The 62,352-nt window shown below is 34.8% G+C and overlaps 1 protein-coding gene across 1 annotated transcript; it reads left to right on the top strand.

The window, feature by feature from the left end:
- The first annotated feature begins 15,189 nt into the window (after positions 1-15,189).
- LOC126975079 (multiple coagulation factor deficiency protein 2 homolog) lies at positions 15,190-35,584 on the top strand. The gene is made up of 7 exons (XM_050822892.1): positions 15,190-15,517; positions 22,505-22,549; positions 23,859-23,985; positions 24,181-24,186; positions 25,762-25,804; positions 27,735-27,883; positions 30,529-35,584. Exons 1-7 carry the CDS (start codon positions 15,419-15,421, stop codon positions 30,714-30,716), a joined length of 657 nt encoding a protein of 218 aa, XP_050678849.1. The 5' UTR covers positions 15,190-15,418; the 3' UTR covers positions 30,717-35,584.
- The last annotated feature ends 26,768 nt before the right edge of the window (positions 35,585-62,352 follow it).

Below are 62,352 nucleotides of genomic sequence, written 5' to 3'. Positions count from 1 at the left end.
TGATATATCCCCTTAGTCATAATAGTCTGCTAACTTAAAGCATTGCTAATTCTCACTCTGTCTTCTTCTATTGACCTAAGTCAGAATGAGAAAAAGCACTCCTTAGCGGCTGTTTTAAGTTAGCGGACCATTATGAATAAGGGGGATAGTATTTGTATCGCAAAAGAGAGCTGTTCGTGCTATATATTTGCTTGGTTATAGACAGTCTCTCAAAGAAAAATTTAAAGAAATAAATATTATGACTGTTCATTTTCAGTACATTTATGAAAATTTAATATATGTTCACAAAAATCGTCATCTTTTTGCTCTTAATAGTGATTTTCATTATTATAACACTAGAAATAAGGGGTTATTTGTAACTAATTCTAGTAGGCTTCATAAGATACATAATAGCTTTAAGGGTGAATGTATATTAAAGTAAAGGGTGCTTTTATATTAAAGTCCCAGCCACTGTTGAGGTATTGTCTTTTAATAAATTTATATGTTTTAATAAAAAAGGCATTTATTTTCTCAAAATTGATTCCTTTAGAATTCTTTTTGATGTCATTCCTAATACTACTACAGCTTCGGAAACAAATGGCGCTCTGAGAGAGAAGAAGCGGCGCAAGAAAATCTCCTGGCATTCTTTTTTTGCGCTCTTTTTAATAAAATATACAATATTGTACTGTCATTGCTATTGCTAAAAATAATCATAATATAGTCCCAGGCTGTCCGATCACTTAGATATTCAGCCATGGAGTAGTAGGATTTACAACTGAGCTATTTTTTAATAAAACATTTAATGCCTGAACAGTGGCTGGGACTTTATTATAAAAGTGTATACACATACCCTTAAAGCTATTATGTATGTAATGAAACCTACTAGAATTAGCTACAAGCAATCCCTTATTCCTATTTCTTCTCTCCCTTTAAGTGTTACAAGGAAGAGAGCAAAAAGGCAAATAACTCGCCCTCGATCAATAAAAATAAAACTACTCTTTTCCGCGCTTCGAGGGTTGAAGGGGGCTTAATATCACTACTACTTCCCCCTCCCTCCTAACCCTTCACCCTCAATTATGGATGAGAATTTCTAATGCAGAACCTTAAAATTATAATAAGGCTTAAAGTATGAATTTGCCGTTTTATTGTAATAGGCACTTCGAATTGACATAGAACCTTCATGGTTTGAGATATTTGAGTAACATTTTTTTCCTATTATCGTGCGCAAAGTTCGATTTTGCGCATGCATTTGCGTTCGCAAAGTACCACTTTCCCACACGTGGACACGAGCGTGCAGGAATGTAGCGTTGTGCGTACGTAGGTCATCCTGTACTGGCCTCGCTCGTGTGGGAACGATTCATATGGTATAAGTGGCGGCACGTATATCTAGCGTTGACCATTACTGCGCAGAAGTCAAAAGTAAGGTATCCGCGGTGGGCTTGAGCCGCCGATTGGCTCGCCAGTCGTATTCCGCCCCCGTACCGATACGGCAACCCGGACACTTCCAGTGTACAGTCACGTTCTGAATTGTAATGTTATTTTCTTTGTTATTTTTTGTTATTATTATTATTTATTTATTTATACTATTACTCATTTACAGGAAGAATCTTAAAAGCTAACATAGTCCCGCAAAACTGTCCAAACAGTTTTGCTGCAGGATCAAGTCTCTTGTAATACATTAATGCTTATTAGAACATTGATTTGAAGATATTTGAACATAGTTAAGTTTGACGTGGTCTGTTAAATACACACACACACATATATTCTATTGGTGAGAATTTTTTGACAATTCTGGCAGTAATTAACTTTGTACAGAAGTACTAAACACTTTAACATTAAATATTTTTCAAAGTATAATATTTGCATTTGCAACAGTACCTCGTGTGGGTACGCAACTACTCTGCGCTAGACTAATTATTGTCATTACATTAAAATAATGTCATTAATATTATTTTACTATTAATTAATTAAAGTAATATTTGTAAAGCGTCCGCGACAGTACGCATGCGCAGATATCCCCTCCACGTTTTCTCGAGGTCGATTATCGACATTCAGTTGTTTTTTTTTTATTCAGCTTAGACAACAAAGATGGATGCTTCGAAAATTCGAGTTATTTTTTAATAGGACTTCCAACGCGGCAGAAACAGCTCGCAATATCAATGTTACCTTAGGGGGGGACTGCTAATGAACTCATCGTGTGATTTTGGTTTAAAAGCTTTCGTTATGGAAACTTTTATTTGAAGAACGAACCACATGGAAGACACAGGTGAACAACAATGGTATGAAAGAGATGGTGGAAGCTGATCCGAGCCAAACTACCCAGGAATTAACGGCATGAATTAACGTTACCTCAAAAACAATATGTACTTATTTGCGACAAATCAATAAAATAAAATTGAAAAATGAATGCCTCATGATTTGACTGTTCTGTAGAAAGAAACGCGTGTTGAAACTTCTGTTCTTCTTCTCTTCTACAGAAATTGAGGAATATTTAAACAAAATTGAAAAGTGAATTCTTTACGATAACCGTAAGCGAAAAATTCAATGGCTGACCCCAGGTCAAATGCCGCAACAGTATCCTAAAGCAAAGCTTACCAATAAAAAGGTTATGGTAACTGTTTAGTGGTCTCAGAATGGGGTTATTCACTATAGCCATCTCCGATCTGGCCAAGCAATAACAGCAGATATCTACTGTGCCGAACTACGAAGAATGACAGCAAAACTAGCAGTGAAACAGCCTCTACTCATAATAATAATAATACTGACGCACTTTTAACACAAATTATCTTGCCCCAAGTTAAGCATATATAGCCTGTGTTATAGGTTACAAGACAATGATATATTTAATACAATATACTTACTTAAACATACATAAATTCATATAAACATACATAAATACATTTAAACATCCATGACTCGGAAACAAACATCCATATTCATCATATAAATGCTTGCATCTACCGGGATTCGAACCCGGGACCTCTAGTTTAGTAGGTAGGATCACTAACCACTCGGCTATACAGGTCGTCTATACAGGTTGACCCAAAGTTATGGGACATGAAGGGAAAGTACCTTAAATATCGAAGATAGGCTATTTTACTGAAAGAAGACTTTATGTTTTTTTAAAAGTTAGTAATTCTGCATTCAAAGATTTTCTAATAATTACTTGCCTCGTCTGGGAATCGAACCGACTTAAATTAAAAAAAAAACACCCCTACTCTTATGATGCAAATCGAAAGAATGGCCAAAAACTAATAACTCTTCTTAAGTAACATAGTATTTTAAAAGAAAGTAGTCAATTAAGTGGGTATTTTTTTGTAAATTAATTAATTAAATGCTCAAAATGTGATCCCTCTTGTCTTACCAATCCAATATTTTAATGAGTCCGCTGCCTGTTGATTTTCTTATCATTTTATGGTGAATACTCGATATGATATGGCACAATTCTGTTTGTAACTCGCCCACGTTCTCGTATCACTTTTTGTACAGCATATCTTTCACGTATCCCCAAAAGAAGAAATCTAATGGTGTAAGGTCCGGGGATCTGGCCGGCCATCTAATCGGTCCATTCGTACCAATCCAAGTAGGAAAACATTCATTTTACGTTGTTCCTTTCTTTTAAAATACTATGTTACTTAAGAAGAGTTATTAGTTTTTGGCCATTCTTTCGATTGGCATCATAAAAGTAGGGGTGTTTTTTTTTTTACATTTCAGTCGGTTCGATTCCCAGACGAGGCATGTAATTTTTAGAAATCTTTGAATGCAGAAGTACTAACTTTTAAAAATAACATAAAGTCTTCTTTCAGTAAAATAGCCTATCTTTGATATTTAAGGTACTTTCCCCTCATGTCCCATAACTTTGGGACACCCTATATATATCGGCTTTATCGATCTTCACTATTATTGTTCCAGAGAACTCGTTTCAACTCTACAGGAACTGCAATTAGAAACCACATTCGTCACCTTCCGTATTCGCCAGGCCTTGCTCCAACTACCATTATTTTCGTGATTTGGACAAGTTTCTAAGTGATAAAAAGTTTTCTTCTCAGGAGGCAGTACAAAATGCTTTCACACAGTTTGTGGAATCTAGATCACCACAGTTCTATCACAAAGGCACAAATGACCTTCCTATTAGATGGCAGCAGTGTATAGGTAATAATGGTAGTTATTATTTTAATTAAATAAATATGTTAAATTAAAAAAAAAAGAATTTCAATTTTTTAGTTCAAATCCGTAATTTCATAATTTTACCCCTAATATATTAAAATTCAAATTCAAAAACACTTTATTCATGTAGGTCACGGAAATGACACTTATGAATGTCAAAAAATAAAAATTTTTTTTTTTATTTACCGCTACTTCGTAAAGGGTTGAGCTAATGAGAAGATGTAGCAAGAAACTCATTGCTACTCTTTTAAGTCAAGGTGTACATTTTAATTGTTTTACAAATCATTTCAATTACAATATAATATGCAAAGACACGCAACAAAAATACTCAAATGTCAAAAACTGAAAGGCTTACACGAGTAAGTGAAAAAAAAAAGGAAAAAAAGTAAATTAATACTTATAAACACAAGAGTTATTGAGTATAGTAGATGCATCAATCCACACATACCGTAAATAAATAGAGGCATTATGTGAGCATTTCATAAAATAAAATATATAATAACTTTAACTTTACAGGAAATAATAATAAAAAAACACATTTCAAGCAGACACCGGTAACAAGATCATCCAGCCACTACGAGTAGCACCCGTTCACGAGCATAACGCATGTACCGGCCATCGCCTCCATCAAATAAAAACTGCCATTGGCATTCTTTAGATTTAGCAATTAAAACAAAAGTTTAAATACAATTATAATAATGTGTGCTATATCTACATTCTACTTCAATCTTTACTTACAATGCTCTTAGAAATAAACCTAAAAAAACATCTAAAGACGCAAAATATACATTGACACACTTTTTACACAAATTATCTTGCCCCAAATTAGGCATATATTTAGCCTGTGTTATGGGTGGCAAGACAACGATATATTTAATACAATATACTTACTTAAACATACATAAATACATTTAAACATCCATGACTCGGAAACAAACATCCATATTCATCATATAAATGTTTGCACCTACCGGGATTCGAACCCGGGACCTCTAGCTTAGTAGGTAGGATCGCTAACCACTCTGCTATACAGGTCGTCATAAATTGAGATATAGATAAACGTAAAATTGTAAAAATATACATAATATAAGAACAACAATTATAAACACAATGATTGTATTTAAATGAGTAGGTAGCCTTAGCAATTCTTTATCTTTAAGTTCAAGTTAAGTAATAATTCAACTTACATAAAGTTTATAAGCACGTTCGAAGCGAATGAAATCTCGATACAAACTGATTATGAATGGCGGAGTTGACGCATGGCAATTTTGTTACGATCTGTTTTATAAACCAGGGCCGTACTTAAACTGGTTTTAGTCGTTCAGCTTTAAATATATATTACTAGCTATGAATAACCGCTTCGATGGGTCATTTTTGATTGGATAGTTATTTGTTAGTTGTTAATGGTAATAATCTATAATTTACTTCACTATTTAGATCATTTTCATTTGATTAGAATAAAGGTTTGCATTTGAAAACTTTCCAAATAATTCTAGATTACTTGCAACCAACATAGCACGATTGGAGTCTTGTATTGCAACATATAAACACTATCCCCCTTGTTCATAATGGTCCGCTAACTTTAAACTGCCGCTAAGGAGTGTTTTTTCTCATTCTGACTTAGGTCAATAGAAGAAGACAAAGTGAGAATTAGCAATGCTTTAAGTTAGCAGACTATTATGAATAAGGGGGTATGCGTCTGTGACGTGCAGTTTTAGCTGTAAAGGGAAATATAGGACACACACCTCTATATTTACAGATAATTCATCTCATATACATATGTTTGTAACTTAGTACAGATACATACCTTAATACAAAATTTGATTATAACTTTAAAATATTTTTTGTTAATTACGAAATTTTTAGAAGTTCAATCATTGCAATAATTATTTCGTTGTTCCCTGTTCTTTCAATGAACTAATGTCCAAACAAAAAATAAGAAAAACACTCAAGTTGGATCAAAATGTGTCCAAAATTACTTAAATTTAAATCGGTTCAGTAGTTAAGGAGTTGTTATTATCTGTGCCAGAAAACAATAACAGTGACACATTATTGCTTTATGGCAGAAAACGGGTGAAACGCCTTCCGCTGTTTGTATTCCATTGTCTGTTCGAAATAAGAGATGACTGATTCATTTAAAAATGCTGCTTCGACTGCCGAAGACAGCAAACGTCGCTAAATCATCGTAAGTTATCTCTGTACCGTTTGGTCTCGAAATACTTGGCCTGTGGGGCCCAGAGGCCCCGAGAAATTACAAAGTACTATCTATGCGCCTCAATAGGGACTGGAGACCCAAGCAGTAGCAGCTATTTCGGTCAACGGATCAACCTAGCTATCCAACGAGGAAATGCTGCCAGTATTCTTGGTACACTTCCATGAAACGACAGTTTTAATTTAACGTACTTAATCTTATTATTGTGAATATAGTTATATGCTTAGATCATGTTTAAGTCTAGATAGACTGTGACAACTGTGAAAACATAGAAAAAAATTACGGTTGACAGTTAACCTCAATTTTGAGCAATGCACTAACACTAAGTGACATACAAATCGCGAGTGTAAGACGTAGCTTGTCACGCACACTAAAATAATAAACCAGCAGAGCAATTCTCTAAGCAATTTCAAAGCAGTGTTTCATATTCACTAACTTCGCTCACGCAGCACTAGCGCAACGAAAATATACGGCTTTTTATGGAACTACTCAAGGTTGAATAGATTGACAATTCTTCTATGACAATCGGTGTTCGCTAAGCCTCGATTTGACTTGTCAAAATCAAAAGCAACTATTTTGTAGGCGATTCGCTCGAAATATAAACAAACTGATAAAACTTTAGAAGCTAGGTGAATATTTGTTAGCACATTTTTATTAACAATGGCTGCTTGTGCATTGTGAATCATGTATTTATTAAGACAAGCCAATAAATCGGATGACTTACGAAAGCATCGTCAAGCTCGTGAATTACGTGAAATGAGAACAATTTTTCGCGATGCCGACTTTATTCCAAACTACAGGCTATCTCAAGATTTGCTGAATATTCTGATAGAAGATATTTCCATATATCTACCTGGACGTATAAGATCTAATGGATTAACTAACAGATTGAAGGGAAGATGCCCTTGATGACCTGGCCTGTTTTCATCGGTTGTCCCGGAGCCTAGCTATCTAGACGTATAAATAATCTAAGCTATTAAGGTAAATAATATTTGTATTGTTTTAATAAGTTTCGTATAAATTTAAATCGTGGACAAACAATAATGGGGCCTATAATAACTTTTTAAGTTTTGATCCGCCTCTGTGTCACCAAATGTCAAATGTCATTCGACCGTAATCTAGCCTTGCGCTTACGTCGATCCGGCACGTTCATATATAGGTATTTAAAGTATGTACAATATTTTATCTGGTTCACTTGTGATATTTGTTCATGAGCATAATCCGTTAACTCCCTTAAGGAATAGGGTAGACAGTGGCCTCACAATAAATTTACGAGACTTTGATGTTTGTACAAAGGAATAGAAATAATTTCACAAAACTAAGTGATTTACATAGTATTTAAACTAGAAATAAGGGTAAACTTGCCACAAGACACCATAAAGTCAGTAAGAGCGCTTTCGCACTACGGCCGATCCAAATAAGTTGACCAAAGTACAAACTAGACTAGCGGCACGCTATGATGGCCGTTTTGACATATTATAATAGTGATGTGAAATGTCAATTTATCCTCGAAAAAAATATAATCAAATCGATTAGTTTTTGTTGCAAGTAGTACCTGATTAAAAAGGTTTAATAAAACAAAAATATAAATGCATACTTAATATATTTGAACGAACTGAATATTGGAATGAAAATGATTATACATACTTTATATGCACATAAGAAATATATGAATACAAAAAGAGACCAAAAAAAGGTGTAACAAAAGGCCAGATTTAATCAGATTGGTCCATACTGCTATTTTCACTGTCGTCAATGCTATCATCACGTACATTAATAATTATAAGTTCGTTTTCTAAAATATTATCTATTTTCACATCTCTTTCATAATCTTCCCTTATTAATTTAACAGTTCTTTTCACAACCTTATCCCAGTCTCCTTTAGTCACATGTTCACAAGCTTCTTCTAATATTTTCAAGCTTTTTTGTTGTGGTAAATGGGGGTTCTATATTGCGTCTTGCAGCAAATCTCTTAATTTGAGCCCACATCAACTCAATTGCATTATATTCACAATAGTAAGGCGGTAGCCGTATAACTCTGTGCCTATTTTCTAGCGCCATTTCGTCAATGACGTTTCGGATCTTGGTTGGTTTGTTTTCTTTTAAAAGTACTTATTCCACTTTTAACATATTTATGTTTGCATCTATGCCATTTTTTTTGAAGCCATTCGACGATGTCAGCTTTCTTTTGGGATTGGGCAGGTGGCTTGTCAATTTGCATCGAGTGGTATGGCGTTGTCCATAATTATAATAGACAGTTCAGGGAGGCTACACAACATTGAGGTAAACCATTCAGTAAACTTTTCTCCATTCATTTCTTCATGATAGTCTCCAGTGGTTTTTGACGCAAAAGCCATGAGAGAACCTTCATCCAAAAACACAACATTTTGCCAATTTTCAATTTCTTTCACTTGCCGTAAAAACTATATCTTGCCATCACGATATCGAATCTTTCCATCAATATTTTGCGTTTGTTACATTGTTTGTATCGAAATCCAACGGCCTTCAAAATCTTCGTTAAAGAACTTTCCCCACCGAAGAATAATCCAGCTTCCTTAAGTAATTGAACTAACTTTTTTCTTATTGGATACTCCTTCGTAGCCGTACACATGTCTTCGGATGGCATCGGCATCAAAGCTATCGATGCCTACGACTGGTTTTGCTCGTTTTCTCTTTTTTCGTGTGTGAAGTTTATTTTCTTCTGTGCCAGTCTTGCCATATTTTTCTTTAGTTATTCGTCTAAGTTCGTTGTCCAATATTAAGTGCATCAGCTACGCGTTCAACTACTGACGTTATAGGTAAAATTGACCCTCCATTTTGAGATTTACGATCGAAATAGTTACAAAGGTGTATAACGCACTCACGTGTCTGACTGTTTAGAACAGTTCTCTGCGTACGTTCGGCCATATCGACGATATCCACAACAAAAGGCGTAACAGAGTCCAAATTAATGAGCAAGGGTCAACAGTAATGCAGTATCAATATCCAAAATCCAAAGCCAGGTCAAAACTATGTGCACTCACAATTTGTACTTTTCGAAGCAACATCAAGTCGAAACTGCTTTATTTTGCATTGACGCGAGTTAGCCGGAGGTTGTAGTTGTGCTGGCCAGCGATCCTATGTGACAATCGTATTATATTTCATTTTTTAAAAATTTTAATTTCGAAAAACAAATGCCGTGTTTTGTGGTAAATAAGTACACCAATAATTAGAATCTTATAAATATAAAAAATGAATGTTCGCGGGACCCTAATATAGTTTAGAAATCAATGTAATAAATAAATTTTGTGTCCTAAAATTATACATTCGATAAATTTTTATGACTAACTGCACTTTACTATTGACAATAAAGAACAGTAATTTGCTCCTTCAATGTAATTATTAATAATTAATTAATACGAATCTTCATGAGTGACATGAGGAAGAACGTCAAAACAGACAGAGGCACAGTATTTCGAATGGGTGGTAGTTTTTGACGTTCAATAAGTGATTTTTAAATCTTATTTTGAATAAAAATATTTGAATTCAAATTTGGCATAAAAAAGGCATAAAAGGCATTTACTTTCTCAAAATTTATTCCTTTACAATTATTTTTGATGTCATTTCTTATACTACTAGATACTACTACCGCTTCGGAAACAAATGGCGCTCTGAGAGAGAAGAAGCGGCGCAAGAAACTCTCCCAGCATTCTTTTTTTTTGCGCTCTTTTCAATAAAAATATACAATATTGTACAGTCATTTCTATCGCTATAAAATAATCACAATCTAGTCCCAGGCTGTCCGATCATTTAGATATTCAGCAGTGGAGTAATAGGATTTACGACAGAGCCATTTTTTTTGTAAAACATTTAAATTTATTTATAGATAATGCCTGAACAGTGGCTGGGACTTTATTGTAGAAGTGTATACATTTACCCTTAAAGCTATTATGTATCTTATGAAGCCTACTAGAATTAGTTACAAGCAATCCCTTATTTCTAGTGTTATAATAATGAAAATCACTATTAAGAGCAAAAAGGTGATGATTTTTGTGAACATATATTAAATTTTCATAAATGTACTGACAATGAGCAGTCATAATATTTATTTCTTTAAATTTTTCTTTGAGAGACTGTCTATAACCAAGCTGATATATAGCACGAATAGCTCTCTTTTGCAGTGCAAACACTATATCAACCTCAGCAGCATGACCCCATAGTAATATACCGTACGTCATGATGCTGTGAAAATAACTAAAGTACACTAATCTAGCGGTCGCAACATTCGTGTACTCTCTAATCTTTCTAACTGCATATGCCGCAGAGCTGAGTCTATCTGCTAGATGGGTAATATGTGGACCCCACTGAAGTTTTTTATCTAACGTGATACCCAAGAAGACCGTAGTGTCCACAACTTCCAATCTCTGGTCATTTATAAGTACGTTAGTTCGTACCTCCGCTGTGTTTGGTGTAAGGAATTGTAAATACTTTGTTTTTTTACTGTTCAAGTGCAGATTAGTCGTCTCAAACCAACGCACTATCTTTGAGAGTGCATTGCTTACCTCGTCATCAATATCCGCACGTCGCTTCACTTTAAAAATAAGTGAATAATCTCATGGCTATTATCTACCACAAACGGTAGATCGTTAATATATATAAGAAACAAGAAAGGACCGAGAATAGAACCCTGTGGAACACCTATTCCCACAGGTTTACCCGAAGACCGTTTGCCATTTACATCGACTATCTGAACTCTTTCGCTTAAATATGATTTTAACAGATTTAGGGCTCTATTTTTCACTCCATAATGTTTTAGTTTTAGGAGTAAAGTTTCATGGTGGACGCAGTCAAATGCTTTTGACAAATCACAAAAAATGCCCAATGCATCCTGTGAGGCGTCAAAGATGTGCTCAATGAGTCTAGTACCCGCATTAATTGTTGAAAAGCCCCTAGTGAAACCAAACTGATTTTTGTTCAATAATTTACAAAAATGCATTTTTAGCTGTTGAAGCAAAAGTTTTTCAAAATTTTTACTAAAAACAGGCAGCACTGAAATAGGTCTGAAATTAGCAGGGTCAAAAGAACTGCCCGATTTAAACAAAGGTATAACTTTGCTGTATTTCATGAGGTCAGGGAACACACCCTCATCTATGCATACATTAAATATTATTGCTTATTCAGGTGCTATAATGTCAAGTATGTATTTTACAATATTAGTCGAATGGCCCCATAGGTCTTTTGTATTTTTTATGTTAATTAATTTGAAGATTTTTATTATATCGCTACCTGTAATATACTTAAATTTCAAATCAGTGGAAGATACTGGTACGTGTAATTTAAGCATATCATATGCTGCTTTTGGCGAAGAGTTAAGGTCTTTGGTCGTGACAATCGGGATTTCGGAGAAGTATTTATCAAATTCATTTGCAATTTCTATTTCCGAATTTATAACGCGATTATTAATATTTAAACAGTTTCATTGTTAATTACACTCCAAGTCGCTTTTACTTTATTATCACTGTTTTTAATTTTATCTGCAATGAAACGTATTTTCGCTTCATGACAAACTATTTTAAAGAGCTTGGAGTTCTTTTTAACATATATTTTAAATTCTTCACTATTATTGTAATGTTTCTCAAAATAAAGGTCATATAAGCGTTTACGACTTTTGTGGATACCCATTGTTGCCCAATCATTAAAACAATCTTTGTTGTTTACTGTCACCGTTACTGGAGTAAAAATCCTGTCAAATTCCTCACAGAAGGAATTGAAGACTAAGTTATAGTGAAAATTAGCAGTTTCACCACAGTGTAAAAATGGTATCGTATTTACCAAATTATTTCTAAACTTCTCAAGACGGCTACCCGTAACTGGTATAATCGTCACCTTTTTTGGTCTGACATTGTCCAATCTTGTATTTACTTTTATAAGTTGCCCACTATGGTCGGACTGAAGATTATTAATTATGAGTTTACCAGTAATAGTAACATCTGTAAAAATATTATCTAAACAGGTTGCTGATGTAGAAGTGATTCTAGTAGGTTCCCAAAATACATTGAACAAATTAAAACTTTGAAATAAATTTGACATTGATATATTGAGGGGGCCTATACCTTTTGTCGTTACTGAGGAATAAAATTTTTCTTTTTAAAGTGAAACTTTTATTACATCGTTTCAAACTTTTTCGCGTGAGTGTTGCATGTCGAGTAACGGTCGGGCGGCACCTATAGTTCGCAGCAGCTGACCGTGTTGTGTATAGACTATTACTCATTTGTTCCAGTAATCCACGCTATTTTGTTTGTTTTTGTAAGTGTTTAATTTCATCATTTTTAATCCTTTTCAATCAATATTATACTGTTTTAGTTCAATATAACAAGGGCACAAGAGCAGATACAAGAGTTCAATAAAAATTTTAGTTGGAGACTTAGTCTACTTTTATTATGTCCCATTATCATTCCAATTTTCCAAGTATAAAATTAAGATTGATAAAGCGATTTTTATACCCTTAATGGAATATTATTCCAAAAATTTTTTGTTAAGTAAATGTCTATAAAGTTGAAAAATGTTTCACTTCTACCGTGGTTTCATAAAACCACACAATCCTTTTTTTTTCTTCTTTTTTCTGCTTTATATTTATGTAATGATACAATTTGCTCTAACTTTGATTACGTCTTTAGGTTTCCTGTAGAATGAATAATGTAATAAGATCTTTAGCTGTATGATGTCAATGCGCACGCGGGTCAATGAAACGAGAACCAGTCTTCAGTCCAAAGATGTAAATACTACGTAATAAGGTGGGACTGCTAAAGTAAAAATTGAAATTTAGTTTAGTATGAAACGTGCCGTGATTTCACAAAAGTTTTAAATAGCAGTAGAAATAGTATTTACAGTAGGTATGGCGATTGGCGACGAAATATTATTCGGCTAGGTTTGAAAGCGAACAGTTGCTTAAAACATAGTGGATTTCGGCTACCTCCGTTTTTTACCAGATTATATCCGTCATCAATAATTACATTTCATACAATCGCGTTAATCGCTTTTTTCTTAAAGAGTTTCGCTAGGCTAATTCAGTCAATACGGTAAAGAGCAGATTTTCAAAATGGCGGGACTTCGTTATTATGGTATATACATGAATTTAAAAAATACTTTAATTTGATTTTTTACATCCTAAAAATTATCAAACACATCAAATTATAGATAAAAACATTCTTATTCAATTAAAAAATAAATATTCTTTCTCGGCAATATATTTCGGCTATTCAAACGCGCCATTTTGCGCGGGTTTCTGTGACGTCAGAGTCTATCCCAAGAATCTGTATTGTACTAATAAATGTATGGCCGGTTTTTTCCTTCGGTTATACTGCGAAAAATACTGAACTGATCAGAATAATTCTTGTACCATTAGATGCAGCGTGTTTCGGAGAAGATTTAAGTATATAATATTATGCTGGTGATTACTTATTTAAACCTATATTTTTTTACCTAGAAATGCCTATCAATTCGCAAAACAACTAATTCAGTCCATGACATTTCATTACATATAGTGATAATTCATACAATGAGCGGGCGCGTTTTTATTTAGTTTATGGTTTGATTGTTTATTACTTTAAAAATGCAAAAACTTATAACAATCTTAACATTGATCTCAACGAGAATCATATTATATTTTCTGCATTTATATATTATGTTTAGTTTTAGAAATTAATGTGAGAAAATATGAATTGAGAAAACTTAAAAATTAAATTAATCATCACGTAATTACCTTGCAACTTTCACTCTTTTAAATTCATAAGAAATAAAATCAGGGTTCGAATCATCATAAACGCATATCTATTTTTGGAAGATTATCTGATTGCGTTTTAACAAATCCACTTTCAGTCATTGTAAATTATAATTAAACAGATCATTGAATAAAAAAAAAACAACATATAATTAAATGTATCGCTAACCACCGAAAATAATATCTAGGAATCATACCATTGCTTATGTTTATCTAGTCTTTGACTATTACAGATAAAATAAATAATAATAAAGATCAAAAAAATAATATTTCAACTAAATATGTCGGTCTTGCAGGAAGAGGTTTTTTTTTATTGGAGGAGGCAAATGGGCAAACCGATAAATAGGGAGATACTAACAGGTAAGTAATTCCAATTGCGTTCTCCGAGAGAGTACGATATGAATATGATAGATTTACTAAGAATGTCTTGTTGACAAAAATGGACAAATGTTTCGGGTACAACATCCTCTTATAAATTCCGTGAAACACTGTAATAATTAATCTTATATTACTTCTTAGTAATATAATATAAACATGTTTTGATGTCATAAGGTTATCAGTGTTTGTTTAGTTAACGAGAATCATTTACAGTTTACATATTGTAAGCACCTATGAAAATCACGGGCAGTGTTCTGATAACTTATTTTTCTTTATTACTGCCGCCTTATCCACTACACATATTAAGGCTAGATACTAGATGTTTGCTAGACTCATTTGCATAAGATGGATGGTTAGCTGGGTTTAAAAGTAGTGCCATTTTATCATTATTTCTCAGGGTGACAGCTGACAAGTTCAAACACAGTTCCCAGAATTCACAGAATTAATAGGTATTTATAAAAGAAATTAAAAATGTGGTAGAATTTGTTTTTCTTTTGAAATGTTGTATAAAAATATGTAATATTTTTAAAATTGTTATAAGCAGAATCATACTTTTCTCGCCTTGGAAGTAATGGAACGCAGCTGTACTTTATTTGACAATGACACTAAACATCATTGTCAAATTGCGAATGGACAGTTGACAACTGACAACTACACATGTATGTGACGTGTTTGATTCCAAATTAAACTTTTAACTGTTCGCCCGTAAACTTGTTTTGAATTCGTAAGCACTATAATTTTGCTTAATCAAACTTATCTTTATCGATAAATTACGGATCTATCACGTTAGTCCACGTACAGTTACGTCGACAGGTAAATTGATTTACCACGCGTCAGCTAAACAAGAGCGAATACGTGTAATATTATACATTGAAATTTATAAGTTCATTTTTAGTACGGTTTGTGATTTTTTAAGTCTCAAAATGCTACGATTAGTGCTTATAGCGACTTTTCTTCAGTGCACCATTTCGCAGCAGTATCAACAGAAAGTGGCACCAGGAGTGCCGCCGCAAAATTACCAGGTAATTCGAATTTATTTCAGAAAAGGCCGAATGCCTTATGGTAAAAAAATAAGTGAAAGTTCCGGCTTTTCGACTGTTTTAAATGTTAAATAAATTTAGTCTTCAAACATTCTAATGCATAAAATAAGTAACAGTATTTATTAAAATGTGTAAATCATTTTTATATATCATAAAGTCAACAAGTATAATGTAATTTTGCAGTCTCGTTCGTAAATGTCAAGGCTATAGTAACAGGCCACGATGACATCCTTGTTACAAAAATTATGCTAATTACATGTTGTTAGCAGGCATTAGATATAAAAATGTCGTTTCTCTACTTTCACTTTCCTATGTCCTACATTATTGTATAAATAAATAAAGCCTCTAGCTTAGATCATTTGTGCGTCTAGATAGACTATGACAGCTGTGAAAACGGCAAATCTGTGGTGTGTCTTCAACAGAAGCCACAGTAGGAAGAAAAGAATAGAATAGAACCTTTATTTTGAGCAATGCACACACACTTAACACAAAGTCTTATACAGATCACAGGTGTAAGGCATCGGTTGTCTAACAGCAAGAGACTATATATATGTATAAATTATGTAATAAAGTAGATCCTGTAGACGGAGCCACAACCTGATAGTTGAACAAAGCATACAAGATTTTACAATGATATGTCACTCAAGCAGTTTTTTTTGAAGAGCACTCACACAGAATGTGAGAGGTAGTGGGTTCGAGACACAAATTGTTCATAAAATTTCTTTTGAAATTTTATTTTGTATTAATCCTAGAAGTGAGGCTTATCATTTTAAAAACAGGAAATTGTATAATTATCTTACACCTGTAGTAAAAACAGTAGGTATCTTAACAAGAGGGTGCAAATGGACACAAAGCTCATGTCATGGGTGGTCAAGAGACAATTGCCAGCATCAGCAACACCAAAGTTGAAAAGATGCATTGCCAACCTTTGAGTTGGAAGTATGCTCTAAGCTTGAAGTTCCTAAGTCATATCAGTTCGGTAAAATAACACATGGTAATTGATACCACAAACTGGCTGCTTGAGGCAAGTCATTCTGCCAGAGCGTTAGAATGCCAGTGATGTCAATGTCTAAAACTCTGATTATAATAGAAAATAGATTTGAACATGTTATAATTATTCGTTTTGTTTGATAAGATTCTCAGAGGGTCCAGGCCGGGCGTTTTGAGGGTGTTTTAAGACACCCCATCCTGATTCTGGCAATGGCCTCGCATTCCAGAAGGATGTGAATGGAGTCTTCAGTGGCTTTGCAGCAGAATATGCACAGCTTTGATTAACTGAGACCCATTCTGGCTAGGTGCCCATTCTGTTTGCAGTGGCCCCAGAGGAAACCCGTGAGGGCTCTCAGTTGTCTCCTGTCCAAGCTTATGCATTTTGTTAAAAGATGATGAGACAAGATATCTATCTGATGATATGTGATGCCACCTGTCCATTATAAAGGCCTATTCAAACATTAGCGTTATTTGCTGCCCCTGGATGTAGAGGTACCTGCAGCACGGATTTGTCTCAGGTATTTAGTATAAAGTTCCACGGCTAGAATAATTCGGTGTTTTCTGTTAATGTCATGGATCTACATTCTGTTCTTAGCTTTTGAGTTCTTTAAAGCTAAATAATGATATATTAATAATAAAGCCTTTTATTCAACTAAAAACAAACAATACAATTTCTTATATCTAACTTATATAAAATCCAGGTAGGCTTCAGCTGTTTGCCAATTGGCATAGGCCTCCACCATCCTTTTCCACTCCTTTCTGTCCTTGGCAACCCCGCTCCAGGTCAATCTTTGGCAAGATCTTCCCCTGTTTCTTATGCCATTTCTAGGATACCATTCTGTGACTTTTTTGTTTCATTTTTCCTTCCCTCTACTCATATGCCCTGCCCATTTCAGTTTCCTGATATTTGTTCCTATGTCTCGAACCTTTGTGCTTTTCCTGATGTCTTCTAGCCTAACTCAATCATTTTTCTTGATCGCCATCATGCTTCGCTCCATTGAGTGCTGGCATATGTTTAATTTGGTAAGGGCCCATGTTTGGCTTCCAATACAGGGATAATGCATGTGTTGAACACTTTAGATTTAATTGATGTGTGCATTTTTCTTTCATTATTTCTTTCGTGCTCCTATATCTTTTCCATCCATTTGCTTTTCCTATTGATTTCTTTTTCTATATTTTCTCTAGCTGAAACAATTTGTCCTAGGTAGACATATTCATCCACATATTCTACCTCACTTTGGCCAACTCTGATGGTTTCTTCCTTAGCTCCATTGGTCATAGCTTTCGTCTTCTCCTATCCTTTCGTTGTCTATGTTCGTTTTTAATCCCATAGTGTGACTTTCTGATGACATTCAGTTTGTGTGGGGTTTTTGCAAAGAGAACTATGTCATCTGCAAATCTTAAATGTGTTAGCCAGGTTCCATCAATGTTGATTCCAAATCTGTCCCAATTTAGTCTTCTAAATACCATTTCAAGAACTGCTGAGAAAAGTTTTAGGGAAAGCGGGTCGACTTGGCACACACCATTTTATATGCTAAATGGTTCACCTTTCTTTTCTAACTGGATGTATGCTGTACTTTCCTTGTATATCTTCCTCAGTATTCTTATGTACTTGCTTTCAATCACTATATCATAATACTATTATGTACTAGCTTTCGTCTTCTCCATGTTCATTTTTAATCCCATAGTGTGACTTTCTAATGCCAGATCGTTTGGCATAACATTATGTTCGTGTGGGGCTTTTGCAAAGAGAATTAAAGCTAATAAAAGTAAAATTCCTCTTCATAGGTGCCTATTACTAAAATAAGATGCTAGGTAGAAATTATAACTGACATCTATTCTATGAGAACACAGAAATTACCGGCGAAATTCTCACCTATCCACAAGGGTAGCAAAATCTGCTTTGGTCTGAACAGTTATATTAGCACATACCCACTCAAATCAAATCAAAATCACTTTATTTATGAAGGTCACACATATTAAAAAAAAATCTTATTGAATCTACTGCTACTTCGTAAAGGGTTGAGCTAATGAGATGAAGTAGCAGGAAACTCATTGCCACTCTTTTAAATCAAGATTTACATACAATTTCATCGTTTTACAAATAATTTCTACTACAAATTAATATGTAAAGTGATGCAACAAACATACTCAAATGTCAAGTAGTCAATGCCTTACACGAGTAAGTCAAAAAAGTAAATGTAAATTACTACAAAGCAAAAGTTATTGAGTACAGTAGCTGCATCATCCACACACACCGTAAATAAATAAAGGTATTCTGTGAGCATTTTATAAGGGACTAGCTGACCCGGCAAACGTTGTCTTGCCATATAAAGTATAATTCAAGCGATAGTTTTATAAGTAATAAAATATTGCCTATATTATAGCCTGTACATCATTTTGTTCTATTGTCAATAGTTTTTGCAGCGCACGCAAAATAGGTTTTCGATTTTACACCTTGTGTTACAAAATAGCAATTTTATTACGGATCCCTAATTTTGAAAAAAAAAAAAAACAGCCTATAGCCTTCCTCGATAAATGGACTACCCAACACTGAAAGAATCATTCAAATCGGACCAGTAGTACCAGAGATTAGCGCGTTCAAACAAACAAACACTGCAGCTTTATAATATTAGTATAGATTATATATATACATATACAGACAAACAGATTTGTTCAGGCCTTAATGCAGTGCCACTACGGATTCTTGAAAAACCCAAATGCTAAACTGCATTGTGGTTGCACTCATAATGTTGAGACATAAAATGCTAATCCCTTTAACCTGGAACACAAATAATGCTTACTCACTTGACAGCCAAAAAGATGGCATCTTATGCTAAGAAGCTTATTAAGTATTAAAAATAAAGTTAAAATCATTTTATAATAATAATAATAAAATGATTTATTTGCAGCTAAACAAAATCACAAAAAATAAAACAATTCTAAAATTAATAGTAAAAATTAAAACATCCTTACCACCTTATTCATAATAGTCTGCTAATTCTCACTCTGTCTTCTTCTATTGACCTAAGTCATAATGAGAAAAAACACTTCTAAGCGGCTGTTTAAAGTTAGCGGACCATTAGGAATGTTAGTGGTTAATAAGCTCAAGCTCGGTATATGCCGGCACACATATTATGCATGCTCAGCGCCAATCTTCCGCTTGAGCCATTGTGACTTTGTAACTGTCCCAACACTTATACACTATAATAATAATAAATTCTTTATTGCCATACAAATCATTACAAATATGAAATGAACAATTAGGATATGCGATGAAACAAAAGGAAAAGGCTCAGCTTCACCTGTCATGGAATCATGGATTTATGTTTGCATGCAGCGCTGTTTTTCAGCCATCCCCTCCTTCCTAAGGTGTTGAGCGGGAGTGGATGTATTGTGGCTCCCCGATTACCTACTTAAGCTATCTTTTTTTTTATAAAATGTAATATTAGAAAAAAAATGTGTTCTGATTACCCTTGCAAGTGTATGTAAGTGTGTGTGTCTATATGTGTGTGTGTGTGTGTGTGAATGTGTGTGTTTAGGTATGTGCGTGAGTGTGAGTGTGAACTATAAATATACAAATTTAATACATTAAACTTAACATAAGTAATAGGGAAAACTATGGATTTAAAACATTACTACAACATATTATGATTATTGGAATATTATTACAATTTAAAACAAGGTAAAATGAAATAGAAACCAGAGAGATATTCAAATTCAAATATTTTTATTCAAAATAGGATGTGACATCACTTATTGAAAGCCAAAAAACTACCACCCATTCCAAAATGAATGCTTCAGACCCGAGAAGAATGGGCGCAACAAACTCAGCGGGCTTTTTTTTCATCGAATAAATATGTTTACTAAGTAATATTGTACAATTAAACTTATTATTTGATAGCCTGAAGGCGGTCACTCCATTCCCAATCTGTGGTATCATTAAGAAAGTCATTTATGTTATAGTAACCTTTACCACACAAACGTTTTTTAACAATTCTTTTGAATAACGTAATACTTTTGTTTTGAACATTTTCTGGGATCTTGTTGTAAAAGCATATACATCGCCCCACAAAAGACTTACTAACTCGACTTAGCCGAGTAGTAGGCATCATTAGTTTATATCTGTTCCTGGTGTTAACAATATGGTTATGACAGTTTCTGGCAAATTCACTTAAGTGCCTATGAACATACATTACATTATCAAGAATATATTGAGAAGCAACAGTCAAGATGTTAATTTCTTTGAATTTTGCTCTCAATGATAATACCTACTATATATAAAAAAAACTACTATGATTAGAAATAACTACCTAGTTTGGATGCTAATCGATTCACTAATTAATAAATATATTAAAACCAAAACTGAACCTAACCCTACTCTGTACACTCATATCTTGAACCAAACTTGCTTGTGCTCTTTGTAGAAGAAATTGTCGTAATTTCGTTTTAAATTAAAGCAGACTCTTTAAATTTCTAATGGATTTTATTCCAACATTTGGATGACGAGTAACGAAAGCTACTCCTAAACGTCGCTCCCAATATTCAGTCTATCTCTTACTTGAGATAAAAATCGTAACTATCGTTGACTTTTCTGTCCCAATAAACTTATCGACGGTAACTCACCTTATCCGTACACGCTGCGCTGTCTGTCAATGGGACGACGTATAGCTTACCAGCGATAGAAGTTGACACTTATGAATGTCAAAAAAAGATTTTTTTCTTATTGAATCTACCGGTACTTCGTAAAGGGTTGCTAATGAGAAGAAGTAGCAAGAAACTCATTGCCACTCTTTTATATCAAGAATTACATTTCCATCGATTTACAAATCATTTCAATTACAATATAATATGTAAAATGATGCAACAAACATAGTCAAACGTCAAATAGTCAATGCCTTACACGAGTAAGTCAAAAAAGTAAATGTAAATTAATACAAAAGTTATTGAGTACAGTAGCTGCATCATCCACAGTCCACACACACATAGTGCTCATTAAAGTGTTCATAGATATAGTCTGACGGTAAAAAATAGCCTCATTAAAGTAGTGTCTATGTTAATGTATTTAATAGGTCTATATATAATAGTATAAGGTTCAATCTTTTGTTTTTTTAATTTTGAACTGGCATCCAGCCAAACAATGACCATAAAAGGAAGCAATATGTTCAGTAAATATATTTTTTTCTGAAGGATCGGAACTAATAATGTCTATCAATGTTTGTGTAGACTCTGTGAAGTGAGTTGGTGATGGAATCAATTGATTTAAGCCTAGGCACCCTAGAAATTATATATTATTAGCTTCCTTGACTTTGATTTGTCAGGACAAAGAAGACTTATATTAACATCACCTGTCAAGATTAAATAGTCTGGGTATTGCATTAATTACATCTGTTATGTTACGTTACGTTACACATTCAAAAATCTCGTTACCTTTACGCTCTTAATAGTGATTTTCATTATCATAACACTAGAAATAAGGGATTGCTTGTGACTAATTCTAGTAGGCTTCATAAGATACATAATAGCTTTAAGGGTAAATTTATACACTATTATAATAAACTCCCAGCCACTGTTCAGGCATTATCTATAAATAAATTTAAATGTTTTATAAAAAAATGGCTAAGTCTAATCCTATTACTCCACAGTATATCTAAGTGATCGGACAGCCTGGGATTAGATTATGATTATTTTATAGCAATAGCAATAACAGTACAATGTTGTATATTTTTATTAAAAAGAGCGCAAAAAAAGAATCGAACTTAGTAAAAATTACGTAAATCAGATCATAGATCTCAGAGTAATCGGTGTACATACATAAAAAAAAATACCAATCGAATTGATAACCTGCTCCGCCTACAGTGGGTATATTTATGAACATAAAACTATAATCATAATTAGAGTACGACATAGGAGATCCAATTCGATAAGAAACATATCTATTAAGCCACATATCCATGATATTATATATGTTTTTTGCAGAATTATCAACAGCCACCGCCTCCACCTGCACCGATACAACAACAGGTGAGTTAAATTTGTCATTTACAATTTCAATTTGAAATGAAACGCTATCTCAGGTGTTAGCTATCAAGGAGCGTCCGAGCCACATTTTTGTGAGAATTTCGTCATAACATCCGCACATGTGTACCTATATGTCGCAGGGAAATGATAATAGCAGAGATTTGGTCAATTCCCTAACGGCCGTTCCCAATATACATATATCTACAGATAGAGATAAATTACTACCTTCTACTGTCAGTATTTAGCTGTCAATAATCTGAAGCTGTCCCAATATACCCGATAAGTCATTCTTATCGCCTTATATTGGGACGCGTGAATTGCAATTTCCATACAAACTTCTATCGCTGGTAAGCTATACGTCGTCCTATTGACAGACAGCGTGTACGGATAAGGTGAATTACCGTCGATAAGTTTATCGGGACAGAAAAGTCAACGATAGTTACGATTTTTGTCTCAAGTAAGCGATAGACTCAATATTGGGAACGGTCGTAAGGCGATAAGGATGACTTATCGGGTATATTTAGACAGCTTCAGATTATTGACAGCTAATAACTGACAGTAGAAGGTAGTAATTTATCTCTATCTGTAGATAGTATATTGGGAACGGCCGTTAGTAAGTCGTCATCATCCTTAATACACTTTGGTTGTCATCGAATGCGCAAATAAATGGCTGGTGTTTTCAATTATTCTTCCTCATCTAGCGGCCATAAAAGTACCGATAAACCAGACCTCTATAATCAACTTGTAATGTATATTAATACTGATACTCCGGCGTAAAAGAGCTATAAACAATCTTACATTCACATTTATAATATTAGTAGGGATTTCATATTTAAAACTCTTTTAACTTTAACATGATTCTTTTTGGATGCAACAACATACAAACTAATTTGTTATGTATTTGATTGAAAAGATTGGCCGTCGAGTTTCTTGTATGTTCTTCTCGCGAGCTGTACTTTTTCCGAACATATGGTAGATTAAGTAATAAAAAAAAAATATTTAGATTATGGGTACCACAACGGCGCCTATTTCTGCCGTGAAGCAGCAATGTGTAAACAATACTGTGTTTAAGTCTGAAGGGCGCCGTACATAGTGAAATTACTGTGCAAATGAGACTTAACATCTTACGTCTCAAGGTGACGAGCGCAATTGTAGTGCCGCTCAAAATTTTTGGGTTTTTCAAGAATCCTGAGCGGCACTGCATTGTAATGGGCAGGGCGTATCAAGTTCCATCAGCTGAACGTCCTGCTCGTCTCGTCCCTTATTTTCATAAAAAAAGAGTTTATTTGACTTTGATAAATGTTTTTAACAGCAACAGCAGCAGCAGCAGTACCAACCGCCGCCGCCGCAATTTCAGCAACAGCAACAACAAGTTCCGGTGCAGCAACAGCAGGTTCCGGTGCAACAGATCAACGTCCAACAACAACGACACGGGCATGGTGAGACGTTTTGAATGTTCTTAACCGACTTCAAAAAAGGAGGTGGCGAGTGCAATAATTGTAGTGCCGCTCAGAATTTTCGGGTTTTTCAATTATCCTGAGCGCATGTAATAGGTAGGACGTATAAATTATCATCAGCTGAACGTCTTGCTCGTCTCGTCACTTATTTTCATAAAAAAACCGACTTCAAAAAAGGAGGAGGTTCTCAATTCGTCGGGATGTTTTTTTTATGTTTGTTACCTCAGAACTTTCGACTGGCTTAACCGATTTTGACAATTCCTTTTTTATTTGAAAGCTGGTGCTTCCCTTCTGGTCCATGAAAAAACCATAAAAGTCTTATATTAGCTATAAGCATGTGCGCGACAAATGGACAAATAACTAAATTTAGCGCCAACCTATTTCGATGAGGCTACAGACTAGGCGATGTGTGCCGGGATTTAAAGTGTATTCTCTAGACCTATTCCTTTTAAGAAGCTTAGGATCCTCAGAGGGTCCAGGCTGGACATGTCTTCTGCTTTCAGTGAGGGTGTTTTAAAACAGCCCTTCCTGATTCTGGCAATGACCTCGCATTGGGTATGGGGTCTTTAGCGGCTTCACTGGGACCCATTAAAAGGCATAAAAAGATATTTATTTTCTCAAACTGATTCCTTTAGAATTCTTTTTGATGTCATTTCTAATATACTAGATACTACTACCGCTTCGGAAACAAATAGCGCTGAAGAAGAAGCGGCGCAAGAAACTCTCCTAGCATTCTTTTTTTGCGCTCTTTTCAATAAGAATATACAATATTGTATATTCATTTCTATCGCTATAAATTAATCATAATCTAGTCCCAGGCTGTCCGATCACTTAGATATTCAGTTGTGGAGTAATAGGATTTACGACTCAGACATTCTTTTTATAAAACATTTAAATTTATTTATAGATACTGCCTGAACAGTGGCTGGGACTTTATTATAAAAGTGTATACGTTTACCCTTAAATCTATTATGTATCTTATGAAGCCTACTAGAGTTAGTTACAAGGTGATATAGATGCGCCGAGTTTGCATGTTGAGCTATGTAGAATCTTTGTACAGGACAATTACTGTTCGAGGCGCAGGCATAGATTGTTCGCGAGTCCGACACATCGTACTGTGGCTCGCACCAACTCACCTATACCGAGGTCTCTCTCTGCTCTCAACGCTCTTCTCGAAGCCAACCCTGCTAGTGATTTATTTGCGGATGGATGGCAGATGATTTTAACAGAGTGTTTGCGTTTTTGTGAGAGGAATGGATGAAAGGTATTTGGATGTTAATTAATTGTTAGTTAATTACAGTAAACTTTGTATTTATTAACTATTATTTGTGTAATATGTTTAGTTTGTAATTAATTCTTACTTTTATATTGTAATTGGCTTGCGCCGTTTTATTAAAGTATAAATAAATAAATAAATGAACAAGCAATCCGTTATTTCTAGTGTTATAATCATGAAGGCTAGGTGCCCAGTCAGCTTGCAATGGCCTGAGAGGAACCCCGTGAGGGCTCTTAGTTGTCTCATGTCCAAGCTTATGCATTGATTGGCACGCTTACGTTGATAGTTGCCTAGGAGCAGCTTAGCCTGCCGATGGCCTGCTAGCGAGGACCAGTGACTCTATGACACTTTGTGTTAGTGTGCGTGCATTTCTTAAAAGATAAGTTAGTTCTAAACTCATGTCATAGTCTATCTAGACGTATAAATGATCTGAGGAAAAAGTTATTCTTGCATGAACTGACATCATACTGTCTCTGTTACAGATGCGCAAATTTTGAACGCAGCAAACATCGCCCAAGAAAGAGAGTAAGTGACTTTTTATACTGTTATGCTGTTGCCCACTTAACTAATAACATACATTTTTGTTGTTTAGACCACTCTACACGACACGTTTTTAGGGCCCAACTTTAGGTTGGTCGTGGCCTCGTGCAAGGGTGTTGTGGAGCCAACTTATATTGCAGATTACCCCTAAAACTATCTGTACCGTTAGAAATCTAAACAGGAAGGTAATAGAAAGGTTATAAGTCATAATTCCTTGCCGGCAATTTGCTATTTTCTGAATATTGAGGCACTTGAAATACTACTGAAAGGAGACGGATACCCTTTCATACATTATTGGGCCAAGATGTAAAAGGATGAAATTAGTGTTATTAAATAGCTTATAAATTAAAAAAGCATCACTGAGAATTTGAGGATTTTTGGCAATCTGAAAGCTGAGTTATAGGAGGTTTTGTAAAATTGAGCCTATGCAATATATGGGCAACAATCTATATTAAAACAGCTGATTTTTGAAATGCGATTGTTATTTTGCTGTACGATAATGATCGTACAAGATTAGCAATATCAGAAGTCAAATAGATTGAAGGAAAATATCAATAAAACAACGGGAAACACTCAAATGACAAATCGCGTAGGTACGCACAAACGATACTACGAAACGAGCGATTGACAATAATTGTTAATTATTGACATTCTAGACAATAATGTGGCTGTCATTGTCAGCACAAATAAAAAATACAGAACGAGATTCAGAATCGACTTTTTCTTCCATCAATTTTTTTATAATATTCAGTTGATATTTTTTTTAAATAAAGACATTATGTTATGTTAATTACAATGTATTTTTTTAGGTACTTTTATTGAATCAATCATCTGCAAGTGGTTTTGGGTTGAATTTTATTAACTCTTTACTCACACTAATCGATTTTAGTAATCGATATCCCATTTTAATCGTGAATTTTAATATAATGAAAAGTTAATTTTAAGATTTCTCGTTTTCTAGATTATGAATAAGGGTAAAGGGTTTTTTAATCCATATCTCAACTTATAACATTTTGGCCCAGAAATGCCCGTCTCCTTTACGCGTTGTTTCTATCATTACTTACTTGCTGATCGTCTATAAGTCCTCTGTGAGGCGACCTGTTTAACGCGACAATGTCACTTCGAATACATTATTTTTTAGATTTCTATGTTTTCTGGGCCTTAAGTTTTTTTTTATAATATAATAGTGACAGACTTCTACACATATTTTCTTGCCCCAAACTAGGCATAGCCTGTACTATGGGTACAAGACAACGATATATTTAATACAATATACTTACTTAAACTTACATAAATACATATAAACATCCACGACTCGGAAACAGACATCCATGTTCATCATATAAATGATGGCACCTACCGGGATTCGAACCCGGGACCTCTAGCTTAATAGTCAGGGTCACTAACTGTTCGGCTATATGGGTCGTCGACGTTGAAACTATCAACTCACTCAACACCTATTTTTTTGTGAGAGTTACACTTATCCAAGGTACAGCATATTTCTGATGTTTCGGCCAAGCACCCAGGGAAATCACTTTAAGGGCCGATCCCAATATTCAGTCCTTCTCTTACTTGAGATAAAAATCGTAACTATCATTGGCTTTTCTATCCCAATAAACTTATCGATGGAAACTCGCCTTATCCGTACCCGCTGTCTGTCAATGGGACGACGTATAGCTTACCAGCGATAGAAGTTTGTATGGAAATTGCATTTCACGCGTCCCAATAACTTATCGGGTATATTGGTATATTGGGACAGCTTCAGATTACTGACAGTAGAATGTAGTAATTTATCTCTATCTGTAGATAGTATATTGGGAACGGCCGTTAAAGAAGATAACATACAGTCTCATTTTATACTGCTGTCAAATTGATTATACTATAAAATGCCTGAATATATACTTTGTTATTATAGCCACATTCAGGAGCATATGGATGTTCCAATCGATACCTCAAAGATGACAGACCAGGAGCTGCAATTCCACTACTTCAAGATGCACGATGCTGACAATAACAACAAGCTGGACGGTTGCGAGCTGATCAAATCTTTGATTCATTGGCACGGTGAGTTCATCAAATCCAATTAAGTCAGTCCAAAGTGGATCCAATTCAATTAGATCAAATTTATTTAAATCTTAATATTGACAATTTAACTGTTAAACGCTACTGCTGTTCCAATAATTTTGAACTAATTCAATTGGATCCAATTAAATCAGTTCAAATTGGATCAAATTTATTAAAATCAACGCAGTGACAATTTAATTGTTAAACCTTCTGCCTGTTTGCTTGTGAGCAAATTAGGTTATATTAACAATTTCATGGCAATGTCTAACCGGAAAGGTTCGCCTGTCGAGCAATTGGGAATCATTTAAATCAAACCATATTACTGACCATTTAATGAAACTGATTTAACGGCATGCTAGTCTCATTATCGAGTTAATTCCATTGATAAAATGACAATTTAATGAGCCTATCAAGTAAAAGTACCAAATTTTCCCTGTGCGTGAGGTGGCTAAGTATAAACCCTTGTACACATCTCTTATTAGCTCAAGTGATTGTTGATTAAATCATATGTAAATCAAGAATAAAGCGATCACATATTAATAAATCTTATATTATTATTAAATCCTTGTAATTTTGATGATGCATTATTTGATTCATATGACTATGACATGAATACGATTCCAAAATATAGATAAATGGTGGCCGTCACAGAAATTCGGGCAGATAGTGTCAGGCGGTTTCTTATTTAGTAAAAGATGAAAATGAAAAACCAAAAACTTGGTTATTTGAATTTTTCACATAAATTTTGAGGTTATGTGAAAAGAGTGCAGAAACAAAAGTTGTAGACCTTTCTATTACCTACAACTTTGCTATTTAACTTTTTTCCATAGGACTTGTACTTTCGTGGGAAATGGATATAAACCGTTTTACCCCTAAACCCCCCTCTTGCTGCTTCCCGACCTCAGACCGCCCGTAATTTATTTTTGATTTGACATATTCATTTTTTTACTTTATTTTGAATCAAATATCGAGAAAGAACCCTTATTTTCAATCAAAAATTCTCCCGTCAAAATATCAGCTTTTTCAAAAAGGCGGTGGGTCTTTTGTTCGTTGAAATCTCTACCTTTTGATGGTGTGAAAAAAAAATACATTACGACGGTAATTGTTCGGAAAATTTAAGCCCATCAAAAGGCATCTCTTAATGCTTATTCTTAAGGCTTCATTAATGAAATCTATTTATAAATGAACAAAAAAAGGATAATATAAGACTGAATCATTGTACTTTTTAAATGTTTATAATGTTTTTGCTGGTGCAAATTTAGTAATATGTTTTATGGGCCTTTATCTTCTTTTACAACAAACTTACCAGTGGGAGACTCCTTTGCACAGTATGCCAGCTAGTTTATGGGTACCACAACGGCGCCTATTTCTACCGCGCAGCAGTAATGTGTAAACTACTGTACTGTGTTTCGGTCTGAAGAACGCCGTGGCTAGTGAAATTACTGGGCAAATGAGACTGAACATCTTATGTCTCAAGGTGACGAGCGCAATTGTAGTGCCGCTCAAAATTTTTGGGTTTTTCAAGAATCCTGAGTGGCACTGCATTGTAATGGGCAAGGCGTATCAATTTCCATCAGCTGAACGTCCTGCTTGTCTCGTCCCTTATTGTCATAAAAAAAACTTCCCAGTAGGTAATGTTCAGTTAAGTATAAATTTATCTATAAAAAGTGTTTCCAAATATCTTATCATTTCGACGACAAACATTGGGATCAAAGGTCAGTTAGCTTAAAATATGTAGGTAGTTTAATAAAATATTAATGCAAACAGTGTTAACGTAGCAAAAACCCTTTATTATGAGTCATTTGTCCACACCCTATGAAATGCAGTACTCAAATGTATAATTAAGTTGTTGTGTGTGTCTTTTTGTATATTCAGTATAGGGCTAATGTGAATTTGTATGTCCTGGTATACTGTTTGTATTTGGTTGCTAAACAGGGTTGTTACTTTGGAGATAATAAATAAAGCTATTAAAATTATTGCAGATGGAAATAATAAGTGTTGGTTGTTACTCACCCTTCATTCTTCATTCATAATGGTCCGCTGACTTTAAACAGCCGCTTAGGAGTATTTTTTCTCATTCTGACTTAGGTCAATTGAAGAAGACAGAGTGAGAATTAGCAATGCTTTAAGTTAGCAGACTATTATGAATAAGGGGGTTATAATTCAAATTCAAATATTTTTATTCAAAATGGGATTCAAAATCACTTATTGAACGTCAAAACCCATTCATAAATATTATGTAGTGTTAATTATTACTTCACTCTTTTGTTTCTCAACAGTTGTTAACCAAAAAAAAAAATGATTTATATGTGGTGCCTGTAAATTAAAATCAATAAATGGATGATCTATAACCACTCGCGAATAGAGCCTGGAGTATACTGATTAAAATAATAACTAAAATCTTTAACCGACAGTTTGACCAATAGCTTGGACCATCTCCGTCTTCCTAGCTTTCAAATAAAAATTCGCACAAAATCAATTATATACGATATACAGACTGAAACCCTTAAGGTATAACACGCCTCTTGATGTTACCAGTCGATTCAGATTCGATAAAGAAATAATCGTCATTGACAATAGCACTACACTAGGATCTCCTAAGTGGCAACCCTGTATTAAATGTCGCTTTTATGTCTATCACACAGAACAAGGTCACACCGATGCTCCTCAGCAAGGTCAACCGCCGGTTGGAGAGAAAATCTTCAAAGACGAAGAACTGATAAACCTGATAGATCCAATTTTAAATATGGACGACCATAATAGGGACGGTTACATAGACTATCCCGAGTTTGTGCGGGCGCAGCAGAAGAACCAGAAACAAGAGGGGCAGTAAATACTCTGTGGGTTATCGTGGCTGTATAATGTTAACAATCTGTGGTCGATACAAAATAATTAATTTCTTCTCAATCAGTTTTGACAGCCGCATGCCAAAACCCAACTGTCAACTGTCAAGTGAATCAAAGTTATTTATTGTTGAATGTAGAAATGTATTTTATTTTAAACCACAAATTTTACTAAAACAGAATGCAAGAATATAAATGTCATTATAGTCATGTTATAAAAGAGGTACAGAATCACACAGTTAGAAGTATAAGTGAGTATAGATTTTTAGATTGTCGACATTTAACTAGTAAAATAAGAAGGACTCCGCGCCGTGATATTAGCAAGTAAAGCACTTTTATGCTAGTGTGTGTGCGATTACGGGGATACCAGTAACACAAATTCTTCTCCCTTCTGGCCCCAATGACTATAAACTCAAATTTTTTAAATTGTGATGGATTGTGTTACACATTTTGACAAAGCACGACGGCATTTTTACATATTTTATTGCGACGCAAACTCGTCTGTCACGGACGATGGCAAATCTCAAAATGGCAAACGATCGGCTTGTATTAGTGTAAGTGTGTGCGTGGGGATATGTACTCGTTAGCCGGCTTGTTTTGGTGACACGGTGTCCTTCTTTTTTTATTGGTCCGTGATTGTCGATAATGTTATACTATATACAATATTTCTTTGAACAGTGGAGTTTTAGCGTGCGGCTGTCAACATGTAAGTGAAATATTTTAAAGTGAATGCTTGTATTTTAACTACTTGGAGAATATGTATTGTTTAAAAATATGAGGAATTTCAATATAAATTTTATTTATTTTTATTCTATATATTATATATCTAGCACATATTTTACGTAGTTTTAAAAAATTATCTTACAGTATTCACTTTAAGATAAAATAATATCAAAAAAGGTTCTATTCGCTTATTGTGAATGTCCATTTATTGTCCAAACTGGGCCCTGTTTTAAAATCTTTTCATAAAAGATGTCCTCCACAAAAACTGCATATTTATGTATTTACATTATTTTATTAGAAAATAATGTAAAAAAGAGCATTTTGATATTATAGTATCAAAACTTGTAAGTCTATGTATTTTACCACCATTTTGAATTATCAAAATTTATACAATCTGCAATTGCTGGGATTTCTTTTGTGTGAAAGATGGTTGACGAGACACTAACGATACTCGAGGATGAAGAAAAAAAAACTAAAAATAGCAATCAATTGAATAGAAAACATTACCGCGCAAGTTGAATGCAGTCGGGGCTTGGTCAACGAATATATAATAGTACTAGTACGGAAGTCTCACTCCGCAAAATCAATTAAAGAAATAGGGACTCTTGTGGTCATACAATAAGGTGTAATTCAGATCGCACAACGCTACAAACCTACATTATTATTCACCTAGAAGTTGCCTCTCTTTCTATCGCGTGACTCTTACCTCTTCTGACGGCATTAGGGTTGACCTAGTGTAAGATCATTTTATAAATATAGCTCAGTTTTTTCTATAATATTAATAGGTATGTAATCTAAATTTTAAAGCAATATTCTTTCATTGTCAGACCTACTTTGTATATAGGATATATATAGGTAGCTATCATGAATGCTAATTACATTAATAATAATAATCACTTTAAATTCGATTGTTTCAGCGTCCTTAGGAAGCTTAAATAATTTAAATTAGGATCTCAATGACCTTTAATATTCTTTGCTTTATTTATGTTTCTCCATTTTTAAAATATCGGTCGGACTGGTGAAGTAGGTAGTAGTAGCAGACAACAAAGCTCGCTCGTGAGTCCCTACTGACTGGCCTACTCTGTAGAGGCCGCCGTACGTACTTACGATTTAAATAGCTACGGGCGAAGTGAGACAGCTCTGGCGCGAGGTGAGACAGGTCTCTCGCGCCTGCAGTGTAGTGATGTGCCCTATGTGTCAGTTATCGTACGCTTACCGCGTTAATACTGAAGTTGCGATCCCGCGGATTTTTTTTTTATTTTAATAATGACTGATCCTTCCTTCCTTATGGAAATGGAATACAAACTTATGTTTGTATTCATCGCCAAGCACGAGAAATGGCGAAAAATGTTTTAGACATATGTATTGAAGAAGAGCAGAACAAAAGTTTGAGATGTAATTTTTAGTTTTAAATGGTGTAAAAATTAAATTTTTCTTTTTTTTAACCTTATATAATAAATAATAACAGTGTAAAATGGTTTAATATTATCGACACTTATTATTATCGTCATCAATTATAGTTAGGTCACATCACTATCGCGTTCCTGAACTCTGTATTCAACTCGCGCGTTATCTTTAATTAATCAATCAACGCACACACTCACGGATTAGACGAAGAAGGGTACACACGGACCTGTTGGCGCTTGCGCACAACTAACAGAGTAGTCGGGCACTCGTTACTGTCTCACCAATCATAGTGTAAAGTAGTAATTGTGGCACAAAATGATTAAAACAGACGCAAGAATGTGCATATAACTGTCGCTTTGTATTTGGTCTTTGTATAGGTAAGTTACCCAAAGCTGGGGGCTCACAGAACTAATTATTTTGTTACACAACATGCCTACTAATATTATAAACGTGAATGTAAGTTTGTTTCGTTTTCATGCCTAAATCATAATGATAAAATTTAGTACAGAGATTAGGCTATAAGACTAGAGCTTGAAAAAGGACATAGGCTACCTTTTATTGCAAAAAAAATAGTGGGGTTGAGATGGCAGTTTGTATGGAATTTCGTCATTATCGAAGATAAAACCACGAAACTTTGCATTAAGGCACTTGATAAGAAATAATTTATTAATAGTTGGTCGAGTATTTTTGAAACTTTGACCTTCATGGGGATGAAATAGGAGAATAAAGTTCACAGGGAAATACTATTAAAGAGACTGTCCACAATGACAAGGGATAAACGCTGTATCATAGCTGTCAGCAGCGGAAAGAACAATTTGTATGTGTATTATGAAAAGTATCCTATCTAAATAAATAAAAAATGCCCAAAGTAACTATTCAACACGGACGAAGTCGCGGGTAAAAGCTAGTATTATATAAACCGGCCCGTGCAGTATGATGCGTCCTCGTTTGCTAATTAACAGATATAATGTGAGTGCTTTGCTTTGGTTAACTGGCCTATACAGAATGTGTACAAAAAGGGCGGTAAAATGTCATGGTATTGTGTATTACAATTTTTTGGGCTTTGTAAATGTGGCGGTATAGATTAAAATCACTTTCAAATCGTAATATGCATAGTTCTTATTTGTCTTCTAATATGTTGATCTTAAGTTTATCCATTTATAACACTTAAAATTCTTAAAGTAATGCTATTAAACTAAGGGAAATTTCAATGCAGTTTAAAAGCATATTTTCATAAACTGGTAATAATTACTTTAGTAATTTAGAAATTTTTAACAATTACATCAAAACTTGTGACATAAGCGTAAACCAATCAAAATAGTTATAATCCAATCAAAACTATTATAATCCAATCAAAATGGCACGTACTAAAGTACCCTCATCTTGCCGCACGTTTATTAGTTAGTTCTTCAACTATTAACAAACGAAACAGTCACAAAGATATCTCAAGCATTTTATTTTTCTGCAATACATTCCTAAATAATTTTTAACTTTAAGAATATTTTCATTTATAGGTATGCCATAACCATGAACCTAGACGATACTGTAGCTATTGTTCTATTACTGTAGTTATCTATTCTAAGAAAAATGTATTGTATTAGATTTTTTACTTTTTAAAATTGTCTCTTATTCTTTATAAACGGAATCTTGAATCTTTCTGTGTCGAATATTTTATGATATTTAATTTTTATGTAGTTCTTCTAATGATTGGTATAATACACGACAACCGAGGCAGAATATAAAATTAAATTTGGCATATTACATAAGGAAAATCACTTATATTACCTACCATAGTTGACCAACGCGCATAATTATTATTTCAAGTTCTTTTATTAAATTAAAATCATGAGATTTTAAAATTCTTTCAGGGTGTGAAGTGTTAACGGTTCTTCTTCCGTCACCTTGTCATAGATTTAATAAAATGAACAGAGATTATTGATAAATATATTTTATGCTTGCCTGGTAATGTTTCTGGACTTAGCCGAGGAAATCCTTAGTTCATAGAAATGATGTGTGTATGAATATGTATATTTTGAAATTACCAAGACTAATTAGTAATTTGTTCTATATAATATAACATCAAACTTATTTTAATTTAATTCGGTTGTGTTTGGCTTGTCCTGAAAAATTACAAAATTACGATTAAAATACTTTACATAAAAATGCGCAGTATTTTTCAAAAATTTCTTAGGATATTAGAAATTAAGTATAGGGTTAATTTTGTTATAATATGTATGTATATTCTATATAAAATACCATATTTTAATGTGTAAGATGATGTTTTGCACAGCATGCCTGATTATGACCAATCAAATACAAAATAGCTCATGTGATTTATTGTGCGTCTGCTCGATGTTTAAAAAAGCAAGAAAGAGATTATGATTGGTTTGTTAAATTCGTCCATTATTCTTATAAACTTTATTAGTTTTATTTAAATATTTTATTATAGCGGTAGTTGCTACATTTGTCTTGGCTGACTAATTGCGAGAAACCAATCAAATCACTCAACTAACGCCTCGATGTCTTTAAATATTCTAAAAAAACGTTTCTTTCTATTTGAGATCATTTTATGAAAGCGGTAGTTGCTACATTAGTATTAAATTATAAATATTTACGAAAACCGGTTCCTGTTTGAGACCAATCAAATCACACAACTATCGCGTCATTTTCTATAATTAATGTTCTATTGATGTTATTTGTGTCGATAAATATTTAGTGTTGAATTCAATTGCGTTGTTTTCTTTTTAACCATACCCCCATAATTTATACTTCACAGGCTGTAACGTTAAATGCACCTATATTATGCTTCTCTGTGTTAATCATGGCATAAATATTGCCCATAAAATATGAGTTCACCATTCATCAAGTGTGATATAAAATATGTTTTTATTGGCCCCATCTATTTCAGTTCATTTTTATGAAAGCGGTAGTTTCTACATAAGTGTTAGGTTTTCTCGCTTGATTATTCCTGCTTGAGACCAATCATATGTTTATGTTTTATAAACCAATCAAATCACACAACTATCGCGTCATTTTTTACAATTAATATTGTATTGATGTTATTTGTGTATGATCGTTGTATAATACCTACATACAATGTTGATACAATTTTTGTGTTAAATTCAATTGAGTATTTTTTTAACCACACGTCCTTTATTTATACTTCATATGATGTAACGTTAAATGTTAAATTATATGTGTTCATTATGGCATAAATATTGCAATAAAATTTGAGTTCAATATTCATCAAGTGTGATAAAAAACATGGTTTTATGACACCATAGTTCCATTGTAACTGCTGCAGTCCACTCCCTGAGAGAACAGGGTAAGTACATACCTATTTTTTATTTTATATGTATCTATTTTATTGCTTTTTCCAATCACATTTCATCCATCACGTCGGGTAGTAATGAAGGGCCATTCTCTGTTAGTCAAATGTTGTCTGACTCAACAGAAATTGTTTATTCAATTTAAATTGTAAGTGGCATTTATTTTCTCAAAATTGATTCCTTTAGAATTCTTTTTAATGTCATTTCTAATATACTAGATACTACTACCGCTTCGGAAACAAATGGCGCTTCGAGAGAGAAGAAGCGGCGCATGAAACTCTGTCAGCATTCTTTTTTGCGCTCTATTCAATAAAATTTACAATATTGTACAGTCATATCTATCGCTATAAAATAATCACAATCTACTCCCAGGCTGTCCGATCATTTAGATATTCAGCTGTGGAGTAAAAGTATTTATGACGGAGCCATTTTTGAATAAAAGATTTTTAATTTAATTATAGATAATGCCTGAACAGTGGCTGGAACTTTATTATAAAAGTGTATACATTTACCCTTAAAGCTATTATGTTTCTTATGATAATAGTTATTTATGCAATTGTTGTCTAATAAAGGGTATTAAACACGAATGTGGGTTAATACCTAATCATCAACAGTTGCATACAACTCTATATCTACACCCATAATATGAATCCTGTATAAAAGATTCTGAAACAGTTAGCTTACTGCTTACATTAAAAAAGCCAGTCCTAGTAACTTAATATCATTCAAAGGAGTGTTATTATGAAAACAAGTGTTGTAATGTTGTACTGAATTTCATTACAACACTCGTTTGGATGATGTAATGGTTATTAGGACGTTGGGTGTTTTAATGTTGGCAATAGCTGTTTTGGGATCTTTAATAGAGGATTTAAAGCATGGGTGTAGATAAATTCTTTTATGCAAGAGGAGATTAAACAACCAATTGGTCACCTGACCGCAAGTGATAAGTGATCACCACTACGTACCTCTTTCGCAACTAGAGTCGAACGCTTTTTCATTACTCAACTCTACGACCTTAGATAACTTAAAGGCATAAAAGGCATTTATTTTCTCAAAATTGATTCCTTTAGAATTCTTTTTGATGTCATTTCTAATAACTACTAGATACTACAATATATACAGACATATATACTTATATGTCTACATAGAGCATCTTGCTGTTAGGCAACGCATGATAACAGGCCAGCTCATTACTTTAGTGTGCTTTACAGCTACGTGTTACAGTAGTGATACGTCAGTCACTTTGCTATTTTAGTGTGCGTGCGTTGCTGACAATAGAGGCCAACAGTTCGCCTCTATTTTTTCGACGAGTTCAAAGCTGCCACCGTATCTAGTCGGATTAATTACGTATCAAATTCTACGAGTTTTTAAAATATTTAAATTTTATTAATAGGTACTTATATTCTCTAAGGATAATATGACGTATCCAGCTATTTGTCATAAGAATCTTTGATAAGCTAGGATGACGTTGAAGTATATACCTAGATATGACACTCAAATAATACTACGGCGCATGAACGCACTCTCAACATACATAAACTGTTTAATATTACTTATAAACAAACTAGCTGACCCGGCAGACTTCGTACTGCCTCAATCGATAAATAAAATACCTAAACTTTTATTGTTTATTTGTTCCAAAATTTACGTACCTCTTAAGGTCTAGCCCGTTATGGAAATTTCCAAATTTGCTTGATGTGATTGATATTTCACTTAAAAATATTTTAGAAACCATTTTGAATTGCGCGTTTACAGATCGTGCATGGTCTCAAGCCTCTTTACCGATACGATTTGGTGGTTTGGGTACTCGCAAAGTTTCGGGCGTTGCCTTACCAGCATTTCTATCTTCAGTTCATAGTGCGCAGCCTTTGGTTACTAGAATTGTAAATCATGTACCAGGTAACTCAGAGATTGTGTATTTGAACGAAGCTAACAATGCTTGGCTAAATATTGCAAACATTCAAAATTTTCCAGACGCACTTCTTTGTAAGTCAGCCTTTGATGATCTTTTGATCTCATCTACTGACATAACAGAGCGTGCTCGTCTTTTGGCCGTGACAGAAAATTAGTCGGGATTTTGGTTACAAGCCTTGCCTTATGCGCCGATTGGAACGCTACTTGACAATATGACATTGTCAATATGCGTATCACTCCGGCTAGGTATAAAACTGAATGAACCACATCAATGTAGATGTGGCGTTCAGGTAGATGCTCTTGGACGCCACGGGTTATCCTGCCTAAAATCGGCAGGCCGTATCAGTCGTCACGCCAGCATTAATGAAGTCATCCGCAGGGCATTTGCCGCTCTTAATATACCAGCTGTTTTAGAGCCAAATGGTATTACCCGCCGCGATGGCAAGCGTCCTGATGGAATGACGCTGGTGGCTTGGACACGGGGAAGGGCGCTGGTGTGGGACGCTACTTGCGTCGACACTCTGGCTCCTTCTCATGTCCAAGTTACGTCAGTTGGTGCTGGGGCTGTTGCTTCGACTGCCGAAGACAGCAAGCGTCGCAAATATGTTGGTCTCAGTGAGTCATACATCTTTGTACCGTTTGGTGTCGAGACACTTGGCCCGTGGGGCCCAGAGGCGCGGAGAATGTTCAAAATACTATCTTCGCGCCTCAATAAGGCTACTGGAAACCCAAGTGCTGGCAGCTATTTCGGTCAACGGATCAGCCTTGCTATCCAACGGGGTAATGCTGCCAGTATTCTTGGTACGCTTCCACGTAATGATAGTTTTAATTTTATGTAGTCGTAGTATTGTAAATATAGATATAAGATTTGTTTTGATTAAATAATGACCTTTATTCCTAAACTTTTGTATAAAATAAACTTAAACAAAAGGAATCCTTTTTTTATAAAAACAAAACAAAAAAAATGCTCAGTACGAATGAAATTTTATTATTATTTTCGGTTAATTACACACGATATTCCTTACTTACAAAACAAAGTTTTCCTGAAATACTCGCTTTCGGTTTCAATAGTCGTATTTCGGTCGCATAGGTTTCAATTAAAAATTAATGTTAAAATTTCGATTAAACTATTCTTTCAATTTGATTTCTCGGGAAACAAATTTTTCGTTTTTATTTAATTCCGAGCATTTTCATGTTTTTTTCACATTTTAAACCTTCTCTGGACTTCCACAAATAGTTCAAGACCACAATTAGCCAAATCGGTCCAGCCGTTCTCGAGTTTTAGCGAGACTAACGAACAGCAATTCATTTTTATATATATAGATAGGAGGAAAATAATTTTTTTCTGTTGGTTTTTACACTCGCAATCTTACTTCACTACTTACTACCGACCAAAAGGTCGCTTGTGATAGTAAGTCAGTTGTCTGTGGTAAGCCAGTTTTACCAGTGGGAAGCTCTTTTGCACAGGATGCCGGCTAGATTATGAGTACTACAACGGCGCCTTTTGCTGCCGTGAAGCAGTAATTTGTAAGCATTACTGTGTTTCGGGCTGAAGGGCGCCGTAGCTTATGAAATTACTGGGCAAATGAGACTTAACATCTTATGTCTTATGTAGGTGACGAGCGCAGTAATTGTAGTGCCGCTCAGAATTTTTGGGGTGTTTCAAGAATCATGAGCGGCACTGTAATGGGCAGGGTGTATAAATTACCATTAGCTAAACGTCCTGCTCGTCTTGTCCCTTAGTTTTATAAAAAAAAGTTTTGCGTTTGTAATAATTTAAGTATTGCAGTTGAGTGCTAATTTTATGTTTTATATAACTCATGTTAAGAAACATGATGATATGGTAAATAATGGGCTGTAAAAACCGTACCTACTGAACGGAAATCAATAAGAGAAAACCATTTATATGTCAATGCGACTTAGTATTACTAACTTTGTCAAATACTGATAGATATAATATGATATATGATAAAGTGATCTGATATGATGATGATATCTACAGGTAGAGATAAATTACTTCCTTCTACTGTCAGTAAAAAGCTATCAATAATCTGAAGCTGTCCCAATATACCCGATAAGTCATTCTTACCGCCTTATACTGGGACGCGTGAATTGAAAATTCCATACAAACTGCTATCGCTGGTAAGCTATACGTCGTCTCATTGACAGACAGCGTATACTGATAAGGTGAGTTGTCAGCGATAAGTTTATCCGGACAGAAAAGTCAACGATAGTTACGATTTTTATCTCAAGTAAGAGATATACTGAATATAAGGAACGGCTATGACGTGTCAAACAGTGACGTGTGACTAGGATTGCCAACCTCAACCTAAAAAATCGTGCTGTACTTCACTATAAGTTCATGACTCTATAATTTATAACACTATTACTCTTAGTTTTTTTACTCACAACCTAAATCTTCTCTTTTTGTTACATATTATGCATCACATAATATTAAAATGTTATTCAAAAAGCCGTAACTTCCTACCATAAAACAATTCAAACTGATTTTTTATCCCAAAATAATACTAGACGAATTAAAATCCCTCACTACGTCGTAAAAACTAATTTTACTCAACGTTTTCCTGCATTTGCCTTTGGACTCTACCGAAGCCTTGCTTAAAATAAACTATTAAAATTTTTCAAAACACAACTCCCACAAACAAATCACACACGCACATTTACTCTGCCAGATTAGTGGTAAAATCATAAATAAATATGTAAGTGCTATCTGTACTCTTTATTTACTATCTATGAAATCAGACACGAGTCATTCAGAAGAAGTTCGCGTGGTTTACCTACCTTAAAATAAATAAAAACACTTTGAAGTAGAACATACAAGAAAACTTCCAATGTGAATCTATGAAAGAAAACTTGAAGCTGGCGGATGCATGGAATGTGCGAGCCGAAGTCTCCAAAAAGGAGTGAAATTAAAAAAAAAGTTGGCGTGGATGTAATAAAATGACATCAACTGTCAATTTACAATCTAGATTTTACGAAGAGTCTCGCAGACGTGGCGCTGCAGTCATGCGTCAATTTGTTGCTGCATTCGTGATTATATATATATGTATATACTCTTTGGTCTCTACAGTTTTTTTACTCTTTTTTAAAGTATTATAACAACATTTAAATTAACTGTTAGACTAATTAGAATAATTCTAAATTAGTAGAATTTCCCGCGGGACTTCTTTGGACGTCATGTGATGGATACTAACCTCTTCTTTTTAAAGTTATGAATTATGATTTATGACGTCATAGAACACATTCGATATAAGTCCAGTCATCTTACATTCATGCTTTCTTCATTGCCAAATCATTATCATTTCTGTTTGTCTACGTTTAGCCTTAGGTGTTCTTATATACATTTAATTATAATTTCCTATGGTTTTAGGATCGGGAGATGACACGATGAAGATATATTCCGATAAGCAGATTGAAGGATTACTCGAGAAAGCTTTGAAGCATACAGACTTAAACGACGATGGATACATAGATTATCATGAGTACAGAATCAGTAATTATAAAGCTGAAATCGCCGCTAGAAAATCAGCTAACAAAGACTAAAAACGACAATGGCAGCTTAGATTATTCAAACGTCTAGATGTACTGTAGCTGTGAACACGTCGAAAAAAATAGCGGTTAACTGTTAGCCTCTATTTTCAGCAACGCACTCTATTGTCTACGTCGTTAATAGCAAGTCACTATCTAGATTTATAAATTATCTAAGACTGGCCGTTATAGAGAACGCGGTTCCTTCAATAAATATTTTGAACTTTGTTTATAAATTATTTTGTTTTATCGTAATGTTTCAATAACAAATGTCCGTATTCCAAAAAGCGTTCCAAAACGTAAGCCATTATCGTATTTTTTTTGGCATATTTATGAAGATAGCAAAGAGAGAGCGACCCAAGTCATATTTTTCATACAAACACTCGAATTCAGGCATTTTAGCGCATCTTTTTTTTATTATAGTGTGTTTGTGTAATTTTCCGCGTGATTTAAGTAAAATTTAATAATTGAGTATAAGAAATTGATTGTAAGATTAGCACATGTGAGTTTAATGTATAATATTGAATAGAATGTCACAACTTTCAGAAAAAACAACAGGGCGCGTGACCGGAAATGTGACTAATAAATAGTGCTGTAAAATTTCTCTCATACGTCGATAAAGAAGTTTCACTTCAAAAATGACTTACAGCCGTTCCCAATATACTATAAAAATAAATTACTACCTTCTGCTGTCAGGAATTAACTATCAATAATGTGAAGCTGTCCTAATATACCCGATAAGTCATTCTTATCGCCTTATATTGGGACGCGTGAATTGAAATTTCCATACAGATTTCTATCGCAGTAAGGTCGGTAAGCTATACGTCGTTCCATTGTCAAACAGCGTGAATGGATAAGGTGAGTTACCGTCGATATGTCTATTGGGACAGAAAAGTCAACGATAGTTACGATTTTTATCTCAAGTAAGAGATAGACTGAATATTGGGAATGGCCCTTATAGGTATATTGTGCATTGTATACAGCCTAGCCAAACTCTCTAAAAAATAGCGAATCACTCGATTGTATGAAACGTGCAGTCATTGACAGATGACGGCTATAATCTTGTAAAAAAAGAAAATCCAATAAGCGTTATAACTTTTCGCTTTCAAACTTAGCCGGATCACACTTAGTGGCCAATCGCGATACCGTAATTACTACTATTTCAAACTTATGTCAAATGACTGCACGTTTCATACTAAACTAAATTTCAATTTTTAATTAGGCAGTCCCGCTTCTTATTATGTAGTATTTACATCTTCTTTTTTTTCTTTTTTATGGAATATGATGACAAACGAGCGTACGGGTCACCTGGTGTTAAGTGATCACCGCCACCCACTCTTGCAACACCAGAGGAATCCACAAGAGCGTTGCTGGCCTTTAAGGAAGGTGTACGCGCTTTTTTTGAAGGTACCCATGTCGTATCGTCCCGGAAACACCGCACAAGGTAGCTCATTCCACAGCTTTGCAGTACGTGGAAGAAAGCTCCTTTTAAACCGCACTGTGGAGGACCGCCACATATCCAGATGGTGGGGATGATATCCTAACTTGTGGCGTGTCGTGCGAAGGTGGATTTGAATTGTGAATTTGAATGAATATCGAAGTAGAAAATACAAATTTCAAGAAACAAATTGAGCATAACCCTCCAAACATCTGCTTTTATGTACAATTTTACTTAAACTTTGGCCGTTCATAATAAATTTCGTAAAGAAAACCTTGCGCATGTAATGGAGATTCTATATTATAAGCATTTATTTCACAATTTTATAAGGATAATTCAAAATCACGTATTTGCTGGATAACGTTTTAATGAATTTCTTCACACCCTTTTTTGTTCAATGTTTAAGCTTTCTCTTGATTGTGGTCAACAAGTGGTATGCTTTGGATGAAACAACATGTATTTCAATCATGTTCATTGTGATGAGAGACGTTACAGGGAAGGGCAATATAGAGTCATAAGCAAATGATTCATAAGTACATTAAGCTTTAAGTCAATTTTTTCCCAAGCGATTATTCAAATACAAATATTTTTATTCAAAATAGGATTCAAATCACTTCATTAACGTCAAAAACTACCACCCATTCAAAAAAGACTGCCTTCAGACCTGAGAAGAATGGGCGCAAGAAATTCAGCGGGCTTTTATTATATATAAAAATATGGATTACAATGTGATATCGTACAATAAACATTTATAACTAAAGAGCCTGAGGGTGTACGCTCCATTCCCAGTCTGTGGTGTCATTAAGAAAATCATTTATGCTATAGAAGCCATTCCCACACAAACGTTTTTAAGAATTCTTTTAAATTTCATAACAAAATTGTTTGGTACATTTTTCTGGGATCATATTGTAGAAGCATACACATCGCCCAACAAAGACTTACTAACTCGACGCAACCGAGTAGTAGGTATAACAAGTTTATGTTTTGTTCCTCGTGTTAACATTATGAATGTCACAGTTTCTAGAAAATACCTCAATGTGCTTATGAACATAAAGACTATTATATTGACGACCTATATAGGCGAGTGGTTAGTGATCCTACCTACTAAGCTAGAGGTCCCGGGTTCGAATCCCGGTAGGTGCAAGCATTTATATAATGAATATGGATGTTTGTTTCTGAGTCATGGATGTTTAAATATATTTATGTATGTTTATATGAATTTATACAGTATGTTTAAGTAAGTATATTATATTAAATATATCGTTGTCTTGTAACCCATAACACAGGCTATATATGCTTAACTTTGGGCAAGATAATTTGTGTAAAAAGTGAGTCAATACTATAATTATTATTATTATTATCAAAAATATATTGAGTCAGTCAAAATGATTATTTCTTTTTTTATTTTTCTCTTAATGATTCTTTAGGACCATCTACGTACTACTTTGGACAGAACACACTTGAACAATCAGTTTAAGGCGAAGGGTAGGCAGAAAACATGCAAGCAAGATGTTTTCAGACAAGTTTTGTCGTGAAAATATAGCATTTGGAGCTATAAACACTACTTTTTCCTGTTACACATACTCTTAAGTTTATCGCTCCAGAGCTATTTTCAACCGACTTCAAAAAGATTTCAATTCGATCGGTATTTTTTTTTATTCACTTAAAACCTATCAATATGTAGCACATATAAATAATAGTATTTCGTTAATATTAAAGTTAAAAGTTTGCATAAGAAGTGTATTAAATTACATTTTTAGTTATTTGATACTTTTCAGTTTTTGAAGTCGGTTTTTTTAAACGTAGTTTTGTTTAACTACCACTTTTCTTTGCAGTTACATAAGGTTTTCTCGGATGCATGTATTTGTTTAAAACTACTCTCAGAAATAGTATTCTCATAGCTTGTACTTTTTTTGTGTAGGTTCATTTATAAAGATTAATGAGTATTGTAAGCATATAAACTGTTTGCGCCTATTAAAATGTTACGTTTTCCACGCAAGATTTGCGAAAATATTGGATCATATCGCTCAAAGTCGCTGGCATTTAGTGTCGCCTTAAGCTTGGAGCGAATTACTCAATCTCTATTAAAAACCAGCGGAATTCGACTACGATTTATTGTGCACAATACTAATATGATATCTGAAGCAAAACTCTGTCTACACTCTACGCGTCTAATAGGCAAAGTCTTCGTTCAGTTGTTTTTCGACCGCGCTTTGAATGCAACGCCACGCAATGACAGTGTTCAGTGAAACACTTTTTTATGGAAAAGGAGGACAAATGAGCGTACGAATCACCTGGTGTTAAGTGATCACCACCGCCCACATTCTCTTGCAACACCAGAGGAGCGTTGCCGGCCTTTAAGGAAGGTGTACGCAACGATTAAATAAACAAACTGTAGTAGCATTGGGCTGGTCGCAATTAGTCACACAACAGTCGTCTGCTGGGCTTGACGTGTTCATGAGTGGAGACGTACTGTAAAGCGTCATCTCCGGTATCGGCGATTATCGTTACTTGTATGATCGTCTGTCATCGGCAAGTCAATCGTTGATTATCGTGTAAGCATCCACACGATCGTCCGTAATCATTTATTGAGCGGCAGTCCTTCAAGATGGATATAATGTATTTCATGATTTAATAATATAATTAACTAGCTGGCCCGGTTAACTTTGTTTTGCCATATGAATAATTTTTGAGTTAGACCGTTTGTTGGAAATGTCCAAGTTAGAGCTTACATTTTCGTAGGAAATAAATACTTTGATCCTAATATGTCTTTGAAATACTGCGTCAATTACTGTTTTTGAACTTGTTGATGAGACTGCTGCACATTTTCAAATTAAATTTGGCGTACACAAACCCAATCAACATTGCAATGGCAACATTACTTTATATTTCTAAAATTAAAGAATTTTTATAAAAATAAACGTAGCCTAAGTTATTCCTTAATACATCAGCTACCTGCCAATAAAAGTCCCGTCAAAATAGGTCCAACCATTTCAGAGATTAGCCGGAGCAAACAGACTATTATATTGGTGTATGTACCGTTATATACATGAAGAAAAAACGGTTATTTCAATATTACAAACACGCACTCCAATTTTATTTTTATAATATAGATAATACTGGTGAGCGATTTTAAACTTCATAGTTACGATAAATATCTGAGTAGCCTATTTTTATGTTTGGGATTCCATATTTCTGGGTAGTTCTGATAAAGTTTTATGAATTTAAATGGTTGGAGTTGGGTATGGCAGAAGAAGCATAAAAGAAGAATTAACGCAGTTGAGGTGCGATCACTGCGTAGTATGTGAGGGGTAAGACTGATTAATAGAATTCTGAATGCGGTAATATGAGCGCGCTGTGGATTGAAAGAGGATGTTGTGACAAGGACTGAAAAAGGAATCCTGAAATGGTTTGGACACGTGGATCGAATGAGTGAAGAAAGAATGACGCATCAAATATATAAGGCAAGTGCGTGTGGGCAAGTCGGTCGCAGGAGACCTCATAGAACATTCGTCGACCAAATTGGGGACGTTTTGAGACATGGAAAGGTCCGGAGCACCCGCAAACGGCGAGCATGTATGATAAGAGTAATGAATGAAGAGAAAGCGCGTGAGGTTTGTAAGGATAGAATCAAGTGGCATTCTATTGTCTCTGCCTACCCCGACGGGAACAAATCTATCTCATTCTTTGCCGGCTTCATCCTACACATTTTTGTATTTGTGTCTCTTACCTGTCGTTTTTTCCGTTGCATCCGGTTTGAAATCACAACGATTCTAAAGAAGTTTCACTTCAAAACAAAACAACTCCGCGACGACGAGGCAAAGTAAGTACGGCTTCGCTCACTGTCCAGTGTCCTCCAGTGAATTAACCATGATCATACTTGCGTGTAATTAATGCTGGGAACCGAGCCAACGGCCTTGAGAAATCGAGCGGAGCTAGGTTACCTCTCTCGTACAATATCGCAATTGTTTGAATTCAGAATTAGAACAGTTTTTATCTAGATTGAATGACTTACATGGCTCCAACTGTAAAATGAAAAAATGTTATATTCTGTAGATATATAATTATTTTTTTGTAAAAATATAAGGCAATTTATTATTAAATTAAGGCTCTTTCTTGGAATAACCGAAATAGCGAAGCGGCCTTAATTGCCGACTGTGTTTAAATTGTTGAATGAACAAACAAATATGGTCTCTTCACCATTGTTACGTATCACTTTCGGGGGTAATACGTCACAACAGCCAACCAATTGCAGCGCGCCAACTCATGCGACGAGGATATAAAACCTAAAGATATCTCCTGAGGATGCCTCAAGTAGAGTACACGTGTCGAATTATTTGAAAACAAATATTGGCGGAGTTAACACTTAAGAAAACATTTGGATGATTATGGATATCCGCAAAATAACGCCTCCTTCAATAAATTAACTTTATTGTGTATTTACAGGTGATGATGGTAATATAGTTGAGACTAAGATGATCTACAAAGATGAAGAACTTGCGGAGATAATCGGGAACGCATTAAAGATCGGTGATAAAAATAACGACGGATACATTGATTACGCTGAATTTCGACACAATGGTATATAAATAAATGTATTTTGTTTTACTTGTGTGTTTTATTTGCCACTGTAGATCTAATTCAAAGTCAAATAAATATCATTAAGAATAAAATAAAATGAAATCACATTTATAGTTTTCAAAGAATAAAAATTACAGAATAACTTACATACTACAGATTACAAATTAAAATGAAAACAAAAGGTAGCGGCCGCACCCCTCCCTGAGATATAAATCATCAAGAAAATTTACAATAAACTTTCAAATGCTGTAATTATACATATACTTCTTATATATAAAATTCTCGTGTCACAATTTTCGTTCCCGTACTCCTCCGAAACAGCTTCACCGATTCTCATTAAATTTTGTGAGCATATTGAGTAGGTCTGAGAATCGGCCAACATCTATTTTTCATACCCCTAAATGTTAAGGGTGGTCAACACGATTTTTTTTTTTAATTTTTTCTGAATATTTCTTTTAAATTTATTTGATTATGAGTCAGCATTAAAAAATACATACAACTTCAGCTAGTAGTTTCATATAATTATGATTTAAAATTTACCATACTATTTATTCTTACTATATCTAACATATTTATAACATATATACGACGCAGCATTTTTTTTGCGCTCCTTTTAATCAAATATATAATTGCTATTGCTATAAAATAATCATAATCTAGTCCCAGGCTGTCGGGTCACTTAGATATTTAGCTGTTGAGCAGTAGGATTTACGAAAGAGCAATTTTTTTATAAAACATTTAAATTTATTATATATAATGCCTGAACAGTGGCTTAAAATAAGCACTTTTGAATTGTCACTAAGTGTATATAGTTATTTTAAATTACTGAATCTACCATAATATATTTGGAAAAATTTGAGGCCATGAGGAGAACATAATGTGACACAAGTTTTAAATCAATTAGAGCATTTTACAATGGCTGTAATATCCATAACAAATTAGTTAGTAAGGTGCTGAATCTAAATCATTTCACGTCAAAATCAACTAGGTACCCATTCAGAGCTACGTCGATCAGCTTTGTAAGTGGCGACCGTTCCCATGTAGGAGAGGCATATTCGGCCGCGGAGTAGCAGAGTGCAATGTCTGTAGTCCGCAAGACGGTTGGTTTAGCTCCCCAGGAAGTCGCAGTCAGCTTTCTAAGTATGTTGTCGCGTGGGTAGACCTTCTGCTGAGAGACTGTTTCATCGTCAGGCTTTGATCAAGGGTTACGCCCAAGTATTTGGGAATTCTATTATATAATAATATAATATAATATTGACACACTTTTTACACGAATTATCTTGCCCCAAGTTAAGCATATATAGCCTGTGTTATGGGTTACAAGACAATGATATATTTAATACAATATACTTACTTAAACATACATAAATACATTTAAACATCCATGACTCGGAAACAAACATCCATATTCATCACATAAATGCTTGCACCTACCAGGATTCGAATCCGGGACCTCTAGTTTAGTAGGTAGGATCGCTAACCACTCGGCTATTCAGGTCGTCTATAATATACTATTATGGGATAATTTTGTGTTTTGCCATGTAATGTTTAGTTCACCGTTCGCGTCTTTATTATGTAGGTGGTATACGCAGACTTCGGTTAGCGGTTTGCAGACGGGGGACATGAAAAGAGTCTCCCCGCGTGGTGCTTAGTTTTATACCGATCACAAGCACCCGGCATCCCTGGAAACAGCACTACACAAACAAAACCAGTAGGCCTACTAATCTTATCACCACGATGGCCACCTCTAAGAACGATTAAGGTTAGATAGTTCTAACCGTGTGTGCATTTAATGTGACCATTGCAGCCCCACTCTGAACATTCTTTAGTAGCTATGTTTTCATCATCCAACTATTTGTTTCAGATGATGAACACGCCTTAAAAGAGACTATTTACAAGGATGAAGATCTGATGAAAGCTATTGATGACACTTTGAAGTTGGCAGATAAAAATAATGACGGATTTATTGATTATTCTGAGTATAAAAAAGTTTCATTAAAGTAATAATCCCTATTATACAGGATGTTAAAAAAGCACGTACTATATCTTAAGGCGTATTATTAAATACTGAGTACATAATATTAAGGTAGGTAGGTAAATTCAGGAAATACGTACATTTAGAAAAAAAAATCAAGATAACGAGACGAATGTAAAATTTCGGGGAACGGATATTTGTAGGTTTTAGTAACAATCTTAGTGATACAAAGTTTGAAGATTATTGTACATTTCATTCGTATATATTGCATAGATTTATTCAGACTCAGAGCTTACATTTTCGTAGGAAGTAAATACTTTGGTCCTAATATGTCTTTGAAATACTGCGTCAATTACTGTTTTTGAACTTGTTGATGAGACTACTGCACATTTTCAAATTAAATTTGGCGTACAAAAACCCAATCAACGAAATCGCTGTATCTGATGCATACATACATTAAACATCTAAACTGCATATGATGTCCTGGTACATGATGCTAGGATGACACTTGATTTCAACGGCTATGAAAGACATAACTAACACCGCTACCATATTTATGTTCTTCTGGTGTCTATGAAGTAATACTTCGTGCGCATGACGTCAGAATATATGGAATACACGCGTCATACATAAGAGAATCTCTTCCATAGCTATGATAGCCTGGTACTGTCAAAACACTGTATAATGGTTCCTATTTCATTTTCTCCTACAAAATCTTGACGGACACTCTTTTTACTGTCACGCTTTTTCGTTTCATCGACTTTCAAATCACAACGATGCTAATGCTTTTCACTTCAAAAATTAGGAATAATTCGGTAATTTCGACACAATGGTATATAAATAAATGTTTTTTGTTTATTTATGTGTTTTACTTGCCACTGTAGTTCAAATTCAAAGTCAAATTAACATCATTAAAGGCATAAAAGGCATTTGTTTACTCAAAATTGATTCCTTTAGAATTCTTTTTGTTGTCATTTCTAATATACTAGATAATACCGCTTTGGAAACAAATGGCGCTCTGAGAGAGACGAAGCGACGCAGCATTTTTTGCACTCTTTTTAAACAAATATACAATATTTTATTGTCATTGCTATTGCTATTGCTATAAAATAATAATAATCTAGTCCCAGGCATTCGGATCACTATTTTTTAATAAAACATTTAAATTTATTAGAGATAATGCCTGAACATTTACACTTAAAACTATTCTGTATCTTATAATACCAAAATAAGGCTTAAAATAAGCACCTTTGAATTGTCACTAAGTATATATATATATATTTATTTTAAATTACTGAATCTAGCATAATATTTTGCAAAAAATTGTGGCCGTGGGTATTTTAAGGCTATATAGCTGTACATCCAAGTGCTTGCATGTCATGTAATAAAAAATTGATGATGTAGGTTGTAAGATTGACATTTTGGAGTCATACTTTTACGTCAAATATACTATGACTAACGGCTTCACATTTCCAATTACATAATATGTTGCCTTCAACAATTTTGCCGATGCTGATGGTGCCGTCCGCGCGCACCAACTTATAAAGCCTGTCAGCGATGACTTGTGCTCTTCGTACAATTAACGAAATAGCCTCACAGACGGATCTATTTTGCAGTTGCACTCAGGGTGAATACACGAAAGTAGCATTATTTATAACCATATATTACGTGACACGTTGTTTGTCCGCGATCGACTCCTAAACTAATGAAGATTTTAATGGGGATTACTTCATGGAGTGCAGTTTGGTCCAACTTGAGAGATAGGATAGGTTTTATTTCGATTTGGGACCCATAATTATTTTTATTTTCAATATTTATTTTGTATGGACATATTTTCTATGAGAGAATTTAGTGACGCATGGTTTGACAGATCTGCTGTGAAACAATTTCATTGTAGCAACAGGGAGCATATTTTACGAAATAATTCTTGATAATATAAAATATTATTGACAAATTCATAAAAAATAGTATTTTATTTATTATGTACAGAAGAAAGTCTGTCGGGTCAGCTAGTATGTTATAAAATTTTAATATAAAAATTTAAAATGTAAAAATGTCTCTATTGCATTGGAATATTCTGTAATGATTGTGTGTATTTTGATAAAATAAATAAATAAATTTAAGCTAGCTATTTTGCTGCTGCTCATTAGGAACTGTGAGAGATCATGCGAGAAAAATCCTTACGGGTTCGGCGCACTAGATAGAGCTTCTTGCCTTTAAAACGGGCCAGGTATATTACTGTAGCGTGACAAGCTACGTCTTACAATAGCGGTTTTGTATTTCACTTTGTGTTGTTTAACAGATGTTGAATAGTGGTTAACGGTTGACCGCTATTTTTTTCAACGTTTTCATAGTCACAGTCTATCTAGACGTATTAATTATCTAAGAACTAAGCCTGTTTTGATGAAATTTGAGTGTTAATTTGACTTAAGACTTACAATTGGATCTGGTAGGTATAAAATAATTTAAGAAGAATTTTCATTACGATTGTAGAATGACTTATCGGGTATATTGGGACGGCTTCAGATTATTGACAACTAATAACTGACAGTAGAAGAAAGTAATTTATCTCTATCTGTAGATAGTTTATTGGGAACGGCCGTTATATTGGGACGCGTAAATTGCATTGTCCATATTTTTATCTCAAGTAGGAGATAGACTAAATATTGGGAACGGCCGTAAGTCAGTGTATTTTCAATCATGTGTCAAATACAGACACTGATCAGCTACTCTCATGTCTTTCATTTAGAATTGAATTGTATGAACTGTCATATGTAATAATAATAATAATAATATTGACAAACTTTTTACACAAATTATCTTAACCCAAGTTAAGCATATATAGCCTGTGTTATGGGTTACAAGACTACGATATATTTAATACAATATACTTACTTAAACATACATAAATTCAAATAAACATACATAAATACATTTAAACATCCATGACTCGGAAACAAACATCCATATTCATCATATAAATGCTTGCACCTACCGGGATTCGAACCCGGGACCTCTAGCTTAGTAGGTAGGATCGCTAACCACTCGGCTATACAGGTCGTAATGAAATGTTATTGACTGAATTATTTGTACTGCGAACATATAGGTATTACCATAGATTAAGGTTTGGTCCTCGCTGCGCTCCAACTAGATAGCGCACTACCTAAGAACAATGTTTTTTTTTATTTCGGCAACTATTAGATGGTCGTGTGCGTAGCTTCTTATCACTCAATGGCATCTTTCAAATTTTGTAACATACGCTTCGTGTTATTTTATATTGAAACTAGCTGACCTGGCAAACGTTGTTTTGCCATATAAAGTATAATTCACGCGATAGTTTTATAAGTAATAAAATATTGCCTATATAATAGCCTGTACATCATTTTGTTCTATTGTCAATAGTTTTTGCAGCGCACGCGAAAAATAGGTTTTCGATTTTACACCTTGTGTTACAAAATAGCAATTTTATTACGGATCCCTAATTTTGAAAAAAAAATTACATTACCTATAGCCTTCCTCGATAAATGGACTACCCAACACTGAAAGAATCATTCAAATCGGACCAGTAGTACCAGAGATTAGCGCGTTCAAACAAACACTGCAGCTCTATATATTAGTATAGATTAAACGAAATTTTTTACTTATATTTTTAGTGAAAATTAAAACAAAAATATTGCCCTGTTACTTATTAAATACGTTATATAGATTAATAAAATACAAAATGCTTACTGATGATATGATCCCAGTGTCTTTCTTATTTCTTGTAGTTATACTTTTACAAAGTTTTTAGTACGCGACCCGGCATTTTGTTTCAATTATTAGGAAAGTATTAACAGTCACCGACACACGTTCGAGACTGGCTTGAATATGCCTACTTGGGCGTTGTATTCGTTGCCGTGATTTGCGATACGCCAACGGTATGTAGTTGGAGCGCAGCGGAGACCAATCCCTAATCTAAGACTTAAACCTTCTGCGAAACACGCTGTATCGTATGGTACAAGTATTATCACTCACCTGCTCACAGTAGTGGGAGGCTCCTTCGCACAGGATGGGCCGAGACTATGGGTACCACAACGGCGCCTATTTCTGCCGTGAAGCAGTAATGTGTAAGCATTATTGTGTTCTGGTCTGAAGGGCGCCGAAATGAAATTACTGGACAAATGAGGCTTAACATCTTATGTCTCAAGGTGACGAGCGCAGTTTTAGTGCCGATCAGAATTTTTGGGTCTTTCAAAAATCCTTATCGGCATTGCATTGTAATGGGCTGGGCGTACCTGTTACTTTTGTGCTACAGTGATGCGCGCACATGTTTAAATTTCACTCTCATCATTTTTCCATAGAGGTATAACTCCAAAAAAGCCATTTTATATGCCACACCAGCTAAACCTAACCCAGACTTTCTCAAAGTGGGCGATATCGCCTCCATGTGTGTGTTAGAGACCAAGAGGGGGCCGTTAAAAGGAACAGAAAAAAATGGGGGACATTGGCGTGGTTTAGGGAAATAGTTGATTTGTAATGTCAGTAAGATACTTTATATTTAAAACTAGCTGAGCCAGCAAATTTTGTAATGCCATATAAATGGTAGGTAGCTAAAATTAAGTTTGTTTTTTACCTCCTGAGAGAGTAAGAAAGATATAAAGATTCTAATTAGTTATTTATTTTAAGCTATTCTTTCAATTTGATTTTTGAATGACACATCAAAGGAAAAACAAAATTATTGTTTTTATTTCATTCCATTTTCATATTAATTATTCCTTATAAACCTTCCCTGGACTTCCACAAATAAATCAAGACCAAAATCAGCCAAATCGGTCCAGCCGTTCTCGAGTTTTAGCGAGACTAACGAACAGCAATTCATTTTTATATATATAGATTTCAATATGGGTGCTTGTGCACTCATCCGTGATTTGACGGATCCATGAAAAACATATGAATTTAATGTTCAGTTTTGTATGAAGGCCACTTCGAAGAACCACGGATGCGAATACAAAATGTCTGAGTGTATAGACGTCTATTAATAATATCTAATTAGTTTATATTTCTGCCTTGTATGATGGTATAAAACTAGGAATACTTGTACTACTAAAAATTGGGGCCGCTGATAAATAATTGATTTTCAAGGGGGGCGCTAAAAGAAATTAGATTGATAATCTCAATGCCCCAGCCTTACAGACAGGTGGCTTCTTACCACAGCATCTCGGCTAGACTATGGGTACCACAACGAAGGGCGCCATTGCTAGCGAAATTACTGGGCAAATGATGAGACTTAACATCTTATGTCTCAAGGTGACGAGCACAACTGTAGCGCCACTCAGAATTTTTGGGTTTTTCAAGAATCCTGAGGGGCACTGCCTTGTAATGGGTAGGGCGTATCAATTACAATTAGCTGAATGTTCTCTCGTCCCTTATTTTATTAAAAAAAAAATGAAATAGAATGCTTTATTGTATCATAAGACATAAGGTAATTATTTCTTATAATATCCCAGAATGAAAAGATTATTAGCTCAATTTACAGATGGCTGTTGGAGCAGCAAAGTCCTCAAATGGTGTGTAGCAGAAGATGCAGTGTTGGTAGGGGTTCCCAAAAGATGGTACAATGATCTGGTCAAGATCACCAGAGTAGGTTGGATGAGGGTAGCACTGGAACAATTGTTGTGGAGATCAGGCCATCTATGAGCAAGCTAAACTGATATGGGGCACAGATTCTTCTTTCATTGTTAGCAGCCAGCGCCTTGACAACACTGATAAAGTAAGAAGACTTAAACAAACAAAACCTTTTGGGTTAGTGTAGTGCTAGCGAATTAGTGTAATAAATATTTCCAAGAATTACATTCAATAAAATGCTGTTTAAGAATACTAAGTAACAACTTAACAGCCATCGTGAAGGCTATAATATTGCATTAGACACCGTATAGCCATCATACATACACTATACATAAAAATCTTATGCTTTTTACTTTTTTACGCTCCGTAATGACCCTTAAGGAACTTCTTTCCAAAATACAGTTGAATTGAGAACCTCATTCTTTTTTAAAGTCGGTTAGAAAGACAACCTGACAAGTGACAACCCTATTGCTTCAATGGAGTGTTCGCACGTACCTACACGTGTATTTTGTCAATAAGGCTTAGTTTCCATACTGGTACCCCACGAGGTGCCAATCAGACATGTTATGTCTATTGTTTATGTTATCTAACAAACCGCTAGCTTGTTTAAAAACAAAAGCGTCGACGTTCGTTTTTATAAACAAGCCCAAACACTTCAAAAGCAATAAATTTTATTTTGTAACCCGAGCCCGTTGACCAAGGAACATATTTACTCTAGCTCGATAGAATACGAACATCGCTAGCCGGTTCAAACTTCAATTATGCCTCTCTGTCTTACACGAGATATAGAAAAAGATATAAAATCGACGTGTTGTTTTCAACCTGACTGGACTGATTTGTGATGTCACGCCCAACAGCATAACATTCTGTGTAATTACTAGTGTTTTATGGCATGTTAAAGTGTTAGAAAACCAGTAATTTACTTTCGTTTCACATTATAAAGTTAGGTGTGTATAAATACAGGCAAAGTATTAGTTTGACAACCTTTGCTTTATAAAGTTCTAGGTTAAATTTCTTTGCGCATGTTAGGTTCTGAGCAGAGGTTCTAGTATATAGTGTATTATCTATGGTTCTGAGGTTATCCCACCACTCAATATCTGTCGTTAGAGCACCTCCTACTTCTTTTATTTTATTCTAGATTTTATTTGTTCTCATTGTTAAAGGTACTGCATTTATTTGATCTATAAGTTTTCACTTTGCAGATTGCCTGCACAGAGTACATTTTATTATACGATTACCTGCAGTCGCATTGCAGTGAGTTAATTTAAATTCGACAGGGGAGACAATTTTGCTTTAAATGTCTGCATTTCTTTTTAAAAAATGTATGAAACTTTTACTTCGTTAATTTTAATTTAATATACATGATAATTTATTGTATAATTTAATAAATTATGATATTATATTATAGGATGGTTCGTATTCTCTGTATTAAAAGGGTCATCCAATAATAAAAAGAAATATTGTTGATAAATAAATTGTTCCTTTAATTTTAGCTTCAACGCCCTCTCTTTAGATACTAGTAAATTTTAACTGCTTATGACAACGCCCTCTTGTGTTTTTACGGCAAACGCTACAAACATTAACATTCATCAATAAGATGATACAGGATTATTACAATCCTTTTTGTCCTTAGCCGCCTGTATCCACTTGTGTGCAAGCGAAGCAAACTACCGCTCAGACACAAGGTGACATTGTACAAGACCATCGTACGTCCCATTATGTCGTACGCAAGCATCGTGTTTGCCCACGCGCCACCGAGCCACTTGCGGCGTTTGCAGAATAGATTCACGCGCACGGCCATCGGGGCGCCGTGGTTCGTTCGTAACGTAGATCTCCATCGCGAACTTGAGCTTCCGACCATCGCTCAACATTTCAAGGAGATATCGCGACGCTACTTTGATATGGTGGCCGAGCACCGTAATATCTTGGTGAGGGAGGCATGTGCTTACACTCCTCTAGACCACAGTCTGAACAAACAGAGGCGACCTCGACACGTACTCGTCGACCCGGACGACTATATTACGATCTCGAACGCGACACCAACACCAAACCAACCGCACCGCCCTCGAAGACGTAGGCACAGCCGTGTACATCAAACCGCTGCCACTCGTCACTTCGACGATTTCCAGCGGCCACAACCTTATATAATACGATTCACACACTTTGATAGAAGCCCGACGAGATAGTCCTCGTCCTGTAATCGCTTAACACCACTCACACTCACATCACAAATCACACACCTACAATAACACTTACATACACTCACACATACTTACATACATATATCACCGCACTCGCCAGCGAGTGCGAAGTCTCTTCAAACCTACAGTCCACTCGACTAACAGATATATTAGATCGTTAGTGATCTTCTCTCCATCCAGCCTAGTGAGCAGGCGGTCCGAGGCTCGAGTCTCCTTCCGAGACGCCCCGCGCCTGTGAGCTACATTTTCGGCCTCCGCCCGGCTTCGCTGTAAAAGCTTTCAGGGCTATCAGCACAGAGGAGGTTTTTAGTCGGTAGGGGTGTTTACACCCGAGCCCGACATATGGGCCCCGTTTCGAGGTCTTCAATACGTAATACATTTACTCCTCTCGAAAAATCTCTCTCCTTTGAAATATCAATTTAAATTATTATTATAAAAATAAAATATAAATCAACGTATGAGAGAATAATAAAATATTGGACTGTGTTTTTCATTCATCGTGTGTTCTTAGATGTGCAATAAAATGGAATACCGACACATAATTTATTATGTGTGATGGTAACAAAAAAAAATCTTGTTACGTAAAAACAATGATAATATTTTTTTTATAACTTTTGTAATCATAATAGATATTTATAGATATCATTGATAGTTATAATAAATATTTAATTCTATCATTATTTATATGCTAGCAACAACTAAATGTCACAAGAAGGATAAACTTCAAACTCAAATGTCTGTTGACAGTTGTGTAAACTGTAAATCTCACTCATTCATTTCATCATTTCTTTCGCAACCAGAATTTGTCCGTTGAAGGTTGAGTGATTCAAATTTCAAACTCAAATTAATCTCGTATAACGTCGCGATTGAATTAAATATTAATTTTATTTCATACTTTGTAGCAGACGCGAATATTTTACAGATATTTTAAATTGTGTAAGCAAAATGGCTGAAGCACAAAGATCTAGATTGGCAGCATACAAGAATACTGGCCGAGGAGTTACGGTACGTATTATTTTTAAGTTTTTAATAGGTGTGTAACTGTCATTATATTTTTTGAATTACTTTTGTTTCATTAAGTTTCACTACTTGGTTGCACCAATTAGCTTCATTGCGTAGAATGAAAGGGCTAACTTGGATTTGAGACTACCTCATATTATAAACTTTTATTTAATATTTTGTGCTCTTCATAATTTACATTAATTTGAAAATAAGCTGTGTCTGTGGTGTAATAAAGTGAAGGACGTCCTGGCGAGGCTGCAGAAGATACCAAGGTTAGTCCCTGGAATTTAACTGCATTGAGCTAATTGGTATTACAAGGAGACGAACCCCGCTACCTTTTTTTCCATACAGTCCACTTTAAATAATCTTTTAGATCACGCATCGTGACCATTTTTGGCCCTTCAGACCCGTATCCTAAATCCTTTTAATATCCTTAACACCACGTGCCATTCGCATAAAATATTGCATGACTAGATACCATTTTCATTTAATTTATGTTTTATATTGACCAAGCATTCATAACTAATTAGTTAATATTAATATACGCATTACTTAATTGTACATAGTACATACCGCATCGCATTTTACCTATTTATTTCATTAAATCGCATCATTTTATGTACGTTTACTCGTAACATTTTTATTGATGGTATTGCATAGAGCATAATCAAATGTTATGTTTTTACCACGTCGCATTTATTTAAATTAACTAAATAACGTATGCTCTTTGTTTGGTCCCCGCATTTTTATTTAATATTCATTCGGCAACCGTTTTTATTTAGAATAGACATACCTAATATACCTACCTTTACTATTCATCAGTCTTATTATCAAACGAACCTCGCCCTATTATGTTAATTTGAATCTACCTTCATAGTCTTATTAACCGTACGTTCATATTCGTTCCACAAATTTATAGTGGGTACTTGTAAATTTTGTTTGTTTACATTTATTTTAATACATTGTATAAGAATGTCGAAGTCACAATTGATGCAAGTAGCTATATTGGAAGCCAAACTTGCAGCTTATTTTGAAAGGATCCAAGGCATTTATGATTTATCACGAAATTTGACCGATGACACCACGTCGGGGGTTGATTCGATTCGATTAAACTTCGAAAAGGTTTTAGACGATTTAAATCGCATCCAAATGGAAATTGACCCTGCATGCGTGCCCGGGTATAAAAAACTTATCGCATTTGAAGAGATTCTTTGTAATATACAACGTCAAGTTTCATTAAATAAACCGAAAACGGCAACGAACATTGAAGGCGCTGATAATTCATTATTACCTCGGAAAGCTAAACTCCCCCCTATCGAATTAAAGGGATTTGACGGAGACGTACGCAACTGGCCAATCTTTTTTTCTAGTTTCAAGGATACAATACACAATAACCCCTCACTTTCCAATTCGGATAAATTATACTATTTAATTGGTAAGTTAACTGGCAAAGCGTTGTCAGTGTATTCAGATATAATACCGTCAGCTGATGATTATGACATTATTTTTCAATCTCTAGTCGATAGGTATGAGGATAAGAGGTTTTTGGCGACCGCGTATTTAGACACTGGACAAACGCAAACCAGCTGGAACATTTCGTCGATAAATTTGCATCGTCTGTGTCGGCCTTAAGAAATTTAAAATTATATGACATAAGCGACTTTATTTTATTGTATATTGCTCTTAAAAAGGTCGATAGCGAAACTACTCGCGCATTTGAAATGGATAAGCGAAATTGCGATATTCCAAAACTCGAAGATTTTATTGTTTTTATTCGCGATCAAATAAAAATATTGCAGCGTCACAGTTCATTAAATACGAAGTCCAGATCACAATTAAACCCGTCAACTTCATCTAAAACTATTTTGAAATCATTTGTAACTAATAATAATAATAATAACAGTTATTCCTGTATTGTTTTTTTTTCGAAAACCCACAATCATTACTACGATTGTGCGAGGTTTCAGAATATTACGCCTCGCGAACGGTTTAATATTATTAAAAATAATAAATCGTGCATTAATTGTTTAAGTTTACGACACACTGTTTCGGTGTGTAAATCGACAAACGTATGTAAGCATTGTCGATATAGGCATCATACTATGTTGCACTGGATCGATAATAAAAACCCAGTAAATCAAGCGACAGTCACTGCTACACATGAGCAGGCGGCTCCGGGCGGTAAGGCTGTATCTTCCCCACCCGCTAGTACTTCAGCTCGGGCGAACCTGTTTACACGCAGCGCGAAGAACGTTGTGCATCGACGCTCTGAAGTTGGCCCGTCCGCTTCACCTGATATTATTGATAACACTACGAGTGATGTTGTGTGCGCTATGTCAAGCGCTGTACAGACCTCCGCTCGTAGCGGGAACATTTTGTTAGGTACGGCCTGCGTGAAAGTACTTTGTAAAGATGGTACGCAAAAAAAAATTCGCGTTTTAATTGATATGGGTTCACAAAATCATTTTATAACGAAACAATGTTGCAAACGATTAGGACTTCGTACGAAACATACAGATTACTCACTTTCTGTTAAAGGTATTGGCGACAAAGCATACCCAATAGGGAGTTATACTAATTTAAATTTAATTACAAGTTATGAGTCGAGCTACTCGCGACATATCCACCCATTTGTATTGAATAAAATATCAAACAATTTGCCTTCGGCAAAAATAAATACATCGTGCCTTAGTTATTTACAGAATGTTACGCTTGCAGACCCGGTGTACAATGTACCCGGTCATATTGATTTATTACTTGGATCCGAAGTTTTTACGGAAATCTTGCGACCGGGTAAGGTAGTTGGCCCGCCCGGATATCCGGACGCATTAGAGACGGCGTTTGGTTTTATTATAATTGGTTCCGTAGAAAATATTCAAATTAATAATTCTATACAAAAACAAAACTCTATTTGTAGTTTTTTCACATCGACTGAGGATTCTCTCGAACATTTAGTTAACCTTTTTTGGTATTTACAAGAGGTGCCTTCTGCTAAGTACTTGTCACCTACTGAACTTCAATGTGAAAACTTTTTTAAAAATAATACGACACGTGACAGCACCGGCCGATTTATTACGGCATTGCCTTTCAACCGCGACCCCTCGTGTTTAGGGGATTCTTTAATTTCTGCACATCGTCGTTACGAGCATTTAAATCGAAAGTTAAATTTGTGTCCTCTTTTACGTAAAGAGTACGACAGTGTTCTTCGCGAATATTTAGCTAGTGGTATTATTGAACCCGCGCCTCCAATGAAAGAGGGGGATTTATTGTATGTCATTCCGCATCATGGTGTTTGTCGCTCAGACAAACTTACCACCAAGCTCCGTGTAGTGTTGGACGCGAGTCACAAGACTACGACAGGCATTTCATTAAATGACTGCTTGCATTCATGTCCGAATTTGCAACCCGATCTTACAACAATTATTTTAAATTTTCGTCTTTATAAAATAGCATTCAGGGTAGATATCAAAAATTAAATCTTATTTTAAAAAAATCGGATAGGCGTTTTTAAATATCTTACATCGTTTTGAAAACGAACTTGATAAAAAAATGCATAATTTTACTCGCGTTTGCTTCGGCATGCGTTGCAGCCCTTATCTAGCCATGCGCGCCGTGAGGCAGCTCGCAACTGACGAACAGAGTCAGTACCCCTGCGCTGCGGACGTTGCATCGAATAACATATATATGGACGATTTGTGCGTATCGACGCACGCCCTCTAGTGGTGCCAGCTTAGCGCAGGACTTAATTAAAATGTTTAAATTGGGCGGATTTAATTTAGTTAAATTTGTCAGTAATTCAGCAGAGGTTCTAAATGCCATACCGCAAGAGAATCGATTGTCAAGCATCGTGAATTTTGACAATGATGATTCATTAAAAATTTAGGGCTAAGTTGGTGTCCACGC

The sequence above is a fragment of the Leptidea sinapis genome, chromosome 2 (genome assembly GCF_905404315.1).
Source record: "Leptidea sinapis chromosome 2, ilLepSina1.1, whole genome shotgun sequence".
NCBI classification, from domain to species: Eukaryota; Metazoa; Arthropoda; class Insecta; order Lepidoptera; family Pieridae; genus Leptidea; species Leptidea sinapis.
Note: the sequence above shows the minus strand (reverse complement) of the source record. Positions and strands in the feature narration are given on the sequence as shown.

Bases quoted from the DNA above. Each gene is read 5' to 3' on its own strand.
- LOC126975079 (XM_050822892.1), top strand. From the start codon at position 15,419: ATGCTACGATTAGTGCTTATAGCGACTTTTCTTCAGTGCACCATTTCG. The intron at 15,518-22,504 runs GTAATTCGAATT...TGTTTTTTGCAG, and splicing joins TGCCGCCGCAAAATTACCAG to AATTATCAACAGCCACCGCC. The intron at 22,550-23,858 runs GTGAGTTAAATT...TGTTTTTAACAG, and splicing joins CTGCACCGATACAACAACAG to CAACAGCAGCAGCAGCAGTA.